This window comes from Chiloscyllium plagiosum, unplaced genomic scaffold (genome assembly GCF_037043375.1).
Source record: "Chiloscyllium plagiosum isolate Xiang-an unplaced genomic scaffold, Cpla_swu_hap1 HiC_scaffold_32, whole genome shotgun sequence".
Classification (NCBI taxonomy): domain Eukaryota; kingdom Metazoa; phylum Chordata; class Chondrichthyes; order Orectolobiformes; family Hemiscylliidae; genus Chiloscyllium; species Chiloscyllium plagiosum.
Genome location: NW_028270170.1, coordinates 29,572,111 through 29,629,537, shown reverse-complemented (window position 1 = coordinate 29,629,537; position 57,427 = coordinate 29,572,111). Strand labels below are relative to the sequence as shown.

The 57,427-nt window shown below is 40.7% G+C and overlaps 1 protein-coding gene across 2 annotated transcripts; it reads right to left on the bottom strand.

Moving 5' to 3' along the window:
* Positions 1-25,206: 25,206 nt before the first annotated feature.
* Positions 25,207-56,590, bottom strand: slc35b1 (solute carrier family 35 member B1). Of its 2 annotated transcripts, none has more exons than XM_043675188.2 (9): positions 56,418-56,590; positions 49,644-49,741; positions 48,947-49,077; positions 41,729-41,759; positions 40,525-40,685; positions 36,225-36,351; positions 31,509-31,615; positions 29,491-29,644; positions 25,207-28,090 (listed from the first exon to the last, which is right to left on the bottom strand). In XM_043675188.2, the coding sequence occupies exons 1-9, from the start codon at positions 56,573-56,575 to the stop codon at positions 28,032-28,034; spliced, it is 1,026 nt and encodes a 341-aa protein (XP_043531123.1). In that variant the 5' UTR covers positions 56,576-56,590; the 3' UTR covers positions 25,207-28,031. The 2 variants fall into 2 exon arrangements, with proteins under 2 accessions (XP_043531123.1, XP_087834010.1); XM_087977884.1 differs by lacking the exon at positions 56,418-56,590 and adding an exon at positions 51,276-51,386.
* Positions 56,591-57,427: the final 837 nt, after the last annotated feature.

Sequence of the window (57,427 nt, the reverse complement as noted above, 5' to 3'; positions counted from 1 at the left end):
TAAAAATGTTACAAAATATTTAAAAATACTGTGATCATGACCTGGGTTCAATTCCCATTTGCCCCAGCTCTATGTGTCTGAACAGATTGGTTAAAGATATCTGAAACAGAGTAATTAATAAAATCAATCCACAAAGTGAGATGCCTTTGTTTTGTCTCACTTTGGACTGGGTTGCATTTGGATTGACACAACAGATATAGATTATCCAATCCAAAGACTAGAGATGTGACAAAACTCCTGCACAAAAGCAACCAATTCGTATTTTGTGTTTCAAGTCAGTATTCTAAAATAAGTGCACAACTGCTTCCTGAGGTGCTTAGCAAGTATAGAAATTGCTTAGTCTGCTACCGAACCATATAAACAGAACTAAGTACATACAGTCCAGGTGCTTTTTACATGGTCCCTAAAATGTTATAGGAAGGGCTAGAATTCAATGGCCATTGCTGATTGACATTGAGGAAGTAGACGTTGAGTCAGACTCTCGGACAGCACAAATACGAATAACGCGAATGAACAAATTGACCACATTAGAGACTACTTCCAATGGGGATGAGGAACATAGTAGTGGTAAAGTGGTAGATATAATGAGGGCGATAGATTGGGGGATTTCAATATGCAGGTGGACTGAAAAAATCAGGTTGCAAGAAAAGGAATGTATGGAATGTCTACAAGATGGCTTTTAGGAGCAGCTTGTGGTGGAGCCCACTAGGGAACAGGCAATACTGGATAAACTGCATTTATTTCAATGCAAGAAGCCTAACAGGGAAGCAGATGAACTTAGGGCATGATTGGGAACATGGGACTGGGACATCATAGCAATTACACAAACATGGCTCAGGGATAGACAGGTCTGGCAGCGTAATGTTCCAGGATACAAATGCTATAAGAAGGATAGAAAGGGAGGCAAGAGAGGAGGAGAGTGGCGTTTTTGATAAGGGATAGCATTACAGCTGTTCTGAGGGAGGATATTCCCGGAAGTACATTCAGGGAAGTTATTTGGGTTAAACTGGGAAATAAGAAAGGGATGATCACTTCATTGGGATTGTATTATAGACCTGAAAATGTGTTGCTGGAAAAGCGCAGCAGGTCAGGCAGCATCCAAGGAACAGGAGAATCGACGTTTCGGGCATAAGCCCTTCTTCAGGAATTCCTGAAGAAGGGCTTATGCCCGAAAAGTCGATTCTCCTGTTCCTTGGATGCTGCCTGACCTGCTGCGCTTTTCCAGCATCACATTTTCAGCTCTGATCTCCAGCATCTGCAGCCCTCACTTTCTCCTTGTATTATAGATCCCCTAATAGTCAGACGGAAATCGTGAAACAGATTTGTAAGGAGATTTCAGTTATCTGTAAAAATAATAGGGTGGTTATGGTAGGGGATTTTAACTTTCGAAACATAGGCTGGGACTGCCATAGTTTAGATGGAGAGGAATTTGTTAAGTGTGTACAAGAAAATTTTCTGATTCAATATGTGGATGTACCCACAAGAGAAGGTGCAAAACTTGACCTACTCTTGGGAAATAAGGCAGGGCAGGTGACTGAAGTGTCAGTGGGGGAGCACTTTGGGGCAAGTGACCATAATTCTATTAGTTTTAAAATAGTGATGGTAAAGGATAGACCAGATATAAAAGTTGAAGTTGTAAATTGGAGGAAGGTTAATTTTGACAGTATTAGGCAAGAACTTTCAAAAGCTGATTAGGGGCAGATGTTTGCAGGTAAAGGGATGGCTGGAAAATGGGAAGCCTTCAGAAATGAGATAACGAGAGTCCAGAGACAGTATATTCCTTTAGGGTGAAAGGAAGGGCTGGTAAGTGCAGGGAATGCAGGATGACTAAAGAAATTGAGGGTTTGGTTACAAAAAAGAAGGAAGCATATGTCAGACATGGTCAGGGATTTTAACTTTCCAAACATAGACTGGGACTGCCACAGTGTTAAGGGTTTAGATGGAGAGGAATTTGTTAACACAAAATAGATCGAATGAATCTTTAGAAGAGTATAAAGGCAGCAGGAGTATACTTAAGAGGGAAATCAGGAGGGCAAAAAGGGGACATGAGATAGCTTTGGCAAATAGGGTTAAGGAGAATCCAAAAGGTTTTTACAAATACATTAAGGACAAAAGGGTAACTAGGGAGAGAATAGGGCCCCTCAAAAATCAGCAAGGCAGCCTTTGTGTGGAGCCACAGAAAATGGGAGAGATACTAAATGAATATTTTGCATCAGTATTTACTGTGTAAAAAGACATGGAAGATATAAAATGTGGGGAAAAAGATGGTGACATCTTGAAAAATGTCCCAATTACAGAGGAGGAAGTGCTGGATGTCTTGAAACATATAAAAGTGTATAAATCCCCAGGACCTGATCAGGTGTACCCTAGAACTCTGTGGGAAGCTAGGGAAGTGACTGCTGGGCCTCTTGCTGAGATATTTGTAGTCACAAATAAGATGCTGGAAGACTGGAGGTTGGCTAACGTGGTGCCAATGTTTAAGAAGGGAGGTAAGGACAAGCCAGACAACTATAGACCAGTGAGCCTGACGTCAGTGGTGGAGGGAATCCTGAGGGACAGGATGTACATGTATTTGGAAAGGAAAGGACTGATTAGGGATAGCTTTTTGAAGAAGTAACAAAAAGGACTGATGAGGGCAGAGCAGTGGACATCATTAAGGCATTCAACAAGGTTCCCCACAGGAGACTGGTTAGCAAGGTTAAATCTCATGGAATACAGGGAGAACCAACTTGGATACAGAACTGGCTCAAAGGTAGAAGACAGAGGGTGGTGGTAGAGGGTTGTTTTTCACACTGGAGGCCTGTGACCAGTGGATGCCACAAGGATCGGTGCTGGGTCCACTACTTTTCATCATTTATTTAAATTATTTGGATGTGAGCATAAGAGGTATAGTTAATAAGTTTGCAGATGACATCAAAATTGGAGATGTAGTGGACAATGAAGTAGGTTACCTCAGATTACAACTGGATCTTGATCAGATGGGCCAATGGGCTGAGAAGTGGCAGACGGAGTTTAATTTAGATAAATTCAAGGTGCTGCATTTTGGGTTGGACCGAAGGGTCTGTTTCCATACTGTACATCTCTATGACTCTATGTCTCTTAGTCCCAAATGGCAGATTGGTACAAAATCTAAAGTCACATGGGATTCGGGGTGGGCTGGCTAGATGGATATAAGCAGAACAGACCGGTGGCACAGTGGTTAGCACTGCTGCCTCACAGCACCAGGGACCTGGGTTCAATTCCTGCCCCGGGCAACTGTCTGCGTGGAGTTTGCACATCTCCCCATGTCTGCATGGGTTTCCTCCTACAGTCCAAATATGACTAGGTTAGGTGAATTGGCCATGCTAAATTGCCCGTAGTGTTAGGTGCATTAGTCGGGGGTGAATGTAGGGGAATGGGTCTGGGTGGGTTGCTCTTCAGAGGGTCGGTGTGGACTTGCTGGGCTGAAGGGCCTGTTTTCACACTATAGGGAATCTAATCTAATCTAAAAACTGGTTTGGTCAGAGAAGACAGAGGGTAGCAGTGGAAGTTTTTCAGAATGGAGACCAATAACTAGTCGTGTTCCACAGGGACCAGTCTTAGGTCCTCTGTTGTTTGTGGTATATATAAATGGTCTGGGGGAAAATGTGGGTGGTCTGAACAGAACGCTTGCAGATGACACAAATATTGAGGGAGTTGCTGATAGTGCCAATGATTATGAAAGGATACAACAGGCATAGATAGATTGGTGACTTGGGCACAGTATGGCAGATGAAGTTTAATCCAAACAAATGTGAGGTGTTGCATTTTGGAGGATCATATTTAGGTGTGAATTATATTGTAAATGGCAGACGCCTTAGGAATATTAACATACAGATAGATCTGGGTGTGCAGGCCCACAATTCCCTAAAAGTGGCAACACAGGTGGCCAAGGTAATTAAGAAGACATATGGCATGCTTACCTTCATCGAATAGAGCACGGAGTATAGAGTTGGCAAATCATGCTGCAGCTATGTAAAATCCTTGTTAGCCTTCTTTGGAGTTTTGTGTGCAGTTTCGGTCGCCATACCACCAGAAGGGCATGGAAGATTTGGAGAGAGTGCAGAGAATGTTCAGCAGGATGTAGCCTGGTCTCAAGGATATTGCCTATGAGGAAAGGTTAAAAAAACTAGGATTGTTTTCACTGGAAAGATGGTGGCTGACAGAAGACCTGATAGAGGTCTACAAACTTATGAAAGGCATAGATAGGGTGGAGAGTTGGAAGGTTTTTGCCAGGGTTGAAATTACAATTACAAGGGGCCACAGGTTCAAAGTGAGAAAGGTAAGTTTAAGGGAGCTGTGCGAGGGAAGTTTTTCATGTAGAGAGTGGTAGGAGCCTGGAACGCTCTGCCAGATGAGGTGATGGAAGCAGGCACATTGGCGATATTTAAGAGGCATCTGGATGGTTACATGAACAGGGAGGGAAAAGAGGGATATGGACCAACAAAGGGCAGGTAGTTTTTTTTGTTCAGTTTAGTTAGGACATGAGGCTAGGTACAGGCTAGGAGGGCTGAAGGGCCTCTTCCTGTGCTGTACTTCTCTTTTGTTCTTTTCGAGGATGGGAGGCAATAATTGTACTGAGGTGATAAAATGGGGCACCAGAAAATTGTGGAGGAGTTGAATCAGTAGATTCCTCAGTTGAGGACACTAATAGCATTCCAACAATACTAAACAATTAAGGAGCTAAAGGAGGGGGTGGTGGTGGGAGAAAATGAACAAAGTTATAATCACTAGATAAAAGGCATTAGGGAAACTAATGGGGCTAAACGGTAATAACTTCCATGGACCTAGTATTTTAAAGGAAATAATTGCTGATGGTGGATGGTGATGATTAGTGGATGCACCTGTAGGAATCTTCTAAGAATCCCTTGATTCGGGAAATGTTCCAGAGGATTGGAAAACTGCCATTGCTTTTACTCAAAAAAAATGAGAAAGACAAAAAATATAACTATAGACCAGTTAACATTTGCTGTTGGGAAAATGCAGAGTCAGCTTGGATTCATGAAGTACAATTCTTGGATTAGGTAATAAGCAGGGTCAAATAAATAGGAACAAGTAAACATAATACAGCAAGCTTTCTATTAACTGGCACCTATGGGACCAGGAGTTTGCCAACTGAAACAATACTCCAGATAATCAGGAGGTACATATAACCACAGTAAACCCTGGTGAAGTGAAGCTTTGTGGCATCAACATTTCATAAAAAGTACTTGTAAAAACATCAACACTCCTAAAATGGGTGCAAGAACACACAGTAATAGAAATGCATTGCAAGGGGATTTACACATCACTTTTATACTTTATTTACAGCATGAATACTTGGAGATCATGGTATATTGCAGTATTTGAGGTACATAATTTTGGCCCATTTATCAAGAGTGCTGGTTGATAAGTGCTGATTAAAACAAAGTTTGTTATTTAGTTGGGTTTGCAAAAGGTGCTCAATAAGGTATCAGACATAAGGCTACTTAACAAGATACTTAACAACTTAAGGCTACTTAAACACTCCCCCTCCCACTCCACCAAGGATATGCAGGTCTTTGGACTCCTCCATCGCCAGACCACAACAACACGACGGTTGGAGAAAGAGCGCCTCATCTTCCACCTAGGAACCCTCCAACCACAAGGGATGAACTCGGATTTCACCAGTTTCCTCATTTCCCCTCCCCCCACCTTGTCTCAGTCAAATCCATCGAATTCAGCACCGCCTTCCTAACCTGCAATCTTCTTCCTGACCTCTCTGCCCCCACCCCAGTCTGACCTATCACCCTCACCTTGACCTCTTTCCACCTATCACATTTCCGATGCCCCCTCCCCCAAGTCCCTCCTCCCTACCTTTTATCTTAGCCTGCTGGACAAACTTTCCTCATTCCTGAAGAAGGGCTTATGCCCGAAACGTCGATTCTCCTGTTCCCTGGATGCTGCCTGACCTGCTGCGCTTCTCCAGCAACACATTTTCAGCCCTACTTAACAAGATACGAGCACATGATAGTGGATGTATATTAGCATGGGTGGATTGGCTAACCAATAGAAAACAGTGAGTTGGGATAGTGGAATGACAACCTGTAACTCCCAGAATGTCACAGCATCAGTGGTAGGGCCACAATTATTTACAATGTGTATTAATGATACATAATCCCTATTGCAAGTTGGTGAAACAAAAAAAAGCTGGGAAAGCAGATAACAAGTATGGCACAAGGAATCTGCAGAGTGATATTGACAGGTTGATTGAGTGGGCAAACACTGAGAGTTAGACTATAATATGGGAAAATGAAATGTTGTGTGCTATTATTGACGTGACATTGGTAGACAGAATGAAAGAGCTGAGTATTATTTAATTGAGGAAAGACTGAACAAACCTGCAGAACAGAAGGATTTGGGGCTCCTTGTGCATGAATCAGAAAAAAAACTTGAATCCAAATCCATCAGATAACAGAGATGGCAAACGGACTTTTGGCCTTTACTTTAAAGGGAATGGAATATAAAAATAGGGAGGTTTTGCTAAAACTATGCAAGACATGAATAGAGCCACATCTGAATTACTGTGAAAAGTTCTGGTCCCTATATCGAAGGAAAGGTATGCTTTTATTGGAGGCAGTCCAGAGAAAGTTCATTAGGTGGATCCCAAGTATTGAAGAATTGTGTTATGAGGAGGCATTAAGGAGGTTGGGCTTGTACTCAGTGGAATTTAGAAGAATGAGAGATCTTATTGACACACATAACATTTTTAGGAGGCTTGACAGGGTTGATGCAAAGAGACTGTTTCCCCAGTGGGAGAGTTAGGGGTCACCCATTTGAGACAGAAATGAGAGTAGCGAATCTGTGGAATTTTTACAGCAGAGGGCTTTCGAGACTAAAGCATGTATATTAAAGATGGAGACAGATTTCAAATCAGTAAGGGCATCAAGATTTATGGGGAAAGTGGGGTTGAGGATTATCATATTAGCCATGATGTCTTTGAATGATGCAGCAGATTCAATGGGATGAATGGCCCCCTTATGCTCTTACATCTTCTGGTCTAACCATTAAATTCCTTGTGGTGTAAGAGCTTATCGGAAGGAAGTGTCAGAATTTTGACCCAGGGACAATGAAGGAACAGTGACATAATTCCCTGCCAAGCACAAGCCTGACTCTCAAGTATATTGCCATTCCTTCACCATTGCTGGTTGAAAAACCTAGAAATCCTGAATATCACCGTTACGGTGTTCTCAAAGCACATGGACTGCAGTGGCTCAAGAAGGTAACTTCTTCTCAAGGGCAATTAAAGATATGTAATAGAAGGTGGCCTTGCCAAAATTACAGTCAAATACAGAATATGGCAAATGCTGAAAATCAGAAATAAAATGGAAAATGCTGTAACTGTTCAACAGCTCTGGCATTATCTGGTGTAGAGAAAGGAACGAGTTCACATATCAGGTTAATGATCTTTCACCAGAACTGGGAAATGTTAGAAAAGCACTTGCTTTTACAGAGTTAAAATGGGCAAGAGGTAAAACAAAAGGAGTAAGGATTGTGATAGGCTGGAAAACAGAAGACCATTAAATGACAAAATAGATAAAGGGAGTGATTATGGGATGAGTAATAAAATAAAAGATAGCCTAGATGAGATGTTAATGGCAGAAGAAATAACAGCTACTGCTGAAAGCAAAACCAACGTTCAGATTGACACGAGAAAAAAAGGAGACAAATAATGGAGGGAAGAAGATTGTAGTTTGAAATTGTTGAACTCAATGTTGAGTGGAAAGATTGTAAAGTGCCTCAATAAATGGCAAGATGCTATTCTTCATATTTGTGTAGAGCTTCAGTAGAACACTGCAGCAGGCCGAGGACAGAGATGTCAGTGTGATTGCTAGTAAAAGACTGAATTAAAATGAGTAGCCATTGGAAGCTTGGGATCATTTTTGCAACTGAGCATAGCAGTCATCCATCCTGCATTTGGCATTCCCAATGTACAGGAAATTGGATGTGAACAGTAAAGTACATTAACTTGAAACAAATACTTGTGAATCACTACTTCATCTGAGAGTGTGTATATGGCCTTGGTGGTAAGGGAGAAGGAGGTAAAAGGCAGATTTAGGTTTCAATTTCTTCCACTTGTGTGGGAAGTGCAGCTAAACAGGATGATGGTTCTGACTTTGTAGAGGAACAGATCAGAGTGTTATGGTGAGAACCATCCCTTCAAATACAGGAAAAAGAGAGGACGGGAACAAAGGTGTGTTTGGTGATGGTATCTAGGTGGAAGTGACAAAAATGACACTGAAAACAGCAAGTTTGATGGGATAAAAGGTGAAGTCAAGAGGAACCCTCTCATTGTTTTGGAATACAGGGGAATAGATGAGAGCAGAATTGCAGGAAATGGGTGGAATGAGTTCTATCAACCATGTTTTTTTTGGGGGGGTAGTTCCTTGGTTGAGGACAAAGGAGGACATATCAGCGGCTCTGGGATGGAAGACTGTAGTACCAGGCAGATGGGACAGACTTGGAGAATTGAATGGAATCTTTACAGGGTACAGGGTGTAAGGAAGTGTAGTTGAGTTTATTAATGTAGCAGAATTTATTATGAGGTATCAATTCAGCGTGGATTCAATATCTGAAGGTGGCATTGTTTGGAAAAGAGGTGTCTAATTCAGATCCTAGGGAATAAGCTAGAAATGATGAATTTGAAATTAGTGGTTGCAAGTAGGATTAGACTGGCTGTAGGTCTCAGCTAATTCCACCCTTCTTTCAAGAAATGATAACATTCCATTTGCCTTCGTAATTACTTGCTGCACTTGTATACTAACCTTTTATGATTAGTCTGTTTGGACATCCCCATCCTCTGTACTTCAGAGTTTGACAATCTCCCTCCATTTAAACAAACTGCTTTTCTATTCTTCCTGTCCAAGTGGACGAATGCACAATTTCCCATGTTATACTCCATCTGCCAAACTCATGCCAATTCACTTAACCCATCTTTACTGCTTTGCAGACTCTGCATATCCTCTTCACAACTTCCCACCTAACTCTGGGTCATTGGTTGATTGGTGGTTAAAAAGGAAACTGAACGCCCACCCAAACCTGTGACATAATTTCTAGTTTAGAAGTGGGGTGATTGGAAGAAGCCTTCTGTGCAGCAAAAACACATCAGTTGGAGTGAATGGACTGTTTCTATGATATGTGTATTATCTCTCTTGATAAGCTGAACCAGGGCAGTCTAGTTAAAAGATTTAAAGTCAAGTGCACAATCCACAGATTGATCTGCTCCATATTCAGGAAATACATGTGTAAATAATGTGCAGCAAAAATGTACTTTTATGTTTCGTGATTCAGGCAACAAGCATTCAAATCAAAAGTATATTCAGCAAAGAATGAATATTTCAATGGTGACACTTAATTTTACATCACAGATTTCATTTGAGAAGTCACTGCCCTAATAATCTAACTTGAACAGAAAAAATTGATATAAAATTGCACAAATGTTCCCTATTCCCCTTCCTGTCAGCTTTTAGCACTGCCAAACAAGTACAGAGCAGCACATTAGCCGGATTAATTGACATTCAAAGAACTTTGAATGAAATATATCAAAGCTGAAGTCTTAAAAAATCGGCTTGGTGAGAAATGATAAGGTCACTCCATGCAGCAGAATACTAAGTAGCTGAAAAGGCAGACCTAGCTGGATGGAAGCATTCATGATCTCATACAAATAAAATACCTTTCCATCTAGAGTAACTCCAGGCAAAATAAAATTAACATCTGTTTGATTTTCTATTTAGTTTTACACTGTCCTTTTCTGATGCCATTGACTTTTGCAGGAGTTCACAGAATTATAGAATCCCTTCAGTTCAGAAAGAGACCATTCAGCCCATTGAGTCTGCACCGACCCTTTGAAGAGCACCCCACCCAGACCTAAACCCCATCTTATCCCCATAACACTACATTTATCATGGCTAACCAACTTAGCCTGTACATCCCTGGACATTACAGACAATTTAGCACGGTCAATCCAGCTAATCTGCACATCTTTGGACTGCTGGAGGAAACTGGACGACCCGGTGGAAACTCACGCAGACACAGGGAGAATATGTAAACTCCAAACAGACAATCACCCAAGTCTGAAATCAAACCCGGATCACTGGCACTGTGAGGCAGCAGTACTAACTATGGACCACTGCCACTGATGGCCAACAAGCCCTCACTGCCCTTAGTCTGACCTCAACTTTGTTTGGTGACTGCTCTCCTGATCCATTTGTCATTTTTGCTCCCTACTGTGCTTCCCTACTCCACTCTCCCGGTCACCTCTTTGCTCAATGATTTTTTCACCGCTTCAGCAGCCCATTCACATGCCACTGACTTTTCCTGTAGTTCTGCTTTGGAAACACTAGTGTGCTTCAGCCACCTCAGCCAATGGCCAACTTGTACATAGAAGGGTCCACTGATTACAGCCAACAACTGCAACAATGAATGCATTGAAATCTGACTTTGCGCTGATCAAAAAATAAACATGAATATTTCAAGAAGCCATGGCAAGGTCCAGGAACCAGAACTATGGGCTGAATCTTAATTGACTTGGCTAAGTCCAGGTTTTGTTGGGTTTTATGCGAGTTTTCCTGCCGTCATCACTGACCAAACTTGCAGCATCATTTAATCACCAAACTTGCCTCTGCAACGTTTCGCACATCCAATTACCAGCCCATCTTACCATGCACCATTCCCACAACAACTCGCTATTCAGCAATATTCATTGAAGCATCAGCTTTCCTTACACTGCAACATTTTTAAAAGCCCCCTTGTGTAGGCGGAGACATGCTGGCATTCCAACAGTGCCTTGCTCAGTCAAGAATTAGACTGGACACGTTGGAGAAAGGATATCTTGAAAGGATATTGGAGCGGGAGGGGGAGGATCCAGTTGTTGTGGTCCACGTTGGTACCATCAACATAGGCAAGACTAGGGTGGAGGACCTGTTTGGGCATTATGAAGCACTAGGCAGGAAATTGAAGCACAGGTCCTCAAGGGTCATAATCTCCGGATTACTGCCCGAGCCACGTGCCAATTGGCATAGGGACAAGAAAATTAGGCAAGTAAACACGTGGCTAAGGGATTGGTGTGGGAAAGAGGGATTCCACTTCATGGGGCATTGGCATCAGTTTTGGAACAGGGGGGATCTGTACCGTTGGGACGGTCTCCACCTGAACCGATCAGGTACCAATGTTCTAGCGAAGAGGATAAATAGGGTGGTCAGTAGGACTTTAAACTTCTGAGTTGGGGGGAAGGGAAAGTGAAAGCGACAGGGAGTATGGAGGTAAATGGCAAGATAAGCATCAGGATAGAATGTTTCCAGGCGGATTTAAAATTGAGGCAGACTGAGAATGCAGTAAAAAGCAAGGATAACTTAGGACATATGACTGCCAACATCTCTAATGATAAGGAAGTTAGCATTAAGGCACTTTACCTGAATGCTCGTAGCATACATAACAAAGCCGATGAACTAATGGCACAGATAATAGTGAATGATTATGATGTAGTAGGCATCACAGAGACTTGGTTACAGGGGGGTCAGGACTGGCAGTTAAACCTCCATGGTTTTTCAACTTATCGAAAAGACAGAGAGGTGGGCAGAGGGGGTGGGGTTGCCTTGTTAGTTAAGAACAAAATTAAATCTATGGTATTGAATGACATAGCGTCGGATGATGTGGAGTCTGTGTGGGTGGAATTGAGGAACCACAAAGGCAAAAAAAACATAATTGGAGTTGTGTATAGACCTCCTAACAGTGGTCAGGACCAGGGACGCAACATGTACCGGGAAATAGAGAAGGCATGTCAGAAAGGCAAGGTTACATTGATCATGGGAGACTTCAATATGCAGGTGGACTGGGTAAATAATGTTGTTAGTGGATCTAAAGAAAGGGAATTCATGGAATGCTTACAGGATGGCTTTTTGGAACAGCTTGTCATGGAGCCCACAAGAGAGCAGGCTATTCTGGACCTAGTGCTTTGCAATGAACCAGACTCTATAAAAGATCTTAAAGTAAGGGAACCCTTAGGAAGTAGCGACCATAATATGATAGAGTTCAGTCTGGAGTTTGAAAGGGAGAAGGCAAAATCGGATGTAATGGTGTTACAGTTGAATAAAGGTAATTATGAGGGCATGAGAGAGGAACTGACTAAAATAGACTGGAAGCAGAGGCTAACCGGGAAGACAGTAGAGCAAAAATGGCAGGAGTTTGTAGGTATAATTGAGGACACTGTACAGAGGTTCATTCCCAAGAAAAGAAACATTAACCGGGAAGGGATTAGACAACCTTGGCTGACAAAGGAAGTCAGGAAATGTATTAAAGAAAAAGAGAGATCCTATAAAGTGGCTAAGAGCAGTGGGAAATCAGAAGATTGGGAAGGATACAAAAGCAAACAGAGGATAACAAAGAGTGTAATAAGAAAGGAGAGGATCAAATATGAAGGTAGGCTAGCCAGTAATATTAGAAATAATAGTAAAAGTTTCTTTCAGTACATAAGAAACAAACGACAGGCAAAAGTAGACATTGGGCCACTTCAAACTGATGCAGGAAGCCTAGTGATGGGAGATAAGGAAATAGCAGGAGAACTTAACAAGTACTTTGCGTCAGTCTTCACAGTGGAAGACATGAGTAATATCCCAAAAATTAAAGGGTGTCACGGGGCTGAGTTGAGTATGGTTGCCATTACGAAAGAGATAGTGCTAGAAAAGTTAAAAAGTCTTAAAATTGATAAATCTCCTGGCCCCGATGGGATACACCCGAGGGTTCTGAGAGAGGTGGCTGAGGAAATAGCAGAGGCATTGGTTGAGATCTTTCAAGAGTCACTGGAGTCAGGAAAGGTCCTGGATGATTGGAAGATGGCTGTTGTAACCCCCTTGTTCAAGAAAGGATCAAGGCAAAAGATGGAAAATTATAGGCCAATCAGCTTAACCTCGGTTGTTGGTAAAATTCTAGAATCCATCATTAAGGATGAGGTTTCTAAATTCTTGGAAGAGCAGAGTCTGATTAGAACAAGTCAACATGGATTTAGTAAAGGGAGGTCATGCCTGACAAACCTGTTGGAATTTTTTGAAGAGGTAACAAGTAGGTTAGACCAGGGAAACCCAGTGGATGTGGTCTATCTAGACTTCCAAACGGCCTTTGATAAGGTGCCACACGGGAGGCTGCTGAGCAAGGTGAGGGCCCATGGTGTTCGAGGTGAGCTGCTGGGATGGATTGAGGATTGGCTGTCTAACAGAAGGCAGAGAGTTGGGATAAAAGGTTCTTTTTCAGAATGGCAGCCGGTGACGAGCGGTGTCCCGCAGGGTTCGGTGCTGGGGCCACAGCTGTTCGCATTATATATTAACGATTTGGATGAGGGAACCGGGGGCATTCTAGCGAAGTTTGCCGATGATACGAAGTTAGGTGGACAGGCAGGTAGTACTGAGGAAGTGGGGAGGCTACAGAAGGATCTTGACAAGTTGGGAGAGTGGTCCAGGAAATGGCTGATGGAAGTTAACATGAGCAAGTGCGAGGTCTTGCACTTTGGCAAAAAGAATAAAAGCATAGACTACTTTCTAAATGGTGAGAAAATTAATAAAGCCAAAGCACAAAGGGATCTGGGAGTGCTAGTCGAGGATTCTCTAAAGGTAAACATGCAGGTTGAGTCCGTGATTAAGAAAGCGAATGCAATGTTGTCTCTTATCTCAAGAGGGTTGGTATATAAAAGCAGAGATGTACTACTAAGACTTTATAAAGCTCTGGTTAGGCCCCATTTGGAGTACTGTGTCCAGTTTTGGTCCCCACACCTCAGGAAGGACATACTGGCACTGGAACGTGTCCAGCGGAGATTCACACGGATGATCCCTGGAATGACAGGTCTAACATATGAGGAACGGCTGAGGATACTGGGATTGTATTCGTTGGAGTTTAGAAGATTAAGGGGAGACTTAATAGAGACGTACAAAATAATACATGGCTTGGAAAAGGTGGATGCTAGGAAATTGTTTCAGTTAAACGAGGAGACTAGGACCCGTGGACACAGCCTTAGAATTAGAGGGGGTCATTTCAGAACAGAAATGCGGAGACATTTCTTCAGCCAGAGAGTGGTGGGCCTGTGGAATTCATTGCCACGGAGTGCAGTGGAAGCCGGGACGCTAAATGTCTTCAAGGCCGAGATTGATAGATTCTTGTTGTCTCGAGGAATTAAGGGCTACGGGGAGAACGCTGGTAAGTGGAGCTGAAATGCGCATCAGCCATGATTGAATGGCGGAGTGGACTCGATGGGCCGAATGGCCTTACTTCCACTCCTATGTCTTATGGTCTTATGGAGAAGGGATCAGAGGGGCATGTTTGGTTAAAAGTCACCAACTGGGTGAGTACAATCTCAAGAGTGCTGAGGAACAGCCAGCAATGCAGGAAGAAAGGCAATGACCTTCTCCACTATACCAGAGTAAGTGCCACTCTCTTCTCTCTGCCACTTCACACTTACTCTATCCTAACGACTGCACCCATCTCCTTCCAAGGCTCATGCTCTGCCACTCTCACATCTTTCCACAGTCACTCTCCCATCCTCCAGTTTTCTACACCATTAACCCTGCATGTCCTCTGTGCTGCCACCTTAGTCCTTTGGAATGCTTTACTACCTCTCCCTAACATGTACCACCACTAACAGCCATGCCATCCACTGTCATTTCACTCATTTCTCCCCTTTATCTCAAGATAACCCATGACACAGCAGAGAGAGCCCACACGATTGGTGTCGGACATGCACATCCTCAAACCCTATGAGGATATAATCCTGATCTTTGCAGCAGGAGATGGGGATCGCTCCTGAGGATATGATGAAACATTTGTGTTCCAACAACCAAGTAAGCACCACTCTCTACTCCATTTAACGCTCTCGTTGACCTCACTGACCGTCTCAATAATTGCACACCACTTCTCAGTGGCTGCAACACCTTCTCTCTTTTGTCTTGCAGATTCCACTAACCTCCCCACGAACTCTGTGGAGAAATGCCTAATTCCCTCAGAAGCACCCTCCTTGACCTCCATGGACGAGAGTACAGAGGCCTCAGTGGAAACACTGGCAAGGCTGCTTCCTGCATTCCCCAACCCCACTAGCTCAAATACTAAATCCTGGGGAGATCCTTAGACATTGAGATTGTGAGACCACAATCTGGCAAGCATCCCATTACAGCACATCATCTTCTGGGCAAGGAAGAAACACCTCAGGCTACCGGTACTCAGAGGACTACCAGAGATCAGGCACCAGCTCAGCCAGAGGCTGGAGAGGATCCTGTGATGTCAACAATCCGGGTTTTTGTCCACAAACACAGGGACAAACAGCAGCGAAAGACAGCTATGTCGGATAGAATGGCCCTCAATACCAGAAGCTGCAGCAATGCAGCAAATCCTGCAACCATCTGTCTGCCTCCATGGCATTTATGTTCCAGATTTTAATGCTCTTGTGGTTATGAATCTCTCTGTGCAGATGTTATACACACTTTCACAGCAGCTGGCAGCACTTCATGGCTAGTCAAGGCTCAATGGATGAAGGTCAGTGCTGAGTCTACTGTACCATCTGGAAGCTGGGGCAAAAGTGCATACTCATGGCATTGAGTCACACTGACACTTTAGCGCTCCTTGTTCAATATCCTGAATGTATAGTTCCTTCTGTGCGCAAAAGTGTTGCTGTCAAAGAGTTGACTAGCAGTGACTGTGCTAGAGAGTTGCAGCATACAGAGAGAGAGTCGTTGCTGTCTGATGGCCAGGGAGCAGGCATCTTATCTTGTGTGCCTGTATTCTGAACATTGCATGAGTTTTAACCAATGTTCTTTCCCTCTAAATTTCCATTGCCTGGCGGTTGCTGCAGACTTCTCCCTCACGGGTTGAACCACTTAACTTGCCCATACTAAGTCGGCTTGCAACCATTTTCTTCCCCACTGGGGATTTTTTGTTCCCAGCATGATGGAAGGTAACAGTGAACACTTCTCTGCTAGTGGCTTCCAGTGTCAGCCTGAATGAGCCCCAAACATTCATATTCTCTTTTTAATCACCCACAGGCTCCACATTACCTCAGATCCCTATCCAGTCCATTTCATTTTGTTACACCTGCCTATCTTTCTCACTGAGGCTCTGGCAAGAGGTGAGCATGCCTCATGTGGTCATTAACTGTCAACTACCATGACTACCTTTGAAGCCAAGTTTTACCTGATTATGGATGGCAGCCTCCTCCCACATCATATCCTTCCAAGCTATGCTTTATTGCATTTCCACTTTACCCTCCCTGAAAATCTTGCTGCCTCCGCTCTGCACAATTGTATTGTTCCCCTCTCCAGAGCCTGCAGTCCTCAGTCCTGAACACCAAACTGCCAAGGCCCAGTTCCAAAGCAATGGCCATCTTAGCTATCTGTATCCCCAACTCAGCTCCTCATTAGTTTCTATGAACAGATCTAACAGAGTGACCACAGATCTCCATGACCAACCAGCTCTCGGCAAGACATGCCCAGACCCCTCATTGATGCCAAAACACCTCCCGCTGAGTCAGGACATGGATGAACTTTCTGTAAGACCTTTTCCTATTCCTATTTCTTATGTTAGGGAGCTTTAGTGCTTCTCATTTAGGACTACAACTCACTTTGCTGAAGCTGGGACTCAGTTACTTGAATTAAATCTGGTTTTATTATTTTTGCGATTATAAAATATCACAAAATTGTATGAAAACTTCCAACAGAAGCTACGTAGAGTTGTATGGAATGAGCTGCCAGAGGAAGTGGTGGAGGCTGGTACAATTGCAACATTTAAAAGGCATCTGGATGGGTTTATGAACAGGAAGAGTTTAGAGGGATATGGGCCAAATGCTAGTAAATGGGACCTGACTAGTTTAGGCGAACTGGTCAACATAGGACCAAAGGGTCTGTTTCCATTTTGTGCAGCTCTATGACTCTATTACATCTTTGGCCTATACATCACGTGTGTACTCTTCTGTGTTTTCCTTTTCTCAAGCACTAGCAAAGGGACTAGATTCGATTGTGATATCTGGTTGGAATGGATGAGTTGGACCGAAGTCTGTTATACTGATAACGTTCTGTTAAATCAGTGGTATTTACTTGGTGTTTCTATTGTAGCAAAATTATCAAAGTAGCTTTGATTTCAATATCATTTATCCCTATATCTTTCTGTTCTTGTTGTCTTTCTTTGATTTACAAATTATAATACTCATCTCATGATAAATGCAAGAACATAAGAACCAGGAGCAAGGAGTAGGCCATCTGGCCCTTCGAGCCTGCTCCGCCAATCAGTAAGATCATGACTGATCTTTTTGTGACTCAGCTCCACTTACCCACCTACTCATCATAATCCTTAATTCCTTCAGTGTTCAAAAATAAATCTCAGCTTTAAAAACGTTTACTGAAATAACGTCAATTACTTCACAGGGCAGGGAATTCCATAGATTTACAACCCTCTGGGTGAAAAAGTTCCTTCTCAATTCAGTCCTAAATCTGCTTCCCCTAATTTTGAGGCTCTGCCCTCTTGTCCTAGCTTCACCTGCCAGTGGAAACATCCTCTCTACATGTATCTTATCTATTCCCTTCATAATTTGATATGTTTCTGTAAGATTCCCCCTCATTCTTCTAAATTCCAATGAGTATAATCCCAGTCTATTTACAATCTCCTCATAAGCCAACTCCCTCAACTCTGGAATCAATGTAGTGAACCTCCTCTGCACCCCCTCTAGTGCCAGTACATCCTTTCTCAAGTAAGGAGACCAAACTGCATGCACTATTCCAGGTGTGGCCTCACCAGCACGCTAAACAGCTGCAAGACAACCTCTCTGCTTTTAATCTCAATCCCCTTAGCAATGAAGAACAAAATTCCATTTGCCTTTCTAATTACCTGTTGTACCTGCAGACCAACCCTCTGTGAATCATGCACAAGGACACCCAGGTCCCTCTGCATCGCAGCACAATACATTTTAACATTCAAGTAACAATCCTTTTTACTGAAATGGATGACTTCACATTTATTAACATTGTATTCCATCTGCTAGACCTTTGAGAAACATAGATACTTTGAGTGGGCAGAAAGTTTCACAGGGCTCTGCCATGCCACTTATCTTAGTGACATCTGCAAACTTTGACACACTACACGTGGTCCCCAACTCCAAATTATCTGTGAAAATGTGAATAATTGCAGTCCCAATACTGATCCCTGAGGCACGTCACTAGTTACTGATTGTCAAACAGAATAGCATTCATTTATCCTGGCAGCACAGTGGCTCAATGGTTAACACTGCTGCCTCACACCACTAGGGAGCTGGGTTTCATTCCAGCCTCAGGCAACTATCTGTGTGGAGTTTGCACATTCTTCCCATGTCTCCATGGGATTCCTCCCACAGTCCAAAGATGTACAGGTTAGGTGAGTTGACCATGCTAAATTGCCTACGTTCAGGGATGTGTAGTTAAGTGCATTAGTCAGGGGTAAATGTGGAGTGGGTCTGAGTGGTTTGCTCTTCGGAGGGTCGGTATGGACTTGTTGGGCTGAAGGGTCTGTTTCCACACAGTAGGGATTGTATGAGTCCCCAATCTTTGCTGCCTGTTAGTCAACCAACCCTTCTTCCATGCTAATACTTAACCCGCAATGCCATGCATCTTTATCCTGTGCAGCACCTTGTCAAAGGCCTTTTGGAAATCTGGGCACCCCGCATCTACTGGGTCCCTGTTGTCCACCGTGCTCATAACGTCTTCATAGAATTCAAAAAGATCAGTTAAGCTTGATCTGCCCTTCATGACCCCATGCTGCATCGGCCCAAAAGGACAATTTATATCGAGATGTCTTGCTATTTCTTCCTACAGAAGTTAAGCCAACCAGTCTATAATTTCCCATCTTTTGTCGGCCTCCTTTTTTAAACAGTGTAATCACATTTGCCGTTTTCCAATCTTCCAGAACTGCCCCAGACAAAATAAGTCAAATATTTCATTTGGAGCTTGGTGATAGAGAGATATTCAACAGGAATAGATTCAATAACATTTGCAAACAGTGGGCAAATATCACTTAGTCAAAATGTCACTTAATTGAGCCTCAAGAGTGGTATCACTTCATTAATTGCCATATAATCAAATGTCATATGTTCAAATCTCCAGGAATACACAAACCACAGTGAAAAATCCTAATGTTAATAAGTAAGTGATAAGGTACCCACACATTAAGCTACTTAAATGTCTGTGGATTTGGAGCTAGTGTATTAGCATGGATAGAGGATTGGTTCACTAATAAAAGAGAGTTGGGATCAGGTAGGCACTTTCAGGATGGTAACCTGCAACTGTTGGAATGCCACTGGGGTCAATGCTAGGCCACAATTATGTAGAATGAATATCCATGATTTAGGTGAGTAAACATATTATAGCCAAGTTTGTATGACACAAAAATAGGTGGAGAAAGTGAGGTCTGCAGATGCTGGAGATCAGAGCTGAAAATGTGTTGCTGGAAAAGCGCAGCAGGTCAGGCAGCATCCAGGGAACTGGAGAATCGACGTTTTGGGCATAAGCCCTTCTTCAGGAATGAGGAAAGTTTGTCCAGCAGGCTAAGATAAAAGGTAGGGAGGAGGGACTTGGGGGAGGGGCGTCGGAAATGTGATAGGTGGAAAGAGGTCAAGGTGAGGGTGATAGGTCAGACTGGGGTGGGGGCGGAGAGGTCGGGAAGAAGATTGCAGGTTAGGAAGGCGGTGCTGAATTCGATGGATTTGACTGAGACAAGGTAGGGGGAGGGGAAATGAGGAAACTGGTGAAATCCGAGTTCATCCCTTGTGGTTGGAGGGTTCCTAGGCGGAAGATGAGGCGCTCTTCCTCCAACCGTCGTTTTGTTGTGGTCTGGCGATGGAGGAGTCCAAAGACCTGCATATCCTTGGTGGAGTGGGAGGGGGAATTGAAATGTTGAGCCACAGGGTGGTTGGGTTGGTTGGTCCGGGTGTCCCAGAGGTGTTCTCTGAAACGCTCCGCAAGTAGCCGGCCTGTCGTCAGACCACAACAAAACGACGGTTGGAAGAAGAGCGCCTCATCTTCCGCCTAGGAACCCTCCAACCACAAGGGATGAACTCGGATTTCACCAGTTTCCTCATTTCCCCTCCCCCTACCTTGTCTCAGTCAAATCCATCGAATTCAGCACCGCCTTCCTAACCTGCAATCTTCTTCCCGACCTCTCCGCCCCCACCCCAGTCTGACCTATCACCCTCACCTTGACCTCTTTCCACCTATCACATTTCCGACGCCCCTCCCCCAAGTCCCTCCTCCCTACCTTTTATCTTAGCCTGCTGGACAAACTTTCCTCATTCCTGAAGAAGGGCTTATGCCCGAAACGTCGATTCTCCTGTTCCCTGGATGCTGCCTGACCTGCTGCGCTTTTCCAGCAACACATTTTCAACAAAAATAGGTGGTAAGGCAAAGGGTGAGGATGACAAAGAGTCTGCAGAAGGATATAGACAAGTTACGTGAGTGGGCAAAAACTTGGCAGACAGAATAAAATTTGGAAAAATAAAAGCAGCTATTATTTAAATGGAGAAAGACTGCAGAAAGCTACATTTGGGGGCCTTCACCCATGAATCACAAAAAGCTAGCATCCAAATTCAGTGGTTAATAGGCAAGGCAAATGGAATATTGGTCTTTATTTCAAAGGGAATGGAGTATAAACATAAGGAGGTTTTGCTAAAACTATAAAGTGACACCAAGCTGGTATATTGTCAACAATTTTGGGCCCTTTACACAAGGGATGATATACTGGCATTGGACACACACGGTTCACTAAGTTCATCCTAGGTATTGAGGGAACTGTCTTGAGTGAGGTTAAGCAAGTTGGGCCTGTATTCAATGGAACTTCGAAGAATAGAGTCAACTTTATTCAATCATAGGAGGAGAAATTGAGGACTGCAGATGCTGGACTGCGAATCCTCTTGCAAGGATGCCTTCCTTGAAGAAGCTCTCTTCCTCCCTCTACAAGGATTTCACTGAGTCCCTCTCTCACTGCACTCCCCAGGTCATCTCCGAAGGGCTTATGCCCGAAACAGCGATTCTCCTGTTCCTTGGAGGCTGCCTGACCTGCTGCGCTTTTCCAGCAACACATTTTCAGCTTTATTCAATCATACAAGATTCTGAAGGGTATTGACTTGGGAAATGCTGGGATATTGATCCCTTTCTGGGAGAGGCTACATCAAATGACATAATTTCAAAATAAAGGGTATCAAATTTAAGACCGAGGAGAATTTCTTTTCTCAAGAAGGTAGTGAATTTGTGGAATTCTTTACCAGAGGGTTGTTGAGACTGGGTTGTTAAGTGTATTCAAGGCTGAGATAGACCAACTTTTAATAAGTATGAGAATCAGTGTTTATAGGGAAAAGTGGAATTGAGGATTATCAGACAGCCACAGTCTCATTAAATGGCAGAGTAGACTCTATCCTGAATGACTCACTTCTGCTCCTACACACATCACACCAGATTTGTGCGCTCAGTCAAGGGAACATTGTTACAAATATAGGACTTTACAAGTTTTGTTTTAAGATGCTTCCTTTAGCTGAAGGGGAAATAATTTTCTGCTCCTGCGGATGGAGGCAAAATGGAACCATTGCCAGCAAAAAGGCATACGCAATCTAGTTGTCATGAAAAGAAACACAACTGAAACTTACTGAAAATCAACTAAGTGTTCATGACTTGACACAGAAAAGGACACTTTTTTTTGGACATAGAGATACCAAAACAAAGAAAGATGCTATTGAGAAGAGTAGAGTGTCTGTGCCTGCACTCAGCAGAAAGCTTGTTCTCAGTTTAAAAAGACAAAAGAAATGGGACTTTGAGATTAAGGGACAAGGAGTTGACAAGGTGGAACTTACTAGTGGAGATACCTTAATTTGAGTAGAGTGGAGGTAATTTATTTAGCAGGAAGAGGCGAGACTGCTAGAAAATTGGGTGCATGCTAAGTCTGGACCTTGTAATGTCATGTATCTATACAGCAAAAGGAAGATGTAAGACATATCCTGCTTGCATTAGTTAAGATGAAAGTACTTTCATTTAGTTTTATCCAAGTTGTCTATTAAGTAATGTTTGGTCTATGCTGATTTTAAGTTTGATACAATAAAAATCTTAAAACCTGAAATCTTGCCTCAGCTTATTCCAATTAGTCACTAAGGAAATTCTATTTTTGAAAGAAATATGTGCCCATAGATATCATAACATGTAGGGTTTCTTTGTGCTTTAATGTTTCGCCCACATACTTTCACCATTCAATTGTTAAAGTTTTGACATGAAATGACTCCTGATGATCACTGATCAGCTTGCTGAGAGGTCAATGTCTGTTGTTATGAAGATGTGGATGTACTGTACCGCTAAGAGAATTAAAAGTAACAGAACTACCTGACAGAACCAAGTATTCTGAAATAAAATATATTGTAACATTTGGGCGAACAACTCAATTAGCTGGTTACCTGGAGACAAAAACAAATTCAAATTCGACCAATTTTAAATTATACCCAAAATACCAACGTCCAATCAAGTTTGAAATGAGTATATTGACAATCTTAAAAGCTAATGGAACAATCCAATGCTTTGGGGGGGGTACAAGACCAGGGAAAACCAAACAGATGAGAGGAGAACTGCCAGGCTACCAGCATGTAGAGACTGCTCGACAAATAGCCCTCTTAAAAGCTACCTTTATTGATCAGTAACCTGTGAAGCAGAGTCCCCAAGGCGACAAAAAGACGACAGGAAATCAGAGAAAACCCAAAAGCTGCTTGGTTTTAAGATAAGTTTTGTTTTGTAAATCTAACTGGGATTTTTAATCAGACCAGTATTGTACAGTAAAAGATAGGTTAGAGGAAGGAGTTGTACATAGTTGTTACTTAATTATTCTCTGTTATGCTTTAAGAAATAAAATTGTTAATTTTTACTTTAACTAGTTCCTGGCCTCTGGAATTTTCACAGATTACTGCACGGGATAAACCTTTTCTGTGTTGCTGGTTTAAATTAAGCAGGAGGGTTTACCCTGTGTCGTAACACTGTTACTCCACTGTCCACTGGCATACTGGCATCTATAAATTCTCAAGAATTCAATGTCTGAGCCAATACTGAAGCACTAAGTAAACTTAAGTTTGGACTTATATCTGGAATTGCTTACTAAAAAGCCAATCAGTAAAATCACATGATACAGATGGAGGCAATTGAACAGTCATGCCTGTACCAACGTTTCAACAGAAATACCTGATTATCACCACTCATATTTTCTTCCCATACCATTGAAAATATTGCCATTTCATAACCAATTCCACATCTTTTCAGGCAGTGTATTCTAAGTAACAAAGCATGAAAAAAAAATCTTAACTCACTTTTTCCTCTTTCACCAATTATTCTCTCTAAATCTGTTTCTTCTGGTTATAGACCTGCATGAAAGTAGGAAGTATCTCACCATCTACTCATATCAAGAGCCTTCATAATTTTGAACAGCACTTTTAGACTTCTCTTTAACTTTCTCTGCCACAAGGAAAACAAGCTTCGCTAGTCTTTCCACACAATAATTAATAATTCATCATGTGACCTTACTTGTAATCAAATATCATCCCAATGTTTGCTCATCTCTACTAAACAACCGCTTAAACCTGGAACCAATTTTAAATTCTTCATCTTATGTTCAAATCCATTCAATGGCCTTGCACTCTCTATGTAATCTTCTCCAGACCCACAACCATCTGAGATATATGCATGCACTCCTGTAATTGCCTTCGTTTACACCTCAATTTCAATTGTTACACCATTGTGTTGTGAGCTGCCAAGACCGCATCTCCTGGAATTCCCTCAAATTTTTCAATATCCTTTTGTCCTTTAAGATGTCCCTTAAAATCAATCCCTTTTAACAAGTTTTTTGGTTACCCTAATACGTCTTTATGTATCTCAGTGATAAGGTGAATTGGCAAGGTCTTTTTCCCCAAGGTGAGGAAATCCAAAACTAGAGGGCATCAGTTTAAGGCGGGAGGGGAAATATTTAAAAGGGATAAATGGGGGCAACTTTTTCACACAGATGGTGGTGCATAAAGAGAACAAGTTGCCAGAGGGAGTGGTAGAGATGGGTACAATTACAAGATTTACAAGATATTTCAACAGGTACATTGATAGGAGCGGTTGAGAGGGGTATGGACAAACACAGGCAAATAAGACTAGTTTAGTTTAGGAAACAAGTTGGACGAGTTGGGCTGAAGGGCCTGTTGCTGTAATGTATGGCTGTGATTTTATTACATCCTTCCTAAATCAGAGCCCAAGCTTGACAAAATTCCAACTGAGGCCGAACTAACACTTCTGAAGGTTTACCATAACTTCCTTACTTTTGTGCTCTATTTATAAAGCCGAATGTCTGTATATATGCTTTCTTAACTTTAAACGGATAATCAACTATAAAACAGTAGTTTTAAATATCATACTGATCGGCATATTAGGAGGACAAGGTTGCCGCATAAAGTCCCCTTTTTACAAAATGGCTGCCATGAAATAGGTGACATCACATTAAAAGGTGCGATAGTAGCAAGTTAATAAGTAGCTATTTACACATAAATGAAACATAAAGGCGTAAATTAAAACTGTAGTATTTTCACATTTCCAGTCACTATTTCTACCTACACATTAGAATATGCACAATGTACTTAGGGACTGGTTAAGTGCTTGAGAAAATCTCAAAGTAAAAGTCTTGCAAGATACATTTGCCAAATGCTTCTGGCCTCATTTCCAGCTTCAGCTTTTGGCTGAAACCAGAAGTTAAAATTAATTTTTATCAAGGTTGTGAAGTTTAAATTATTTACATCCTAATTTTGTAGCATGTTGTAAGATGTTGTAACTTGTTTTGTTATTATAAAGTTCTTAGTTCAGAAGATCAGACGTAGTAAAGTATTTTTCGTTGTAAACCTAAGTGCTCTGAATCTGAAGGATCTAAAGCCACCTGGAATACAAAGGATAAAGAGCCAGATGCTGCACATGTACAAGTTGACGGCAGAGAACTAGTCAGAATCAGCACACTGCAATGATATTAGACAGTAATGATCATCACACTAAATAGCAGTGTGACAAGGTTATATAATTCAACATAACATCATGAACTCCTGATGCGTACAATGGTACTGATAGACCTTTTATGATCAAATGCTGAGTGACACCCTTGTACAGCACACTAAAAGACATTCTGTACAAGAAGCCAATTATCAAAAACTGTTTTTATTTGTTGAACTTTGAGACCCAAAAATATGAAATAACGTTGTACATTATTTATTCCCAAAAAATGTTAAAAATCAATAACTGGATTAAATACATGAGAACAAAAATGATCAATGCAGTCTTATCCAGAGCTCCACACACCTTCTTAACACAAAACAAAAGTGTTTTCGTGTTATTTTCAGGATTCAAAACAGTTAACATTCATCATTGCTTTTCAACTCCTCTATGGATGTAGAAAACTAAGTTGCTGATGCAAGTCTTGACAAGAACTGCTGTAAGGCAAATAATGCTGCTAGGGTCAGAAATTGCACCTTGACCTCATTTGTTTCTTCTGCCAAAATCTACGCTATTCCTGAGATTATGAAATGCCTGTTAACCCAGACCAAGATAAGCTGTTTTATGAATCGTTTCATAAACAGTGCACACTTTATTTATTTGTGGCTCCAGCAAGTGGAACTGAAGAGTGAGGGATAGAAATGCATCTTCAACTTAGGCAATTTGAGTTCTGTTTTCCTATCTAAAGTTTAGTACAAGTATACCTATAATTAGGTATGACCACTCACTGATTATATCATAAAGTTCTCACATCTAGCTCCAAAATGTTATAAAATTTCCCATAAACTGCAAATGTCACGTCTGCCATCTCATTTTACAACCACTTCCAATTGGAGAAATCAACCCAATGATCTACAGATGTAGATAAGGCTTTTTTGCCCTCAACCATACAAATAAGGCAAACCAAACAAAACCAAAACTTAGTTTACACTATTGATATGATTAACCTACATGATATTTCATGATAAAACCTCATCATTACTGTACTTTAACTCAGTAGCTGCACTGTACTTTATTTACACATGATGCTGATATTGAAACAATTCATTGATCAAACTAGTCCACAGTGCTGTTAATTCTCCGTAGAAGCAGAGGTCCTAACAGTCCTTCTATCTAGTGCCTATTGCATATTGCAATTTTCCCCTTTCTTTCAATAACCACTTAATCATCTTAAACATTGGAATTAGTAGTTGAAACAAAGACCATGCCAGTGGTACAATCCAGTCTCAAAAATATTTCTTCCTCCTCATCCAAACTCTCACATTTAATCTTTGATCTGTATTCTCATTTTCTTTGAATTAACAACCAATGAAAATTGTGTTTCAACTGACAATGCTCCAATTATACATAATTGTAAACAGCTCAATTAAATCAATACTTTTAGTCCTCTGCTCCAACCAGAACTATTCGATTAATTATTTATCTTCACTGAAAGGCATAGTCACCTCAAAGGACCATATAAATGTACAAAATATTGTATACTAAAGATATGGTTTAAAGCTTTTATTTCAAAAATCCTTGCAACTTGCAAAAGTCATTCCATGATCCATGTGGGACAATGGGCAAAGAACAGATGGTTCTCTGACATGGTGTGTCTAAATGTAATGCAATTAAATCAGATTGTAGTGGGCTCATTTCTTAACATGTGCTTTTTCTTCATCCCTCTAAAGTAGCTATTAAAATCACAGTACATTTATATGTAAATAGAACAGTTGAATTAGAAGCAGTAGTAGACTATTCAGCCCTTATAGCCTCAAAGCTCCACCATTCAGTAAGATCATGGCTGATTCAAATGGCACCAAATTGCGCTTAATTTCACACAAACTACAGTAACTTTGGGCAGTAGCAAACAGGAATAGATAACAATCCTCACTGCAAATTGCAGAAGCTGGAGTTGAGAATAATCTCTACAGTTAATGATTTAAAAAAATATACTAGCTCTTAATTGTTACCTCAATACATTTTGGGTGTGTTTTTTAAACAATTCAAGAACTTGAGTTTTAAAAGTAGAACACTCAGGTCAAGTTGATGACTTCCAAGAGTTACTGGCTTCTCTCTCCACATGCTGCCAGACTGGCCAAGTATTCTTAGCTTTTATTTCAGATTTCAAGCATCTGCATTTTCTTGCTTTTGTGAGGCTTGTGAAGAATTGAAGTAAACACCTTTGAGATGTTTCAAAAAAGGTCATGCAGATGAACAATTAGATAATGCAACTTTAAGCTATGATTATATAATATCTGTATCCAAATCATACAGAACCATTGATACACTACAGACAAAAACATGAGGAAGCTGGTTTCTGGAGTTTTAAAGACAATTCAAAATGTACAGAGAAAATGCTACAACGTAATTAAGCAAAATGATAGCAAAGGCATTAAACACGCAAACAATACAAGAAAATTAATAGGGATAATTTTACATTTAAGAAATTCAGGATTTTTATTTAACAATCCATGCTACATGTCAAGAACCAAAATCAGTTCTAGAATTTTATTGCAACAGAAACTGCTAGAGAAATTCAGGTCTAGCAGCATCCAGCAGAAGAAAGCAGAGTTAACGTTAAGTCCGGTGACTCAATTCTGAAGAGTCACTGAACTTGAAATGCTAACTGTACCTTCTTCCCATAGATGCGGCCAGACCTGCTGAGTTTCGCCAGCAATTTCGGTTTTTGTTTCAGATCTCCAGCATCTGCAGTTCTTAGTTTAAATCTAGAATTTTACTGATAGCACTTACTAGTCAAGTCTGATACGAGACATTGCTTTAACATGTCCACAATAATAAGTTAAGTATTGCACAAAGTGTTGGTGTAAAATCTTAAAGTACTCACATGGACACATAAATCTGGGAACTTTTTAAAAAAAGTGAACTATTCCAACAGTTAATTAAAATAACTGCCGAAGGAAAGAATTTAAAAATAAATGAATAAAGCTCAGGCAACATCACAAATTATCTTCTGGTTGAATAACTGGCTCAGTTTTTAGTGATGGTTTTCTTATTTGCTTTCCCATATTTGGCATCTAACCCAAGTCCTAATGAGAGAAAAAATAGAAAATGAAAATATTATTAATGAGCTCTATGAAAATCCAACATCCTAGCTTCCTGGATGTTTACTAAAATGCAGTTAAGCTAGATTCTCTGAATCTCAAATCAATTTGGCAGCCAATGAGAAGAATCCATTTTTACTCATGGATTCTGAGGATTGAATGAATAAGAGATTTTAGGAATTTTCAAACAGACAAGTTAAAGGATCACTCATATAAAGATAAGTGATTAAAGGTCTAGCAGTGTGATTAAACATCATTCGTTTTACATAAATAAACTACAATTGTGGATGGAAAAAGAATCAATTGGCCCAACTTGAAGAGCGAGGAGCTCAGTTACCACTATGGCATTTGGTGGAATTTAAATTCAATTTAAAAATCTGAAATTGAACGCTAGCCTTAAAGTCTAAAATCTAATTGTGACCATGATATAACCTTTGATTGTCATAAAACCCATCAGGTTCAACAATGTTCTTTCGGGAAGGAACTCTGCCATCCGTATTAGGCTGGACTCCAGAGTCTCAGTAACGTGGCTGAATCTTACCTGCCTTCAAAAATAGCCTAACACACCAATTGCTTTAAGGGCAAATTAGGGATAAGCAACAAATGCTGGCTTTGTCAGTGACACCCACAATCCAAGAAAAGAATACAGCAAAGTTTGTGAGAAGATTTGTAGCTCGGGTGCTCGTTGTTGTGGTTCTGTTCGCCAAGCTGGGAATTTGTGTTGCAGACGTTTCGTCCCCTGTCTAGATGACATCCTCAGTGCTTGGGAGCCTCCTGTGAAGCACTTCTGTGATGTTTCCTCTGGCATTTATATATCACGATAAATGCCGGAGGAAACATCACAGAAGCGCTTCACAGGAGGCTCCCAAGCACTGAGGATGTCACCTAGACAGAGGACGAAACATCTGCAACACAAATTCCCAGCTCGGCGAACAGAACCACAACAGTATACAGCAAAAACAAACAGATGCTCTAACAACTTTAGGACACAGAACAACTGACTGCCTCAATCACTGGCGAACTTTCATAAAATAGAAATGGCATTAAAATGGCATTAACATCTAAAATATCTTCAAGATATTCACACGAACTACAAAGATGATCTCCCTCTGAAGCTGGGAAATGTAGGAAGGGAATTAGGGCAAGCTTTCGTTCAGTACTTACCAATTTTTATAAACAGGCTCAACAAAATAAATTCATATTGGGTTGGTTGTTGATTCAAATGTCTGAATTACTACGCAGAGAACTGTCTTAATTAATTTGATATTAACTTTCTTCTTTCAGGCTTATCGAATTACAACAGACCCTTCACGCCAATTCATTCATGTCAAGTTTCCTAAACTAAATCAGTCCCATTTGACACATGAAAAGCTTATATCTCTTACCTAGAAATACAAAGGCAGTGCCTAGCCACTGCAAAGAGCTAATCGGATTACCAAAAATAAGTACCGAACCAAGGATAGTAAAGAATTTTCTGGTTGTAGTGATGATTGAACACGTCAAAGGTCCAAAGTAAACAACTGTCATAAAGATGAAACTCTGGAAAAGAAATTAAAATCTTTAATTTGACTTTATCCCATAGTACACGTATATTCCACAATGGTTTTTTGTTGATGCCAATATTAGATTAAACAGATAATTCTCTTTTAAGATTTTGAAGTCAAGTCTTTCTACCCACAGCTCATTGTCAACTTTATACAATTCCTGGGCACCTTTACATTACATTATTACATTAAGTTGAATTTATATTTTGCATCGTGTGTTAAGAAAGGGACATCGCAGTCTGCCATTTTTAATTTCATTTGAGAGTTTGGGGCTGTGGTGCCAAATGATCTGGAGGTATGTTTTGATCACATGCATTTTTAATGAGGTTTCACAATCGTGAAGAGTTGGGACAGTTAACAGCTCAATGCAATTAAAATAAAAGCACATTTTTACCTAGTCTATGGATGGGGGTTCCCTACAGTGGAGGCAAGGTAGCCAGACAGTTGAGTTTTATAGAATCATAGAATCTCTACAGTATGGAAGCAGGACATTCAGTCCACACCAACCCTCCAAACAGCATGCCTAGACCTACCCCCAACCCTATCCCTGCATTGCCCATGGCTAATCCACCTAACCTGGACATCACCGGATACTCCGAATAACATACTATGCTAAATCCACCTAACCCGCACATCTTTGGATTGTGAAAGAAACCCACACAGACATGGGGAGAACATGCAATCTCCACATAGTCACCTGAGAACAGAATCATACCCAGATCCCTGATACTGTGAGGCAGCATTATTAACCACTGAGCCACCCATGCCACCCTATTTGAAAGAACAAGAAAGAGAGAGTCTGGTTTGCAGTTTGCTTCTGGTGGCTTGGGGAAAGAGAGGGAAAAATCTGCTAAAAGGGAATTGATTATAGCTATCTCAACAAAAGTCTGAGCAGGAAGCTTTGAAGCTGACGATGACTCTTCACTGAGGTTTGACTGCTCGTAAGGATATTATTCGGATAAAAGTGGTAGCATGAAGCTGAATCTTTTTCTGATGCATTCCAACCTTTCTCATTCCTCATATTGCATATTTTATATTTATGTTTTTTCTTGTTTAATAAACACTTTAAAAAATTTATGTTGGAAGTACACTGGCAGACTCGTGAATGTGTTCAATATCTGACCTCCACAGTTTTTTTTTAAAAAAAATCAGATCTAATTTTGGATCTCAGTTTCACTCTGGGATCTTATCAATACAGCAGCATTAGCTGGGATTATATCAGTGCCGACAAAAAGCTGTTGCACAATTGCCCTATCTTCCCTTGCTTGTCTTTCCATCCAACTTCTAAATTCTAAGCACAGTTAAGTCAATATAGGCCAAAGTCAACTTCAAACTTCGTCCTACTAGATAGTCACATTCGTTCACTAATTCATTGGGATAACCATTTTAACACTTATTTATTTTAACATGATTTTCATCATCTTTCCAGATTTGAAGCTTTAATACTGACTTCCCAATTGATTCCACAATTCTGAATCCACAAGGGGTCAAAGCTTTGGGTATGAAATACATACACAGAGCAAGATGATGGGATTGCTACAAATCGCAAACCCAGAGAAAACTATCAGTTTGAACAAATAAACACAAGTCAAATTATTACATAGCATCTGAATGTTAAAACAAATTATAGTTTATATTTCCCAAAATGGATCCAAAATATAAACTACATGAGAAGACTGGCTACTACTTCCTAAACCTTTGCATTACCATATCTATATCCATTTAAGTAAATGCCAAATTTTTATCACAACTATTTTATCAAGAGCACATTATACAAAAAAATCTTGTGTATGTTATTAAGTATCCAGTTGATGTTGTGTGAGCCTTAAATGCTCCATAGGAATACAAATGATACTGACCTGGCCTAGGGCACTAGTTAAACTAAACAGAAGTATCTTGTGGAGAATACTGGGGTGGCGTTCAGCAAAATACAGAAATTCCCATAATTCTCCAGTACATAGGACTCCTAAAAGAAAAAGAGTTGTTAATAGAATAAGAACTCATTTGATATTTAAAATAGTATATGAAAAGCGATAGGTAAAACAATGACACTTAGGTATCCAATTTACACAATGTATCTAAATATATTTTTGACAGCAAGTAAGGGAAATTAGAATTAATTGCACTCGCTGGACAAATGGAAGAGAACAGAAAATTTCACTGTCTTTCACATTTAATTTCTTTCCTAACTCTGGATATGAATCTATAGTGGCAAAATAGGCATTCAAAGATTTTTCGAAAAATCTTTGAATTTGCCTCAAATTTTAAATCTAATCTGAACCAATTCTTCAGAACAGTTAACATCAAAGCAATAGACATTTTGTTCCAAAAATGAAAAAAGAAATTGCAAGTAAGTGTGTTTTCTTTGCCTAGCCATTCTTTATATTTTGCAGTCTGAATATCTAGATCCCTTGGCAATGAGCATGTTCAAATAATGTATATTTGAAGATTCTTTCCTGTTTTCTTGATATGCTAAGCAACTTTCATTACCTCAAGCATGTTTCAAATAGCAAAGTGATCTGAATTTTATTATATGTTCAAGAGCAAGGTGGCAAAACCAGAGCTCAGAATAGTTTGAGCAGAAAATAACATTAACGCCATCCAAAAGAAACAGATTTAGAACTGATGATGGAAGAATGGGAGAAAGTATTTTTCCATTCATTTTGTACAAAACAAAAAAAGCCGTGTTCCAGAAATATCATGCTAAACTACCTTTCATGGAGTAAAATACCCGGAAAATCTAGCACTAACCTTTATATGTAGAGTAATTAACTATCAAAGTTAAAGGTAATCATCCCACGTTGAACAACCAAAAAAAAACAGGCATTATGAAGGAAAACTATTCTATAGGGTTGGGAAAATGCCAAATATACTGGCATCGATTCTGAGAAAATGACAAGCTCTTTGGGGAACTTGCTGACAGATGCCACTGGATTTCATATGGGAAATAGAACATTTTCTGTGAACTATACTGCAGCTACTCAGTTATTTTAAATTCACTCAGATAAAAAGATGTCACATTTAAATAAAAGATATTTTATCTTCAAAGCATTTACTGGTAGGGACCACTTCCTTTCCAATATAAGAAACGCATTCACTGGCTTACAAACGTGATGTAGCGTCAGTTTAATTAAACTGGTTTATCACACATATATCAAATTAGTCCATAACAAAGAAAAACAGCCACAAGAACACATTCTACATTTCACATGCTAGTGACTTTAAAAATATCTTCCTCAACTCCTCCAAAAGAACAAATTGTATATATTTTTAAAATGAAAATCAAAACAGTAACATACACTGCTGTGTGATTTGAGCTTGTCGGAGTTTTGATTCCAAAATGAAATGGGCCAGGTCCAGACATCAATAGCGCCCCCTACCCACAACCACATCCTCCTTCCAAACCATTACTCGCCCCTCTCAAGCATGAATCTTTAATTCAGTAAAATCTTGAGCATGTCAAATGATGTAGGATTGCTGCTCTAGATGAATTGATAACAAATGATGAACGTTGAAATAAATATTAAGCATTCCATAAGTGCTTCCAAACCATAACAAAAATCTACAGCAAAATGGGACTGTGTTATAGAGAAATGCCAAAGCCTGCAGTATCTCTGCCAGTGCATTACCGACTTTTTCCCTTTCATGTTTCAAATGTCACAAATATTACAAATGTTTACATTAACTACTAATAATTGGTGTGCTCAAAACCCCAAAATTGTATTAATATAGCAACTTTTACAACCTAAGAACATTGCAAAGAGCATTGCAGCCAATTAGTTATTCTGAGGCACAGTCACCATTATAATGTAGGAAACATGGCAACTAATTTGTGTCCAGGAAGAGTTCAAAAACTGCTACAAGATAAATGACCAGATTTTATTTTTTAAAAAGATGTTGATCGAGGGATAAATATTGGCCAGAACACTGGGAACACACATTTTTCTATGAATGGTGCCATGAGATCTTTTATCTGAGAGGATATCACAGCCTTAGTTTAACGTCACACCCAGAAGACAGCACCTCCAATAGTACATCACTCTTGAGTACTGTGCTGGCCAACCTGCCTAGATTTCATGCTCAAGTCCCTGCAGCAGGATATAAAGCTACAACATTATGCCTTAGGATTGAGAATGCTAACTTCATGACATATTTCTACTGCCCAAGTCAATGTCAAGCGTATTACTTGCCTTTGCAAGAATTCCATTTGCGTTCAAATTTCAAGTTCTGTTATAAAGCTACAAAAATGTAATTGTCTTTACTTGAGCACCCTCTTGTGGATTAGAGGAGACTGTGTTAACAAAACTGTAATAAAACTATCATAATGCTGAACGAGAGATGTAACTTATGCAAACTTTACTACCAAATACCATTAACTTGTCAGGATATAAAACATTTTGCTAAGATTATAATACAATTCATAAACAAACAAAACTATACAAGTTTCAGTAACTTAAAATTCTGACAATTAGAGCTTTGAATATATACAGTGTGTGTTATGATTTATTAAAAGGAGAAATGGGCACCAATTTACATCTTCAGACCCAAAATGTACATTTCCAAAAGCTTATCAGTAAGCAAAGATTTGAATCTTGAATTGAATTATAGATGCCAGCACATTGGAACTTCTATGAAGAGTTTTCCAAAATAAATTGACAAAATAATTTGTTTGATTTCACAATGCACCAAACAAAGGTACAAGACCACCTGAGGATTTCATCCCTTCATAACAAAATGCTGATCGCGCGAGTATAAACACAACCTAATACAAAATTCATTTAGAAATGAAAAATAGTACTTTACATTTTTTATGCTGTTCCATTTTACTCCCTCAATGCTAAAAGTTAGCCCTCAAGGAAGCAGAAACATGCAAATTCATACAAGGTCACACAAACTACAAGCCTTACATGAGACTGCAGTACTTCAAGTCACCTATATCACAGTGGGTCTAACAGCTTTTTGTCACTAGGTTAATAAGTCACTATTTGTAACATTCAATTTAACCACTCTCCACAGTAGTAAGTTCCACATTCTCACTAGTCTTTCCGTAAAGACATTTCTTCTAAATTTCCTATTGGATTTTCTGGTGGCTTTTAGCATCTTGTTAGCCATTAGTTGCACTCAGCCCCACAAAAGGAAATATTCTCTCTGTATGCACTCTGTCAAAACCATTCAAAATTTTCACAATCTCTATTAGGCCACTCTCTTTTCTACCCCTTCCCCCTCAAGATTGATCCAGTCTGGTATTACTTTCTTCATAAGTATACCCATACATTCCAGTAGAATCTTTGTGAATCATCTCTGGAGCCTCTCCACTGCATATATACCATGTTAGAATACTGCATGCAGTTCTCCTTGCTGAAGTAAAAGAATGGTCGAACTGAAGCTCTTTCCCTAGTTTTCAATTCTATCGCCCTAGAAACAATCTGTGATGTTAGTTTTGTTAATGGTCTTGCTAATTGTGACTTAAATTTTACTCATTGCTATATTTGTGCTTCAAGAGATTTTTCATCCTCTAGTTCACATTGACTTGTATTTTGCAAGTGACATGCTTCATCTTACCTCACCACGTGGTATCCTCAAATTTAGAAACTTTATTTTGGATTCCAAAATCCAAATTATTGATATAAATTGTGACTAACAGTGGCCCCAGCACTGGTCCTTTTGGAACATCAGTATACCAGTCTGCAAGTGAATATATCCTTTAGTCTGCTTTCTGTCTGGCTGTCAGCTAACAATCCATTCTGTCACTTCTGCTAATTTCACATTCTCTGTTAGCATCTGCGAGCAAAGACCTTAACAGAAGCCCTGTGAAAACCCAGATAATCTTTTTTATACCATCCTGCTTTTTCCTTTATAAAAAAAACAGCAAAAGAGGTATAGCATGTTAAGACAAGACAATGCACAACGCTGGTGAAAAAATATCACATTCCTCACAAGAAGTCCTTGAAAAGTCAACACCCCATTCGTACCCTGTAAGGATGTAGAGGGAGGATAAGCCATGAACAAAAGGACTGTCAATGGCATCTCTTTAGCTGAGATACCAGATGTTAAGAAACACAAAATGGCACAAAACATTCATCTGCCATTAGTGTGAAGAGAAGAAAATTGTATGGAACTTGTATTTGGGCTGCTAACCCCTGCCAGTTGATAGGATAAAGAGATTAATACTAAAATACAGGATTTTTTTTAAAAAGTGACTTCTATAAATCCAGTTGAATACAGAGGAAATTCATAAATAACAACTTAATTTTCATTTTAATTTTCACTTTACTGATATGCATTCAGCCAAGGCAATTGCAAGTGAGTGGCAGGGAAAGGGTCAAGACCGAGATCCTTTGAATACTGATAGAGCACAGACAGTACACTTCAGTAACTTGCTCAATACACTGCAACCAACAACAATTTAAGGAATATATTCCAGAGTATTAAACTGGAGGCCTAGTATAGTAACTGCCCTACACACCACCTATTATAATTGCTATTCTTTGTGCAGCTTCAAGTTACTGAAAGATATTTGCCATTTCATAAAACATTTTTAAAACTTCTAAAGCATATTTACAACATTTTTTTACCTATTCCCAGGAATAGACTGGACCAAACATTTATATTCAGCATCATCTGGTTTGACCCAGTCTGGAAATTAGCCCTCATGTGATCTTGTGCTACTCCAGTTAATCCATCCAAGGTCAAGGAGGCTAACTGTAAAAGCAAGGGAATCATGTTTGTCATACACATAAGTATGGGGTGGTCAGTAAGCAATCAGTAGCATAATTCCTTAGTATTAGTAAACTCTAACGGTAAAATACATACATACACACGTATTACTTTGTTAAAATGGAAATAAATTAGTTATTGGCATCAAAAAAACACTTCAGTCCATCTTGTTAAGCCTTAAGGTTGGATAAAGAGACGGAGAACTTAAATGAAGTTGCCAAATAAAATTGAAGAAGCACAAATTGAGAAAAGATAGCACTCAAACCTGAGAGAAGATTGGGTCTGTAAATCAAAAAAGGGACATTATTAAATTAGCTATTTTCAAATGATAGTTAATGTCTCAAGGAAAAAAGTTAAGGGCATTGGACAAAGTTGCTGATCTAACAATATCTCAGACAGCGCTGACATTTTTCTCAGTTCATTCATGGGATCAAGGGTTATAAGGAATAAAGTAGGAAAGTGGAATTAAGGATTATTAGATCAGCCATGATCTCAATGAAGAGCAGACTGGACTCGATTGGCTGAATGACCTACTTCTGCTCCTGAGTCTGATGATCTTATTTGAGTTTTGCTGGCTTAATCAGCATTTATTGCCCATCCTTAACCATCCCCGAGAAGGTGCTGGTAAACTTCTCTCTAGAACTGCCTCAGTCCATAGCTGGGCATATATATGAGCCGAGCTGTTCCACTGTAAGTGATACTTAAATTCAGCTGACAGATGTGTATAAAAATCACTAACACAGAAATACCGTCTTAACCAAACACTCAGGTTGTTTCCTCAACAGCATGTTGGAGAACTTATCTTCCTTTAAAATAAAAGTTATAGGTATGAATCCTATAATTAAGAACCACTATAACAGTACCTTGCATATTTTTAAAAAACATTATTCATTCATGAGATGTTTGTATTGTTTGCAAGGCCAGCACTACAGTTCACCCCTAATTATCCTTAAAAAGGTGAACTGCTGAAGCTTATTGTGATGGTACTCCATGGGGACAAAATTCTAATTTTGATCCGCCAAAAATGGAACAGCAATTTATTTCTGAGATAGGAGGTAATGTGATTTGAAAAGAAACCTGGTGATGCTCTCATCACCTGCTTTCTTATCCTTTTCAGATAAAAAAACATGTTAAGGCTTTCTGCAATTTGGAGATGGGGTGCAGATCAGCCAACCTGATCCAGTGGTGGAGGGATTAACTAGTTAAACCATTGGATGGTTGCTCTTCCCTTGATGTGATCAAGCAAGTGGAGAGTATTCTAAAAACACTCCTGGCATTAGGTAAGGGAAAGGCTTTGGGGAATCAGGAGATGAGTCAATCACTCAATACTCAGCCTCTGTTCTGTCCTTGCAATCATAGTATTGATGTGGCTGGTCTACCTTCTGGTAGATGGTGACGCCCAAGATGTTGACACTGGCGAAGTCACCAGATTAATCTCTGGGATGAGATTGTTGTATGAGGAAAGATATAGGAGATTGGTTTGTACTCCAAAACGTTTCAAAGAACAAGTGGTGACCTTATTGGAATTAACAAAATTCCCTCAAGGTGTGACAGGGTGAATGTAGTTAAGCTGATTCTCCTGACTGGTGATTTTAGATCCAGGGAACATGATCGCAGGATTGAGATCCAGAGCATTTACCTCAGAAGGTGATATATCTTTGGAATTCTCTACCCCAGAGAGCATGGTGGAGGGGTTTGCTGATGTACAAATGTCTGACTAATGAATGTTTGTCCTGACAAACGCAATCCCTTGATGAAGTATTTTTAAAGACCTGATATGTGAACATTTCCTATACTTACAAATGGTTATTTTACATTGTCCTGCACTGGGTTCCAAATTGCGTACAAATCAAGGGGACTGGCTGTCCAGGAGATCAGAAGGACACTAGATATTCAAGGCTTTAACTTTGAATGTCTAACTAATCCAAAATTATTTATTTTAATTGGGTGCTTATCATCCATTATCCATCACTTACGTATACACATTCAGGGCCAGTGTTTTGGATATTTAAGCTGACAACTGCCTCACTTTACAACCTGGGCTTTCATTTGTTTTTTTAAAATCTATTAAGTTTTTGAAGAAGTGATTTTTGAAAGTTTTGCTGACTTCTAAAGTGGCCAATGGAGATCAAAAAGATTCAAAATGTTTTGATGAGTGCTTTAAGAAAGTAAATAGAAATAAAGACTGCTTGGATATAACAGTTTTTGACACTTTCAGGCAAGAGAATGGAAGAAAACAAGGGAAAAAAGGCAAATCAATTTAATGTTTTAATCAAATAAAAAGCATCTGACTTCCGGGTTCCTGGTCTGGTGGAACTGGAAGCAATGCCATAAGAAGGTCAATGTTCTTGCTATGTAAGGCAGAAGAAAGTAAAAAGAAATTGGAGGGATGTGTGCCATGATGTCTTAGGTCTTCAAATCCATGTGGAGGTAAATATGGGAATAAGTAAAATATGGGAAGGTATCCTGAATAGTTGGATGTTGGGATTATTGGGAGTTGGGACCCAATGGTATCTGAATGTATATGCGCCAGATAGCTGTATCACCTTTGTCGAGATGAAGAATGCTGTATCAGGCTGTCTTGCATCTCCCAGTCAGTTGTACATTCAGTTAATGGTATCCTAACCAAATCACACACTTCTTCCTCCTCCCATTCATCCTCCTCCAGGGAGACAGAACACTCATCTTCCACTTCCGACAGCTCCATTCTTGTTGAGCAAACCATAAGCAGACCATTATTGCTTTAAATACCCACTGGTGCATATTGAACGGTGGTCCATGGTCTGTCCAGGCACCTGAATCACCTTTTTAGCTTCCCAACTGTTAGCTCCATGCTGATGGCTCAAGTGATCTGATGTCTTCAGTTGTACGTATACAGGACTGGGTTCCACATATGTATTGCCAGCTATATCTAAAGGGCAGTATGCTGGCAAATGGGACTAGATTTATTCAGGATATCTAGTCGGCATGGACAATTTGGACCAAAGGGTCTGTTTCTGTACTGTATCGCTATGACTCTTATTCCTCAGCGATTGAGAATTATCTTTACAGAACCATTTAGCCATCATCGTAAATTTTCGCTTTGCAATTTATAAGACTGGCCAGCTTAAAAGATTAAGAAAAGAATTGCAGGGGGTAGAAATCTGAAACAAAAATAAAAATGCTGGAGAAACTCAGCAAGTCTGGCAGCACCTGTGCAAAGAAAGCAGAGTCAACATTTTGGATCCAGTGATCCTTCTTCAGAACTGCTTGTGGCTAGGAAAAGGTAATATTTATGCTGATCATGGGGTGGGGGGGTGGTTTAGAAGGAGTAAATGATAGGTGCAGATGGAGCCCAAAGACACAAAACAGTATCTAGTAGCTTGACAGCCAAAGGCTTGGCTGATGGCGAGTCGAGGAGAAAGAAACTTGACAAACTGAACCATTAGTTGGTGAAATGGCTGGGCTATGATGAAAGCAGCTCATGTGATGATGGAGCCAAGGGTGTAAAGGACATGGAACTAGCTGTTCAGGTTCTAAGATTAGTGAATTCAATATTGATTCCTGAAGACTGCAGTATCTCCAAGAAAGAAATAAGATGTTGTTCTTACAGTCTACACTGAGCCTTGATGGAGCACTGCAGCAGGCTCGAGTCAACAATGTTGGCTGAGGAGCGCAGTGATGTGCTGAACGGATAGGCAACCTAAAACTCGGGGTCATTTTTGCAGACAGAATACAGGTATTATGCAAAGTGGTCGCTCAGTCTTTGTCCAGGTGAAGCAGTGATTTATCTGCACTTCACTCCATCTAGTCTACTGTATTCCCTGCTCACAATGTGGTGCCCTCTACATTGGAAACATAAAACACATCCCATGACTGCTGTTCTCTCTGGGCCCTATCTCCACCTATTGTTTACTCCTTCACACCACCCACTCCATCTTCAGCATATATATCACATTTTCCATTTTCTTGGCAACAATCAGTTCTGAAGAAGAGTCGCTGAACCCGAAATGTTGACTCTGTTCTCTCCCCACAGACACTGCCAGACCTGCTGAGTTTCTCCATCAATTTATATTTTTGCTTTAGGTTAGAGGTTAGATCTGATGAGTCCAAAGGTTAAGGTACAATAAGAAAAACATATTCAATAAATAATGAAAACACTATACGATGTTTACTTACTAATAGTGCTTCCCCAAATCCAAAGATGTGGTCATCTGCACTGCCAATCCCTTTTTTAGGTTTGTACATAAATAATGCTACTCCCAAAACTATGAGCAGCACACACATATACTTGGTGAATGGGTATCTTTTCCTCCCAAGAAGGACTCCTAAAACCATCACTGAAAGACAAAACAAAATAACCAATTGTAAAAACTTGAGTACAAATCACAACCTTATAAAGATCATCATCTAGACTGGAGCAACTAAAAAGAATGCGATATTGTAAACACGGATCAAAAATCAACACAATCCCACTGATTTATCCATAAAAGACATCAGTACTCACTAAGTATGCCAATAATAATCTAGTAGAACAGTCACAGATTCCTTTTAGGTATCAACATATGGCAAGACGGAACACTGTCTACGTTATCAACCTCCATTATTTAGTACTGCATTGTTTTAAGATTTTGCCAAATTAACAATTGGTCCTGTAACTTTTCTCATGTTGATGTAATCAATTCTGTAACATTATTTCAAGAATAAGGAATTATCTTATAAGGTAGGCCAACATCCCTCCAAATTTCATCAAAAATAAATTACTTGGTCTTTCAAGAGATCAAAGAAATTGGCTACTGCATTTACTCACGTAGTGACAGTAAGTGCAGCTCAACAAATGATTTGAGAGATGTGAAGTGTTTTGGGGCATCATGGAAAGATGAAGTCTTTGTCTTCAGCCAATGTCATAAATTCTGCATTCTAGCCAACATCCTTGACAAGGCCACTGATAAACTCAGCCAAAAAAAGAATGAATTCAGCTTCAGATTTCTTTCTCAAAACATCTGCCTATTCACCTCTATTACAATATTTTAGCAGAGAACAGGAACTCATCTATTTCACTAAGTCCCTTCTCCTCCCTCAGTAATGCCTCAGGGAAAGAATTTAACTTATCCTTCTGTTTGATGCCCTCATGACTTTGTCCCTTCCTATCTCTGAAATCAGCCACCACTTTCCCTATAACACCTGAGCCCTGCCTGCCTCTCGCCTGTTTATTTTCTTCACCTTTTACTCCATTATTGGCAATCTTATCTTTCGTGATCTTGAACTTTTAAGTTCAGCATTCATTCCTTTTATGCCTTTGCAAGTGGCATGTGCATATCTGTTATCATTGCTGAAGTACAACAGGACCTGATACCAGTTCAACTGATTCATGTTAACTTACCTGGAATAGGTTTACATGATTTACCTAGAACCTGAAATGAAAAGAATAATCATTAGACGTTGAAGACAATAACTGTCATGAGGAATAGTATTTTATTGAAAAAGAAATATACTACATAACGCACTATCATAATTTGTTTTCTATTAAAAATCACACATCACCAGGATATAGTCCAACAGGTTTAATTGGAAGCACACTAGCTTTCGGAGCGACGCTCCTTCATCAGGTGATCACCTGATGAAGGAGCGTCGCTCCAAAAGCTAGTGTGCTTCCAATTAAACCTGTTGGACTATAACCTGGTGTTGTGAGATTTTTAACTTTGTACACCCCAGTCCAACACCGGCATCTCCGAATCTTGTTTTCTATTGCATGTTTGGATACGACCAGTGTACAGATGCTCCCTAAAACTGATTTTAGACAGTGTAAGATGCCTAACTAAGGAAAAAGTATTAAATGAAGACCGTAAGTAAACCGTAAGTAATCTACTTTTGTGTTGTGTTGTTTGGACTGGCTGGAGGGGGAGTTAGAGTCACTGTGGAGCATTCAGGAAGCTCAGACGTGAAGGGTAGTGGCTTTACAGAAGCGGTCACACCACAGGTAAATGATTAAAAACAGGAGAAGTAGGAAGGTAATGCAGAAGTCTCATATGGCTATCCCCAATCAAACAAATGTACCATTCTGGATAGTTTTGAAGCCGGGGGTGGGGAAGTGGGGTAGCAGCCTCTCAGAAGAAAATATCAGTGGCAGTCAGGGTTTAGGCATCATGATTGGATCTTTTAAGTCAAGTTTGTCATGGTTCAAAATTGCAATTATTATAGGGGAGTCTTCAGTCAGAAGCACAAACAGGTGATTCTGCAGTTGTGAGCAAAATTCAAAATGTTGTGCTGTCTCTTTGATGCCAGAGTAGATTAGATTAGATTACTTACAGTGTGGAAACAGGCCCTTCGGCCCAACAAGTCCACACCGACCCGCCGAAGCACAACCCACCCATTCCCCTACATTTACCCTTTTACCTAACACTACGGGCAATTTAGCATGGCCAATTCACCTGACCTGCACATCTTTGATCTGTGGGAGGAAACCGGAGCACCCGGAGGAAACCCACGCAGACACGGGGAGAACGTGCAAACTCCATACAGTCAGTCGCCTGAGTCGGGAATTGAACCCGGGTCTCTGGCGCTGTGAGGCAGCAGTGCTAACCACTGTGCCACCGTATAGGTAGAGAAAGGGATGTCGTTTTCAGAGAGAATACAGGAAAGTTAGGTAGGAGGTTACAAAGCAGGACCTCAAAGGCAATAATCTCTGGATTATTTCCAATGCCATGTGCTAGTGAGAGTAGGAATAGGTGGATAAATGAATGGCTGAGGAGATGGTGCAGGCAAGGATTCTGATTTCTGGATCACTTGGTTCTGGTTCAAAAGGGCTTGGTTTCAGCTGAACTTGTAAAGGACGAATATCCTGGCAGGGAAATTTACTTGTGCTACTTGGGAGCCTTTAAACTAGCATGGGGAGGGGGAGAATTATCCTAAGCAGTAGTGAGGACAGACAGAAAGCTGAGGAAGGGCTTTGAAGTTAAGCAGAGCAGGTCAGTTAGACAAGGTCAGTGAGAGCACTTCAGAGATTGAGGTAATTCTGAATAATTAAAATGCATTTAATTCAATTCAAAAGGTCTGACACTAAGGTGGATGAATGGGATTGGGACAGCTATTACAGAGACATGAATTAGGGATGGACAGGGCCAACAGCTCAATGTTCTGGGGTCTAGATCCAATAGGAAACATAGAAAGGGAGGCAAGAGGAGAGGGGGCATTTTTGATTAGACAGAATATTATTGCTGAAGGAGGAAACTATGGAAGATTCGAGCAGTAAGGCAATATGGGCAGAGCACAGAAATAGGAAGGGTGCGGTAACAATATTGGGGCTGTACTACAGGCCTACCAACAGCAAATGTGAGATAAAGGTGCAAATATGTAAACAGATCTTGGAAAGATGTCGGAGCAACATGGTGGTGGTGACAGGAGGTTTTAATTTTCCCAAAATTGACTGGGATTTACTTAGTGTTAGAGGTCTAGATGGAGCAGATCTTGTAAGGAGCATCCAGGAGGGTTTTCTAGAGAAATATGTAAATAGTCCAATTCAGGAAGGGGCGATGCTGGACCTGGTGTTGGGAAATGAGGCTGGCCAGGTGGTTGAAGTTTCAGTGGGGGGATTACTTTGAGAATAGTGATCATAATTCCATAAGTTTTAGAATACTCATGGACAAAGAGAAGAGTGGTCCTGAAGGAAGAGTGCTAAACTGGGGGAAGGCCAACTATACAAAAAATCAGCAGGAGCTAGGGAATGTGGATTGGGAACAACTGTTTGAAGGTAAATCCACATTTGATATGTGGGAGGCTTTTAAAGAGAGGTTGATGAGAGTTCAGGAGAGGTATGTTCTTGTGAAAATGAGGGTTCGAAATGGCATCATTAAAGAACCATGGATAACAAATGAAATTGTGAGACTAGCTACGAGGAAAAAGGATGCGTACACAAGGTCCAGGTGACTGAAGAGAGACAAAGCTTTGGAAGAATGTCAGGAATGTAGGACCAATCTGAAATGAGGAATTAGCAGGGCTAAAAAGGGTCATCAGTTATCTTTAGCAAACAGATAAGGAAAATCCCAAAGTCTCTTTTTTAATATATCAGGAGCAAGAGGGGAACTAGAAAAAGGGTTGACCCACTCAAGGATAAAGGAGGAAAGTTATGCGTGGAGTCAGAGAAAATGGGTGAGATTCTTAACAATTACTTTGCATCGGTATTCACCGAGGAGAGGGACATGGTGAATGTTGAGGCGAGGATAGATGTTTGATTACTCTAGGTCAAGTCGACATAAGGAGGGAGGAAGTGTTGTGTATTCTAAAAGGCATTAAGGTGGACAAGCCCCCATGTCCGGATGGAATCTACCCCAGGTTACAGAGAGAAATGAGAGAGGAAATAGCTGGGGCTTTAACAGATATCTTTGCAGCATCTTTGAACACAGGCAAGGTCCCAGAGGACTGGAGAATTGCTAATGTTGTCCCCTTGTTTAAGAAGGGTAGCAGGGATACTCCAGGTAATTATAGACCAGTGAGCCCTGACATCAGTGGTGGGAAAGCTGCTGGAGAAGATACTGAGGGATAGGATCTATTCCCATTTGGAAGAAAATGGGAATATCAGTAATGGGTAGCATGGTTTTGTGTGGGGAAGGCCATGTCTTACAAACCTCCTTTGAGGTGCCAAAGTTGGGGAAGGGCTGTAGATGTCATATACATAGTTTAGTAAGGCATTTGATAAGGCTCTCTATGGTTGACTGATTGAGAAGGTGAGGTCGCATGGGGTCCAGGGTGTTCTAGTTAGGTGATAGAAAACTGGCTGGGCAACAGGAGACAGAGGCACTAGTGGAAGGGAGCTTCTCAAAATGGAGACCCGTAACCAGTGGTGTTCCACAGGGATCTGTGCTGTGACACTGTTGTTTGTGATTTATATATAAATGATTTGGAGGAAGGTATCGGTTGCCTGATTAGCAAGTTTGCAGATGACACCAAGATTGGTGGAGTAGCAGATAGTGAAGGGTACTGTCAAAGAATACAGCAGAATATAGATAGATTGGAGAGATGGGCAGAGAAATGGCAGATGGAGTTCAATCCAGGCAAGTGCAAGGTGTTGCATTTTGGAAGGTCCAATTCAAGAATGAACTATATAGTAAATGGAAAAGTCCTGGGGATAATTGACGTACAGAGAGATCTGGGTATTCAGGTCCATTGTTCCCTGAAGGTGGCAACGCAGGTCAGTAAAGTGGTCAAGAAAGCATACAGCATGCATTCCTTCATATGACGGGGTAATGAGTACAAGGGTTGACAGGTCATGAGACAGTTGCATAGTACTTTGGTTCGGCCGCATTTGGAATATTGCGTACAGTTCTGGTCGCCACATTACCAAAAGGATGTGGATGCTTTGGAGGGGGTGTAGAGGAGGTTCACCAGGATATTGCCTGGTATGAAGGATAATAGCTGTGAAGAGAGGTAGAGTAGATTAGGATTATTTTCATTAGAAAGACAGACGTTGAGGGGGGACCTGATTGAAGTCTACAAAATCATGAGGGGTATAGACAGGGTGGATATCAAGAAGCTTCTTCCCCAGTGTACAGAACTCAATTACTCGGGGTACGAGTTCAAAGTGAGTGGGGAAAGGTTTAGGGGAGATACGTGTGGAAAGTTCTTTATGCAGAGGGTGGTGGGGACCTGGAACTCATTGCCAGTGGAGGTGGTAGAGGCGGGAACGATAGCGTCATTTAAGATGTATCTGGACGGATACATGAATCAGCAGGCAGCAAAGGGATACAGATCTTTAGAAAATAGTAGGTTTAGAGAGAGGATTTGGATCAGCGCAGGCTTGGAAGGCCAAAGGGCCTGTTCCTGTGCTGTAATTTTCTTTGTTCATTTGCTATACTTAGAGAGGATTTTTCTGGGAGATCATCCAGTAAAACTATATGGCTGGAACTCAAAAATAAGAAAGGAATGATCACTTTGATGGGATTGTACTGTTCACAGGTAAAGGGATGACTGGCAAGTGGGAAATTTGTGGAAGTGAGATAACGAGAGGTCAGAGGCAGAGTGAAGGGTAAGGCTGGTATTAGTAGGGAACAATCAATGAATAGAGGTGTTTAGGTTCTGGTCAAGAAACCAGCACATGGCATTTCTCAGGTATAGTCAAATGGGATCAAGTGAATCTCTTGGAAGAGTAAAAAGGGAGTATGGGCAGGGAATAAGGAGGGCAAAACTGGGATCTGAGATAGCCTTGGCAGGTAAAGTTAAGGACAATCCAAAGAGAGTCTACAAGTACATTAAGGGCAAAAGAGCAACCATGGAGAGAGAATAGGGCCCCTTAAAAATCAACGAGGATGTCTATGTGTGAAACCACAGGAGATGGGAGAGATACTAAACAAATATTTCACATCAGTATTTAGATTAGATTCCCTACAGTGCGGAAACAGGCCCGTCAGCCCATACAGTCCACATCGACCCTCCAAAGAGTTCCCACAATCCAAAGATGTGCATGTCAGGTGAATTGGCCATGCTAAATTGTCCATAGTGTTAGGTGCATTGATCAGGGGGAAATGGGTCTGGGTGGGTTGCTCTTCGGAGGGTCGGTGTGGACTGGTTGGGCCGAAGGGAATCTAATTTAATCTAACCCATCCTGATCCACTTCCCTCTGACTAATGCACCTAGCACTATGGGCAATTTAGCATGGCCAATTCACCTAACCTGGAGTGTGGGAGGAAACCCACGCAGACACGGAAAGAATGTGCAAACTCCACACAGACAGTCAGCTGAGGCTGGAATTGAACCTGGGATCCTGGTGCTGTGAGGCAGCAGTGCTAACCACTGAGCCACCATGCCGCCCATTTACTGTGGAATTTGGGGAAATAAAAACATATTGAAAACATTCTACATTACAGGAGAGGTGGCGCTGGAGGTTTAACAAGCGTAGAGGTAGATAAATTTCCAGGACCTGATTGAGTGTGTCCCAGAATATTGAGAGGAGCGAAGGAAGAAATTGCAGGGCCCCTAGCAGAGACATTTGTATCATCTACAGCCACGGGCAAGGTGCTGGAAGACTGAGGGTGGCTAACATTGTGCCTTTATTTAAGAAAGGCTGCAAGGAGAAGTCTGGGAACTTTTGACCAGTGAGCCTGATGTCAGCGATGGGTAAGTTGTTCGAGGGGATTGAGAGACAGGATTTACACGCATTTGGAGAGGCAAGGACTGATCAGAGATAGCATGGTTTTGTGGGTAGGAAATAGTCTGTCACAAACACACAGTTTTTTTTTAAAGGACGTGGCCGATAGATGAGGCCAAAGTGGTCAAAGTTACCTACGTGGACTGTAGTAAGGCCTTCGACAAGGTTCCGCATGGTAGATTGGTTAGTCAAGTTAGATCATACGGGATTCAGAGAGAGCTTGTCAAATGGATACAAAATTGGCTTTATATCCATTGTAGGAGAGAGGGTGGTGGGGGAGGGCTTTATTTTCAGACAGGAGGCCTTTGACCAGCAGTACTCCACAGGGATTGGTGCTTGGTCTCCTGCTGTTTGTCATTTATATAAATGATTTGGATGAGAATATAGGAAGCATGGTTAGGAAGTCTCCAGATGATGCCAAACTCAGTGGTATAGTAGACAGTGAAAAGGGTTATCTAAGATTACCAAGGGATCTTGATCAACTGGACTGAGGAGTGACAGAAGTTTAATTTAGATAATATGAGGTGCCACATTTTGGTAAGGCAAACCAGAGCAGGGCTTACAAAGCTAATGGTAGGGCCCTGAGGAGTGTTATCAAACAGAGACACCTAGGTGTTCAGGTACATAGTTCCTTGAAAGTTGCGTCACAGGTAGACAGGGTGGTAAAGAAGGCATGTGACATGCTTGCCTTCATTGCTCAGACCATTGAGTAAAAGAGTTGGGACATCATGTTGTGGTTGTACAGGACATTGGTGAGCCACATTTGGAGTACTGTATGGAATTATGGTTGCCCTGCTATAGGAAGGATTCTGTTTAAGTGGAGAGGGTGCAGAAAAGATTTACAAGGATGTTACTGAAACTGGAGGGTTTGAGTTGTAAGGAGAGGCTAGGACGTTTTTCATTTGAGCGGAGGATGGTGAGCGGTGATTTTATCAAGGTCAGCATTCCAATTTGCATTGCACATTAACGGGGTTGTGTACTTTTTTAAATCCATTTTTTCTAGATCTACTCCAACAAAATATTGTGAGAATTTGGAGCATTTGGATTGCTTGAAACACATTTACTCCCTCAAACACTCATCTGTTTAGTACACAATTTAGTGGTAAATTTCTTCAACACTTGCAAATATAAATGCTACTCTCAAAGGAAGAGATCTGTAAAGTGTTATTCAAAGAGAGCCATATATTTATATTTATGGATTGTGGACAGAAAAGTCACTTTTTAAAAATTTATCACTTTCTTTAAATAAATGAATCAGAACAACAATTATAAGGGTTAGCCAAGGTTAGGTTTACATTATTTATCTCTAACTGTCTTACAATGCAAATAACAAAACAAATACATATCCAGTACTGTGAAATATCTTGTTTTTAAAAGGAAAACATTATTCTTAAGTAGATACAGACTTGAACATTGGGAGAAAAAAATTTCTGAAAAGACTATGCAATGTCCAGTACCAACCTGTGTTGGATAGTTGACATACTGAAGTGCAGAATTACTAGAAACCATTGCTCCTAAGTAGGACATTGAACAAACTGCATACAGCCAGCGTGGCGTTCGTTCAAGTGAAGGTTTTTCCAACAACTGTATAACTAGAACAAGATATGTCAGTCAGATATAATTAATAAATACAACTTAAATATTTGGACAAATAATTTCATAATTTTGAATATCATGCTCTACTACTGAAGTACTTTGCAATTCTTTAGATATGTAAATACCCATACTTAATGACACTTCACCAACAAAAAAAACCATTCACACCACATAAATACAAACTATCATTGAACTGAAGTCAGACCTCAAAGTGCATGCTTCCAGTTTTTTAAGGTGGTTGGGGTGTCAGAAGCTTTGTTTGGAATGCCCCTTAACATTAGTCATCACCTTTTACCTTGCCAATAGATTTATACCCGCAGCTGGGAAAACAGTAGGAACTGCGGCTTATGAAAAATACATGATCATAGTTTAAAATGCAGTCAGTGGTGTATGTCTTCACTTTGCTGCTGACCACGAGATCCAGGCCAGTAATTGTCATAAACTTTCCACTACAATAAGTCCAAAATCTAGAAAAGTTAGGGAAGTTCAAAATATAGTTTGTACACATGTAAATACTCAAAATATTTATAAAATATTTTTCAACATCTTTAATATTACTTACTTAATTTAGAAAAGATGGCATTAACAATACACTGTACAAACACAAGTGATTTTGCGTAAGTAAATGATTCTTGCTGCTCTCCATATTTGCCTCTGGTTCTGTAATACAAAAGATGTAAGTGCCCAAGTTAGACAATTTCTGGTAGCAAAAAAAAATCACAATCATTTCAGTTACCAGTTAGATATCAAATATGTAAAGAAAATTACTTGCATGAACAGAGACCAGACCATAAACACTGACTTCAAAACCACATCTCCGAAATCATTTAGGTCTAACGTGTAAATGAAATTTAGTTCACATTCGTTGCACACATGTAAACTGAATTTAAAAATCAGGATTGTTCCTAAAACATCCTGGATGAAGCATTGATTTGGCCTGACTGAACACAAAAAGGGTAACACTCAGATACTGTCCTCACATAGCGCAGTCATAGACCTCAGCTCAGATTGTTAGCTACGTTATAGCTACCATTTTAAGATGGGACTAAAATGAAACTGGCAAAGCTAAAATATGGCTCCACATCACTCGTTAACCAGAGAAAGCAGTTGTCTACCGCAAAATCAGACATTTTGGTATCAGAACTGAAAAGCATGAGAACCCTATTTCCATATCAATATTATACTCAATTACTGATCTGAAGAAGACAGCGCTGATCAGTGCGAGTTAGAGACTATAACTTGAGAGCTAACATTATCAACATCATCTGTGGCCACCCCAGGTTCAGGCAAAAGTACTGCAAGGTAAAGGTTACACCACCACTGTAAAGATTCCCAATTCACTGTCTTCATATCCTTCCAGACCTCACTGCTGCCCCCATGTTTTTAGATGGAACTTGTCGGTGTGATTCTGCTGTTCCCAATTACACCCCTTGTGGACCAATCTTCTATTTCTATTGTGTCATGGATTTTTATTATGCCTTGTATCATCATGTTTCGCTATATGCACTACAAAAGTACCAGTCAATGACCATCTCAAACAAAATAGAATTCACAGCTAACTTATGAAGGAGCAGGACTCCAAATAAACCTGTTGGATTATAACCTGGTGTTGCGTGATTTTCCTTTTAAGATTGAAGAATTTAATAATCTCCCATTGACATTCAACAACATTACCTTGGTTGAATGCACCATGATCACCTGGGATTACCACTGACCAGAAAGTGAACTGGACTCGCCACAGAAATACTGGGGTTACAAGAGTAAATCAGCAGGTTGGAATTCTATCGCAAATAATTCATTTGATTCTCCAAAGTCAGTCCATCAACTTCAGTGTACAAGTCCATAGTGTCATCCAGAATTCTCCATTAGCCTCAATGAATGCAGCTCAGATAACACAAAAATAAACTTGCGTCATCCCACCATCACTTAGATGGATAAGTGCAACTGATGCACAGGAACACCTTCCACACCGAACTTGGAACTACTCATCTTTCACTGTCATTTGGTCAAAGTCACACAACTCTCTTCTAAACAGCACTGTGGACGCACCTACAAAAATATGGACTGCTACAGTCCAAGGCGGCAGCACATCAACATCTTCTCAAGGACACATCAGGAAGGAGAACACTTGCTCATCTACCAATCTATGGAAGAAAAATGTTTCACCCATACCAGCTCCCAGTCTATCACAAACCTTACGATTTGGTCTTTCCTTCCTTTCAAACTTCTGATTGGCACAGCATTCATCTTACAGCTGCAGATGGACTTATCATGGAGAATCCATGAGGCTGAGAACATTGTGGAAAGCATGTTTAGCAAGTTTGTCACACCACTATAAGGGGCAACCAGACCAAAAAGAGCTAGGTGATTACAAGGAAGACTCGTTATCATGACAGACAGTTCAGAAGTCCCCTATGATCATCCCCTCTTAAACAGATATACCATTTTGCACCGGTTTATCTCAGAAGGCAATAGATGTGGGATTATTGACTCTTGTTAAGGAAGGAAAAGGAAGATTTTTGCTAGGGAGGAGAAACAAAGATGATCAGTAGTATATGGAAATGTCAAACTTGCAACATGAAGAGATAACATTATCTGAATGGCAGAGCAGGCTTGAGGGACTGAACTGAGTCATACAGCACGGGAACAGACACTTCAATCCAACTTCACCAGGTTTCCTAAACTGAAATGGGGTGGCATGGTTGCTCAGTGGTTAGCACCGCCGCCTCACAGCGCCAGGGACCAGATTTCGATTCCACCGTCGGGTGATTGTCTGTGTAGAGTTTCACATTCTGTCCATATCTGTGTGGATTTCCTCCAGATGCTCCAATTTCCGACCACAGACCAAAGATGGGCAGGTTAGATGGACTGGGAATGTTAAATTTCCCATAGTGTCCATGGTGTGCAAGTTAGCAGAACTGGAAATGTAGCATTACAGGAACGGGGCGAGTCTCAGTAGGATGCTCTTTGGAAGGTTGGTGTGGACTCGATGGGCACAATGGCCTGCTTCCACACTGGAATTCTGTCCTTTAAATAGTCCCATTTGGCCCATATGCCCCTAAACCTTTCCTATCCTTGTACTTGTCCAAATGTCTTTTAAATGTTGTATTTCTACTTTGCCCCACCACTTCCCCTAACAGCTCATTCCACATTTGCACCACCCTGTGTGGAAAAAGGTGCCACTTTTAAATCATTCCCCTCTCACTTTAAACCTATGCCCTCTACGTTTGGACTATCTTACTCTGGGGAAAAGACCTTGGCTATTCACATTAACCATGCGGCTCATGAATTTATTAACATTGATAAGGTCACCGCTGAGCCTCCTATACTCCAAGGAAAACAGTGCCAGTCTATCCAGCTTCTTCTTATAACTCAAGTCTTGATAACATCCTTGTAAATCTTTTTCACACCCTTTACTGTTTAATAACATCCTTCCTAAAGATGAGCTACAAGAAATGTATGCAGTACTCCAGATGTGGTCTTATCAATATCCTGAACAAGAACATGGTGTCCCAATTCCTGTACTCAATGCTTTGCCTGATGAATGCAAGTGTGCCAAACACCACCTTCACCATCCTGTCTTCATGTGATGCCACTTTCAAGGAATGATGTACCTGCACCCTTAGGTCTCTCTGTTCATCAGCACTCCCTAAGGTCCTACCATTCTTTTTTTGGCAGTACAATTGTTTTTAATGAGCACAATGAAACGAGTAGAAACGACACTTTTTAAACAAAAAGGCACTGTCCGGTACACAAAAATCCCTCACCCTGAAACACCGCCCCTGCAGACCGGTGAGGTTACAGATTGGATTTCCGTCTAAAACTCACAACACAGTAAGGTGTTAATCAGACTGCTCAAACACTGTAATTACTGTAATCTCAGACCTCGATGTAAAAACAGAGTGTCCGTTACAACAGAACAATTCATAACACTTCTCATCCTGAACCAATGCAGCTTTAAGCCAGAGATTCCACCTTCATTCCCAGAAAGTTTCTCGCCCCAGTCATTTCAAGTTGTCCTGGCACCTGGTTAACCGAGTCTCACCTTCACAATCTTCCCCTTTGGGAAAGGTCCTACCAGTAACTGTGCAAGATCTGCCCTGATTCGTCTTACCAAATGCAAATACCTTGCAATTATTTAAATTAAGCTCCATCTGCCACTTCTCAGCCCATTGACCCAACTGATCAAGATCCCTTTGTAATCATATAGAAACTTCATGACTTTCCACTACACCACCAACTTTGGTGTCATCTGCACACTGCCTAACCATGCCTCCTATATTCTCATCCAAATCATTTATATAATAGCAGTGGACCCAACATCAATTTTTGCAGCACACTGCTAGCCAGAGGCCTTCAGTCTGAAAAATAACACTCTACACCACCCTCTATCTCCTACGTTTTATATCCAATTGGCTAGTTCCCCCAGATCCTATATGGTCTAATCTTACTAATCAGTCTACCATGCGAAACCTTGTCAAAGGCCTTGCTAAAGTCAATGTAAACCTACTTCTACTCCATTTCTAGCTAAGGAGACAGATTTTTTTTGGGGGGGGGGGGGGGGGGTGGGTGTGTGTTGGCTGGCCACAAAACGCTTAAAGATGTAATGAGGAAATGGGAGATTGGCAATAGCCCAACAGCTCCAAAGGGAATGGGCTCTTTTCATGACCATAGCTGTCGATTTTTAGAGAGACCAGACAGTACAAGGAGAAATAACACCTTATATTCATTAGTATGGGAATGAAAACTGATAAGTTCATTTAAAAAAAGAGTAGCCAGCCAGGATATGTAAAATCTCACACAGCTTGTAATATGTTTATGAAAACAAAAAACAAATGTTGTTCTCTTAGAGCTAGAGATGGGAGAAGTTGTAATGTGGAATAAGACAATGGCAGAGACACTGTGTCTGCCCTGGGTGCAAGGGGTAATATGAATCCATTATAATTGGCAGCATCTGACCATTAATTACAAAGCTTTTGATAGTACCAAGTTTCGTTTCAGGGTCAGAATCAAACACGGTCATTAATTTCACAAGGGAATGGCTGTGAATGTTATCACTTGGTATCCTGTTCACACAAATTCACAGATGCTAAGGCAAATGTTCTTAATTGCCTTATAGCATCCTGTTATTACTTGGTGAGCCCAGATATCCCTGTCTTCTGCATTCCTCGAGTTCTCCACTTTTTCTGAGCCTTCCTGCCAGTCTATTTTCTAGTGCAGTAAATGCGTTCTATAATTCCGCACTACATTTTAGTCTAAATGTTGAAAGACAAATTTTAAGACTATAGACTTTCTCAGAGGCAGGGGTAATGGGTTAACAAGGTGGAAAGCATTCATTATATAGAGTCATTTAACAATATTGGAAGCATTAACAGTAAATGGCTTAATCTTTACTATTGACACTCGCTGATTGTAACCGTCACCCAATCAATATTTAGGTTGCCTGATCCGGATGTTCCTCTCTGTAAAAATGACTATAATTCATTAAGAAATTGCTGTTCGAGAGAGAAGATTGAGAACATGCCCCTGCGCACATGGATGATCATTCTCTCTCTCTTTCTCCACCCCCTCCAGGGCCCAGAATAAAGATGAAGGAGGTAAAACTACTTTGAGTTTCTAAGCGTTTTGCTTCAACTGAGGGGGGGGGGGGGGGAGAAACAAGATGACATATAGCTGAAACCCTCCAATCCTGGCAATATCCTTGTAAATTTTTTCTGACCCCTTTCAGGTTTCACAACATCCTTCTGATGGCAGGGAGCTCACAACTGAACACTATTTGAAAAGTGATCTAACCAATGTCCTTCGATGGTGAGTTTTTTAAGAATGTAACTAGTAGAGTAAGAAAGGGCACCTGCAAATGTAACAAGTTTGGATTTCCAAAAGAAATAAGGTATCACATATGAGTAAAACACAAGAGAAGGACACAAAAGTTGAAGGTAATATTAGCATGGAGAAGACTAGCTAATAGACAGGAAACATACTTGGAATGATTTTAGCATTTCCAAATTGGTAGCGTAACTAGTAAAATGTCAATAATCAATGTTCATTACTCCGTTATTTAAAGTCTATATTAATGACTTAGAGATTTACTGCAATGTATCTCTGATTTACTGACAGTACAAAGTTAGGTGGTAACATAAACTGAGATTAGGACACAAAAGAATCTAGACAGATTCAGTGAATCAGCAACAAGGGAATAGACAGTATTTAACATGGGAAATTGAAAGGTTAATTGTTTGGTAATAAGAACAAAAGTGGAATTTCTTTTTTTAAAAATTGTATCACATTTAAATGTGAATATTGAGACACTAGTTATTCACAAAAGGAATAAGGTTAGCAATACATTACAGAAAGCAATTAGAAAAGCAAACTGCAGATTGCATTTTATTCTAACAGGATTGACATTAAAAAAGAAAATCTTGCTAAAATTGTACAGGGTTTTGGTCAGACACATCTAAAGTACTACATGCAGTTTTGTTCTGTATTTAAAGGAAGAATATACATGAATCATAGGCAGTAAACAAGAGTTCACTAAATTAGTTCCTGGGAAGAGAGGACCATCCAAAGATAGGAGATTGAGCAAATCAGAATCTCAAATTTAGAAGAGTTAGAAAAGTAATCTCATTAAAATAGAGCTTCTGAAGGAGCTTGACAGGAGACAATTAGAGCAATCTAAAACATGACAGCAAAGTGTCTTAAAATGTATATTGTCACAAAGAGGTGTAACAGTCACATGTTTTGCTTTTGAATTTTGAAAGTATTGATACATTTTCAGAGAAACAATAAATGTGAAAAAAATACTTTAGGCAACAGAACTAGTTTTTCCAAATCAAACAACTCAGGTGTTCTGAAACTGGTTTCCAGTGTGTGGCCATGAAGAGCCTGGATCTCAGTAGCTCTTCAACTGTAGGAACACAAACTGCCACATGTCTGCAGAGTGCATTGCATCATCTGTGCATCACTGCAATAAAACTAAGAACTGCGAAACGATCAAAAATAGAAATAGTTGGAGAAAATTCTTCAGGACTGATCAATGGACTCAATGTTAACTCTTTCATTTTCCATAGATGCTGAGTTTCTGAAACAATTTCTCTTTTGGTGCATAATTTCACTTGAGTTTATAATTTCGAAGCAAACAGTAAGCCTGTTTATTCTTTGGGGGTTTGGTAGGAAACAGGCCTAGGCTCTAGGAAAGGATTGATGAGTCTCCCTGTTTGCTGCATCTCCACCTCATCATTGTTGCCCCTGTCCTCCCCCCTCAATGCCGAGCAATCCGGAGCTGCACCGCCATTTCAATCAGGAAGCCTCACTCTGTCTCTCTCTTCCGCACACTCACATCGTCTCCTGCAGAATCCCGTAGTAAAAGTAACAGACGAAGACTCCCAGGAAACAGAAGAGCAGCCGCAGCTTCTCGCTGGGTATTTTCTCCATGGACGGTTCGGTCGCCTCACTCGGCGCCTCCGGCTCCAGGGCAACAACTTCAACCGGTCCCATCAGCCTCCGCGCGGACCACCATCTCTCCTCCCACTCCCTCCCCAAGGAGGGAGAGGAAGGCAGCCCAATCCTATTGCCTGAAGACGGAATGGGTGACCACAACGTCAGCCCCGAGCCTGACAATTCAAACAGCCCCCTGATCGTTCCCTGTTACATTTTTTAAAATATTGATATTATCCAGCAGGCTTGTCCCAGAATGGAAGAAAAATAACCGGCACAGCCGAGTCCCTCGGCCAAAGGGGTCCTGTAAGAGACGGTTAGGCTGTCGTGTAGGTTGTTGATAGGGCGCCTGCGCGGGAGACGGATGACGGACCATACAGGGTTTATCGTGAGACACTGGAACCGAAGTAGGCCACTCAGTCCATCGTTACTGCTGCACCATTCACATGGCTAATCTAATAATCCTCAACTCCTTTCCCTCCTCGATCGCTTTATTCATTAAAAAAATGTCCACCTCAGTATACTAAATGACCTCGCCTTTTACAGTAAATAGTTCCACAGGTTCACGTGCCTTGTAGGAAGTTCGTCCTCATGTCATTTTGGGGACGCCCGGTGGTTAGCCCTGCTGTCTCGCAGCGCCAGGGAGCCGGGTTTGATTCTCGCCTTGTGAAGTTTGCACATTCTCTTCGTGGGTCGCCTCTGGGTGCTGCAGTTTCCTCTAAAAGTCCCAAGGTGTGCAGGTTAGGTGGATTAGATACGCCAAACATTGCCCCTCTCAGTCCAGGGATGTACAGGTTAGGAAGGGATGTCGGTGGGGCTTGCTCTTCAGAGAGTTGGTGCAGATTTGATGGGGCGAATGGCCTCTTTCTGCACTGTAAGCGTTCTATGATTATGTCTCAAATCTTTGACCCC

Bases quoted from the DNA above. Each gene is read 5' to 3' on its own strand.
- slc35b1 (XM_043675188.2), bottom strand. From the start codon at position 56,575: ATGGGACCGGTTGAAGTTGTTGCCCTGGAGCCGGAGGCGCCGAGTGAG. The intron at 40,686-41,728 runs GTAAGTTAACAT...TTTGTCTTTCAG, and splicing joins ATCATGTAAACCTATTCCAG to TGATGGTTTTAGGAGTCCTT. The intron at 28,091-29,490 runs GTAAGAGATATA...TTCTCTCATTAG, and splicing joins CACTGCCTTTGTATTTCTAG to GACTTGGGTTAGATGCCAAA.